At 34.0% G+C, this 56500-nt stretch overlaps 4 protein-coding genes across 4 annotated transcripts in view; 3 read left to right on the top strand and 1 right to left on the bottom strand.

Annotated features, from left to right (window-relative positions):
- Window positions 1–569: 569 nt before the first annotated feature.
- Window positions 570–1250, top strand: LOC133194459 (uncharacterized). Its single transcript, XM_061330415.1, has one exon. It carries the CDS (start codon window positions 570–572, stop codon window positions 1248–1250), a length of 681 nt encoding a protein of 226 aa, XP_061186399.1.
- Window positions 1251–13366: 12116 nt separating this feature from the next.
- Window positions 13367–30224, top strand: LOC133195502 (uncharacterized). The gene is made up of 4 exons (XM_061331360.1): window positions 13367–13602; window positions 16236–16333; window positions 22516–23736; window positions 29508–30224. The coding sequence occupies exons 3-4, from the start codon at window positions 22840–22842 to the stop codon at window positions 30177–30179; spliced, it is 1569 nt and encodes a 522-aa protein (XP_061187344.1). The 5' UTR covers window positions 13367–13602; window positions 16236–16333; window positions 22516–22839; the 3' UTR covers window positions 30180–30224.
- A 10886-nt stretch (window positions 30225–41110) lies between these two features.
- LOC133195505 (serine/threonine-protein kinase dst2-like) lies at window positions 41111–45675 on the top strand. Its single transcript, XM_061331364.1, has 4 exons — window positions 41111–41123; window positions 42546–42847; window positions 43191–43246; window positions 43917–45675. The coding sequence occupies exons 2-4, from the start codon at window positions 42562–42564 to the stop codon at window positions 44742–44744; spliced, it is 1170 nt and encodes a 389-aa protein (XP_061187348.1). The 5' UTR covers window positions 41111–41123; window positions 42546–42561; the 3' UTR covers window positions 44745–45675.
- The window catches only part of LOC133195503 (integrator complex subunit 13-like), a 64362-nt gene continuing 53010 nt past the window's right edge, over window positions 45149–56500 (bottom strand). Inside the window, exons 7-18 of the mRNA XM_061331361.1 lie at window positions 55386–55514; window positions 54847–54931; window positions 53869–53961; window positions 53187–53276; window positions 52770–52948; window positions 52388–52472; window positions 52168–52244; window positions 50475–50632; window positions 49285–49497; window positions 48194–48306; window positions 47739–47889; window positions 45149–46795 (exon numbers count right to left, since the gene is read on the bottom strand). Of these exons, the coding sequence (XP_061187345.1) occupies window positions 46741–46795; window positions 47739–47889; window positions 48194–48306; window positions 49285–49497; window positions 50475–50632; window positions 52168–52244; window positions 52388–52472; window positions 52770–52948; window positions 53187–53276; window positions 53869–53961; window positions 54847–54931; window positions 55386–55514 (1428 nt within the window). The 3' untranslated portion in view covers window positions 45149–46740. The remainder of the gene's footprint in view (window positions 46796–47738; window positions 47890–48193; window positions 48307–49284; window positions 49498–50474; window positions 50633–52167; window positions 52245–52387; window positions 52473–52769; window positions 52949–53186; window positions 53277–53868; window positions 53962–54846; window positions 54932–55385; window positions 55515–56500) is intronic.

The following is a 56500-nucleotide window of genomic DNA, read 5'->3' on the forward strand; positions in this document are numbered from 1 at the left end:
TATAGGGCGTGACATATTGGAAAATGTTTATTAAATACTGAAATATAAATTAATATTTGAAGAAAACAGTTTATGAACATTAAAAGTGTTTTGAACATTATAAAGCTGAAACACTAGACTGTAGATATAGTGTAATAGAATGTAGTGTTTCAAACTATCTTATGATCTATTAAATTTTTTTTTTTTTTTTTTTTTTTTTTTTGTTTTGTTTTTTGTAATTTATATATATGTTTTCATTTGATAATATTGACTTGTTAGACAGGTTTTATTCTGAACACTTGGTTGCTGTTAATTCACTGAATCATTGAAAGGTCACACCAACCATTGCAAAGGTAAGTAAATTTATATGAAACTAAACTGTTTTCAATGCTCCAGTTTTTTATCAACCAAATCCTTGGTACATAAATAAATTTTGGATAGATACCAATTATATTGATTCAGATATTTGTGATTATAGTACATTGTTGTAATTTACAGAGAAATCTCCCCGACTGAGGAAATCAACATATGATTTTGTTAGATAAGCCACTGGAAAAGGACAATTAAGAAGTAAATGTCTGCTATAAATTATGTATAGAGCAGTGTTACGGAAATCTGTCAAAGTGAGGGGTGTTAGTGAGGGTCGTCACATTTCCCGTGTGTCACCAGACTGGGTCTGGATTAGTGATTGGAACAATCTTATCTTGACAAACACAGCAGGTGATGAACTACATTGTCTTTCAGATATAGGTAGTTATCACGGGGTCCACACTGTGAACAACGAGGGTGATTTATTTTATATAGACAGTGGGCATAACATCAACCAACTTTCTACAGATAACACAGTTAGGAATATATTTATAAAGTACACAGCACCATGGAGACCACTGTGTGTCTACAGCTCCCCCTCCACTGGAGACCTTCTGGTTGGAATGAGAAATACTGATACAAGGACAGGCAAAGTAAACCGTTACAATAACAAGGGACTTCAAATACAGACAATAAATAACAACATCATAGGTCAGGGACTATATAGTCTACCTATCTACATCACAGAGAACCACAATGGAGATGTAATCGTGTCTAACTGGGACTGTGTAGTGGTTACAGATCGTGAAGGTAGATTTCGCTTCTCCTACACAGGACCTCCATTAGGACCAGGACTATGGCCACGTGGATTAAGTACAGATGCGCTGTCACACATCCTGGTTTGTGATCATAGGACTGACTCGGTACAAATAATTGATAAGGACGGGCAATTCCTGTCATAGATACACACACCTCAACACAGGATATACAAACCGTGGAGCCTGAGTTATGATTGTGAAACTCAGCTTTTCTGGATTGGATCATTGAGCAACAACACAGTTAACTTATACAGAGTGATAAATGAGTACTCTATGACTGGTAAGTAATACCCTTGTATGATTATGTGTTTTGTTTAACAATATCTATGTATATATTATGATAAATAAAATTACATATTTATTGGGGAAGTCATCAATGAGTAAGTTTTCCTTGGTTTATGTGTACTTACAAACAATAATGAATAATTATTTTAATATTTTTCCCAGTGTGATTACATCAGTAATCTTGCATTTGAATTATTTCCCTTTCTGTTATCATGGTTATTACTTACACAGAGGGGAACGTAGCATGTGCGTAAGATAGGGTAGAGATTCAAATTCCGTTACTGCGACTTTGATTATTAAAAAAAATGATGTTGTGTCAGATACATACAGCGATGCCGGCACTGAATCGCAAGAAACTCGTATGTCCGTGTAAACCTAAATAGATGGAGCGGGCATGCCCACCCACCCCCTCCAAAATTTTGCCAGTATACATAGAGGATATTGAATGTTTTGTAGTTGGATATGGAATTCATTTCACGAGTGGAACAGGATTTTTTATATTTATATTTTCACGAGTGCAAAGCATATAAACCATGAAAAATATAAAACAATCCTGTGGGATTTTTTTTTCTAAAACTGAAAACTATAGACATATAAAGAGAGACAGACAACAACTGACAAAAAAAAAGTTTCCCTTATCCTAAAGAAATTCTTGTAAGTCTTTGCTAGATAGACGCAAGTACCCACGTATGAACCTTCTTATCAGGATAATGCCTGCCCTTTGACATCAAAACCTGGAAAGCATATCTGGTGGCACAATCTACCGCTTGTTTGGTGGCAAAAATATCTGCATTATCACCACAAACAAATCTTACGCTTCTGTATCAATCGGTGGAAGTGGTACATATTAAACCGCCCACAGTCAAGGTACCATCCACCTTATAATCAGCAAACTAAACAGTAAAGGTATTACCTTTGCTTCGTGACTGATGGAGGTCATCATATACCTGGGTTAGCCCAAGGCATGTCGAAATAGATCGAATATTTTTTCCCTGGCTGATGTGAACATTTTTTTTAACTCTACAACCACCACGTGTGTCGCCATGTTTTCAAATTTTGGCAAAACAAAACATCTATGTAACACTGATCACGAAAGAAAAAAAGAAAAATGCTTTAAGGAACTTTAATGCCTCTGGAACTTTAATTTATGGTACAAATTTTATAAATCGAACAAAAAAGGAAAATCCATATCTTCACAGGAAAAAGCATTTAAAAAATAGGGTCAGTCTGAAAAAAGGAAACATTTTTTTTTTAGACCAAACAAATGAAACATTTCATAGACGAAAATAATTACTGTAATGTTGATAAGTGTAATTTTGATATGCACCATGATGTTGTACATAGCACACGTGTGTTACATGTTATTGAAATTTTTACAATTCTTAAAAAGAAAAATACTTCTCAAAATTCCTTTTTTGTAACCATTGCAACACTATTCATAGAAATGAAAAAAAAATGAAACAAAGAATTGTACTCTACAGGTATACCAAGTTTTATTGAACTTAGACGTAAACTGTAGGCGGGGAAGCGATTTGAAAATTGCTTACGGACAATCAGACAACTGGAAAGCAAAAGCTAAAGACTTACGGATAAATGAAATCCATAAATTACAATATTTACATTTGGTATGTTTTTCTACTAAGCCAACTGTAAAATTGATTTGAAAGTCATTTTTGTGTATACTCACGCGTAGAAATATACACGGTGAAACTCGCGCTAAAGTGACGTCACAATGAGGCTACAGAGACGTTAATAAAAACGTAACGATATAGGGCAGCATGATATTCAAATATTGAGTATATTATTGGTGCTTTTAAACTTGAGAAATGTAAATACATGTATAAGGAATGTTTTTAAGTTTAGTGTGAATTATTGGTGTGTAAAACACACAGACTTGCACGTAGGCATATTTTTTCATGAAGCGCTAGCGCGCTTCATGAAATATGCCTACGTGACAAGTCTGTGTGATTTACACACCAATAACTCACACAAAACTTAAAAACATTCCTTAATTAACTCTTTTTATCAAATAAAACTGGCCGCTAGAGCTAAAAACTAATTCACTGTATGTGTTGTTTTAATAGTATCATTCGTTGCCATGGCAACCGTGATGTCATTCTACTCTGCAAAATTAAAAACTTTAAGATTTTACCTTCCAGAAATATGTAGGTTGCTTTGTGTAAAAAGTGACTAGAAAATGTCAAAAATTCTATTTGAAATTCATATTCAGTTTGGCAGAAAAAATGCAAAATCTATGGTAGTCGAATGGTTTAAACTGAACATGACTCGTAAAACATATAGATTTATCGTCCGCCGTATTTCTCCTATTTTGCATTTATGTCTTGGACCCTTATTTAGGCGTCAGACCTGATCCAGTTCAATGTATTTCGACATACGCAACGTAGTTTGAACTTAATTGTCTTTTTCCTTGGAGTTAAAGAGTTCCAATACTTAAAGGAACTGTGTGCTACATTTAATGTCTATATATGCTGTTGTAAACTTCTTCTAAAACAAGTTTGGATAGACAAAACATCTACGTTTAGAAGTTTTTATATATTTTTCTTTGAATTTAAAAGAATATTCATCAATTGATACCTTTTCAAAACCCCTGATAATGCATAAAGATTCTTTGTCTACGAACATCTGATGGTACTTTAATCTTAATTTAAGAAGACCTTGAAAAATTATCAGTAGGTAAGGTACGTTACGTATGTCCTTAACTGCTGTGAAGAGGAGACATGTATTTTCATTTTAATGAATTAGGGCTATAAAAACAGCCAAGCGGTTTGGGGCCCTAAGCTTTTTTTCTAAGTACTAAATAAATATGGATCTTGTGCTGAAATGTAAAGCAAATGATTCTTTTACATGTGTTTAGCGTGGCATGCGTTAATTATATAATCAAGTGATGATGATGACTTAATGCTATTTACTGTATGTTTTCGTCTGTTGTAGTGTATCGTTCCGAAACGTTTAAACATTTTCATCTTCTTCTCAGGAACTGCTTAACTAATTTCAACCAATTTCAAACTATTATATCTATTAGTGACGGACAACAAAAGAAGTGAATTCCATGCACCCTAGCTCACCCAGGAGTCTAAGGGTTGGACTCCAATGATCATATAGTAAAAATGTATAATTTCTTTTAACGTCTTTTTTTCTGTCACTGCTCTAAGGAGATAAACTAGGTGGAAAATTGAAAAAAATGTACCCCACGAGTCAAGAATTCTAAAAAAAAAAAAAAAAAGGTGGTCTCTTTTTTGATTTAATGGTAAAAATTACTTCTTTCTTTGAAAATCTTCTTCTCCTGCCCTGTATAGTAAGGAAACAAAGTGATTAGTAATAATTATCAATTTTGAGTGTTTTTCCTAAAGTTTTTGATTTGTGTGTTTCAAGAACGCTGGGTCAGGGAATCTGGTGTTATAGTAGAGCTGCATTAAATTTATAATGGAAATGTGTTAATGTAAACAATTACTTTCGGCTGTGTATTCATTGAAACGCCTTTGGTGGAAAGCAGCTTCCCCATATTCAAATTCAAGGCAGAATGTCTTGCACAGGTACATGAATGCATTAATAAGAACAATAAGAATTTCGCTAAATTACTTGTTCAAAAATCAATATCCGCCAAATATCGTACACGCTAAAAATAAACATTTATACAGTATTTCCGTAAAGATTAAAACAACTCTGGTCTTGGACATTATTGAGGCTAAAAAAGTAAGTTGCAATAAGCAAGGCTATTTTTACCAGACTTGTGAAATGCCGGATCACTTGGTTACCATCCCTTTGGTGGAAGGACTGTATTAGTTTGCAAGTTATACCTATTTCTATTCACCTTGCAACATAGGTTTATGTTTTAGTTTATTTCGTTTTTAATGCGACTTTCGATCTATACAGTGTTGTATTATACTCAGGAGACCGTTAAGGACCCTCGACCTCGTGGTTGTATTTTTTGTTCATTACACGAGATAAAAAAATGACATCCATGAGTTTTGATGTTTATTCTAAGATCATGATTGTGTCTTTTTCACCAACTACTGATCATGATGGTTTAGATAAAGTTGATGATTTGAAGTTCTTGAGGAAGGAGAAGACAAACATTTCCCACACCAGAGGAATACTTGTTGGATGTGCTGAAGCTGGAAAAACTACACTGTTGAAGAGATTAAGAGGGCAACATCACAATATCAGTGAAGTTACAAAGTCAACCAGGGGTCTGTCTGGAAGTCCATCAACATCTCTTCATTGTTAAAGATGGAATTTTAGAAGGTAAATTAATTTCTGAATTATATACACGAGACAAATAAAAAAAAATCTCCTTATTCCTGCAAAATTTTTTAAGCTCAACTGAGCTAATCATGAAAGCTCAAGTGGGTTTTTCTGATCAGTTGATGTCTGCCGTTTGTCCGTCTGTATATCTGTCTAGCTGGCCGTCCATAGGGAAAATTTTAACATTTTTAACTTCTACACAAAAAAAAAAAACATTGGACCAATTTTAACCGACGTAGGTACATTTATAAATCATTCCTGGGTAGAGGGAATTCTAAATAATTAAAATAAACGGTCAAACCCCCGTCCAATAGGGAGATAATCAGGAAAAGATAAAGATAGGGTGGGGCCATTAAACAATCTTTTCAAGAAGTGAAGAAAAGCTGAAACTTACCAGGAAGCTATCTGAGGTACTGTAAATTCATATTCTAATTTGTTCAAATCATGGCTCTGGAAGTAAGGCGAAGTCACAATATATATAGGGGATCAAAGTTTTACATTAAAATATAAAAAGGAAACATACGAGAGATGGCCGTAAATTTCGTGGACAAGCCGGTGTAAAGACAAATAATGACCCCCCATCGAATAATGACCGGGGGGTAATTTTTTCAACGACAAAAATGACCCCCAGCCGTAGAAAAATTCATTTTTTGTAGAAGAAGAGCCCTAGGGGTAATTTTTTTTTTATATGTGTGTCCTATAAAAAATTGACCCCCGTTGAAAAATGTCCCCTTTTCCAACAGAGTGATGCAAAAATTATTACAGGTGATTAATACCAAGGTTTGAACCTAAATGTTTAAATTTTTTATGTCCTTTAGACCAACACTGGACGAACCCGGAATTGACCCGCTTCGTGGAAATGATGTAGAATATGTATCGCAAATGACATAATACCTCGTGCGAACAACATACTATGGATGTATTTCCTAATGGAATAAAAGGTGGAGATAGCGAACAGTAATGATTAAAATATCCATAAACAATACAATTCTGTTAACAGGGTATAAAAAGGACCCCCGAAAATTGCAGAGGTGGGATCAAGGGCCTAGAAAGAGTAAGCATCCCTCTCACCCGCCGTGAGCCCTATGAAAAAAGCAGGTAAACGGAACATTCCGTTGTCGAATTTAGTATAAAAACAAAGGCCAAAAAATTGACCCTATTAAGGGTTATAATTGTTGACAGGGGCATTGATACGACCATTGAATTTACGAAATGCTGACTTTAAGCGAGGTTATTGAAACCCCTGTAACATCAGCTTATCTGTCAGTAGTCTGCCTTGATTTTAAAAATTAATCGTGCTCTTTGGTATCGAATGAGATGGTAAACCTTAACATCATATGCAAATGATAGCGAAATATTACTGCATAAATAAGGAAAGTTGATGATGGAAAAGGCTGAAGTCATCCTATTTGTCAGACAATTTAGTTGTTAGTTGGACTTCATCGTCTATAGTCATTAGAACGTCGAAATGTGAAGCAGACGTGACAAACATAAAAAGGACATAAAATTTCTGCATGTCTGAAATATATATACAATCGTATAAAGTGCATTCAATTTTATTTTCTTTTCAAATATATAAAAGTAATAAAAATGAATCCCAGTATAATGTAAATTCAAGTCTGTTAACATGGTCGTCTGAGAATAGGATACATACATATAAAAGAAATATTTTTTACTCTATTTTAAAACAGTGATACATTTGTCAAATCAATATATGGAAACATTTCAATACTGTGTATATTGAAATAGATTAATATGTTTTCAATTTATCATTAAGGCAGACCATTTTATTGACCTTCCAGGTGAACATAAGGATTTATTTTTCCTACATTGAACTAAAAATAGATTGAAAACAATTCTGAAAAGTTATTTCACCTGAATCAAAAATCCACTCAAGTGAACATTATATTCAGGCACAAGGAATAGGAGAAGGGGGAGAGATTAACCCCTCCCCACTTTTTCTGAATGTAATTTCTAGTTTGAAAGTCTTGTAACCACCCCCTCTTTTTTATACAGTATGGTTAAAAAAACTCTCCTACCTCAGTGGACAAGGTGCATATAACATTCAGGAGCATAGAATCAGGGGTGGGGTGGGGTGTCCTCCCCCTTCCATTTTCATGAACGTAAATTTTTATTTATTTTATTTATTTATTTATTTATTTATTTATTTATTTTTTTTTTTTGCTTGAAAATGTTCCTTGCAAGTCTGGATGCTCTACCCCCAACTTTTTGATACAGTAGAGTAAAAGGAAGTCCCCCTTACATCAATAAACTTTTTGAAGGGTTCATCAAAGATATTTCTAAGGTTACTTGTCATTTTTGCATCTTATAATGCCCAATTTCCCTTTTCGATGCTATGCCTGGTATTTATTTCCTACATTGCACCTAAATACATTTCAAATGCAAAATATATACTGGTTATGCTTATGTTAACTCCGATTCTCTCACTTTGTTTAGCTGTGACTTGCAAATGTAAACAAGAAACTTGCTTAATCAGTTTGTATCAATTTATTCGTTGAATCATATAATAAAACAATTGTTGCTGTTTTTTTCTGTCAGTACGATGATTTTCCACTATCGAAAAACAATGTTCACCTCACCTTTGGGCTCGATAAATCTTACTCCTTTAGATTCTGAATTATCGCATTGTCCTTAAAATAGCAATAATTGTATAATGTAATGAGATCAACATATCGTCTATTTATTCCCAATTAAGTTCAGGTGAGCATTTTGGCCAGTAGGTCTCTTGATTGATTCATTTGTTTTTGCCCCCTTAAAATTTCAACTTTAATACATAAGGGGTCATTATTCTACAGGGGTCATTTTTCTTCAAGTAGGGTTAATTTTTAGGGTGATGACACTTTTTCTACGGGCAAAAGGGTCATTTTTCGACGTCGAATAATGATCGGGGGTAATTTTTCGCCGTTGAGTAATAACCGGGGGTCATTTTTCGACGGCGAAAAATGACCCTCGATCATTTTTCTATGGGGGTCATTATTCGTCTTTACACCGGCTCTAATGTTACAAATAAAAACGTCATTTACTAAAAACGTTATTCTATTATCTTTCTGTTTTAGCATTTTATTCCTATTTGCATGAAGTGAAAATTCAAATCATTTAATATAGTATTTTAGGTCTTAATACGGAGTTATCGCTACATAGAGAAAGGCGCGATATTGGATTCTAAATATTTAAATTTCTTTCCTCTGTTTTGTCTAAGAAATCGCGTTAAAATCCATAAGAATTGTATATGACATAGTGAAGAATAATTATAGGAAAAATCTTCTCAAAAACTGCAGGCCAAAAAAAAAAAAAAAAATAAAACTTATTAGGAAGCTTCCTGAGGTACTGTAGATTTTAAATTGTTCTGATCAAGGCTACCACGGGATCAAAGTATAAATGGAAAATCAAAATAGGAAGCTAAATTTCTGAGGAACTACGAGGGCCATTCAAAAAGTTTTGTCCTTAGTGAAATAAAAAAAAATAAAGACATAAACTCATTAGGATTTCTTTATTTCATGCCTTCGAAGTACTCCCCTTTAACACGTATACACTTTTTTCAAACGAGAAATCCACTCCTGAAATGCTTTTCTATATTCCTCTTTAGGAAGACCCTTCACAAACTGATGTATTGCAGAGCCAAGTGATGCCCTAGAGTTATAGCGTCTTCCAGATAAATGTCTTTTAAGTTTTGTGAATAGAAAAAAGTCACAGGGGGAAAGATCTGGAGAGTAGACAGGGTGAGGGATGACAATAACCCCCTCTTTACTGAGAAAATCTGTCACTAATTTTGACTTGTGGGCTGGAGCATTGTCGTGCAACAAGAAGATACCCTTGATGCCAGTTTTTGGACGTTTCTTTTTGTATTGCTGTTTAAGTTTATGCAAAATTTTACATTTATACATCTTTCCAGTAACACTCTTCTTCTCGGGAATCGGAAATTGCAACACAACACCCTCCCTATCAAAGAATATAGCATAGAGAATCTTTTTGGTGCTCTGACAGCGTTTAGCAATAACTGGACGCTTTCCATGTTTCGTCATCCATACTTAATTATTAAACTTTCTTTGAGGCTGAAAATAATGCACCCAAGTTTCATCTCCTGTTACCATATCTGAAAATAGTCGATTTTTCCTCTTTTTGAATAGTTTAATGATTTTTTTTCGCACATGACACACGGTTAGCTTTTTGTTCCTCATTCAGTAAATGGGGTATCCATCTTGCAGAGATCTTCCTGTAACCACGGTCTTTTGTAAGAATTTTATGAACTGCTCCCATTGATATCCCTACCATTAGCTAAGTCCTTAATAGTGTATATCCCATCTCTCTCTACTAAATCTTTGATTTTCAGCAAATTTTTTGTATTACTAACCGTTTTTGGTCTTCCAGATCGTACATCATCTTTAACACTTTCTCTTCCATCTTTAAATTTCTTCAACCACCTGGAAACGGTTCTATATGACGGTTGTTGGTCTCCATAAATATTATGAACTTCTTCGAATGTTTCAATTACTGATTTTTTAAGTTTAGCACAGGCTTTTATGTAGCTTCTTATTTCTGCTGTTGTACTTACTTTCTTTTCCATGATAAAACAATAGAGTATCACGTGTAGTGTATTTTCAAAACTTGATAAATCTTCAAAACCTCAAGCAATTCTTTTTCGGCAAGGACAGTGTGGTTGATAAAGAATTCAATGAACCATAACAAGCGTGTTTGAAGTGATCTACATTCATTTTTTTTCATGGAGGACTGGGTAGGACAAAACTTTTTGAATGGCCCTCGTATGGTCCAGAAAAGCTGAAACTTAGGATGAGGCTTCACAAGACAGTGCCAATTCTAAATTGACCAGATCGTGGTTCCTGGGGGGGGGGGGGTGTTTGGCCACAATCACATTAAAATCTATAGGAAATTTTTGTTTTTATAAATGTTCTTCTCAGGAACCATTGCATCAAAAACTTACACAAAAATTACGTTCGAATCATGGCTAACAGGAGTAGGGTGGGGCCACAATAGGGGATTAAAGTTTAACTTTGAAATATATAGGGGAAAATCATTTTTAAAAACTATTGGACCATGAAAATTTAAATTTGTGTGCCATCTACATGTAACTGAGAAAAAGAAGATTGTAAATTGATTATATTATGATTCCCGGGGGTAGGACGTGGACACAATAGGAATTATACATATAAATCTTTAAAATTATTTTTCTCAAGAACAGCAAAGCCAAGTTCAATTATATGAATATTAAAGCATTCTCTAGTAATGTATATGATTCATTTTAGTTAATGTTTTTGACTCTTTGTAAAGGGCGGGCTATAAAAGGCCTTCAAAATGTTTACCCAGGAATGTATGTACCGGTATATAAAGAAAAAGATGCAGAACAGCAAGGGCAAAGGTGACTCAGGTGAGCCATGTGGCCCATAGACCTCTTGTGAAGATTAAATACATTGAACATAGAGTCGACACAACTAGAAAACCTCACTTACAAGCAATTGTGTAATCCCTGAAAATTTCTACAATATACAACACTATTTCTTTTGGGCTGTAAACCTGCATGAAAACTTTCTGATTTTCAACTGATTCATAACAATTTTCAGCATCCTAATTTTTTGTGTATTGTTTAAGGGGAGTGATAAGGCCATGTGCTATATTAAATAAATGTGTATTTTTTATTTAAAAAAATATTTTATGCAATAACAGAAGACGGATACATGATAATTTGAAATAGCATTCCGTATTGATAATAGTTATGGTATAAAGAATAATATAATTTGAAAAGGATTGAAATAAATCCTAGTCTTAAAAAAAATCTCAAAAATAATCATGGAATTTCATTTCATTAATAAGCATCTAAAACACTTACTGGTAATTTTTTTTTTATTTCCCTTTTTCAACTGTAGGAATATTTAAGCAAGTTTTTTTTTTTTTTTTTTTTTTTTTTTTTTTTTTTTTTTTTTTGGTCGACATTTTTTATGCATTAATGAAAGACAACCAAAATGTCAAGAACATGTCATTGTGGACTTGTAATGAAGTATCTGAGGTCTGATTTAAGTTTAGAAAAATATATTTTAAGTCCCTGTTGTGCTTTAAAGGCGGGGTTACAGTAAATATATACTAGATAATCCATAATTTATATCAATAGGTAGCATTGGAGAGCTTTTAATGACTTAGAATCGATTGTCGGAAATACTTCTTTTCAGCATCATCTTGACCGAAGTAATTCTGGCAAGTTCAAGGTCACTGATAGAAAAAAGTGATAAATTCTTGACAGATTCATTCTCTCTAATAGAAGAATACTGAATGTTTAAATTTACTAAAAGATCACTTGTATTTTCAACAAAACCCATTTGGGTCAAGGTCAATGTCACTTTAAGATCTTAAAGAAATGAAGTGGCAATAGAATTTGAGACTTAACTGACACTGCTTGTTTACTAAGAACAAGGTATGGTTTCAATACAAATCTTGCCCTGTGTTTTTCTTAAAAATAAAAGTGATATAAAAGATTAAAACTCAAGCTTTTTGAATTATTGAAATTCCATGCAGAAAGATCATACAAATCTTTATTCTCACATGACTTCCAAATGCTAATTGTGACGTCATAAACTTGTGCATTTCCCCGTATTTTCTTAAAAAGTTGCAGAAGACACTAATTTTCAATGGAATTTTCTTTCAGATAATATTGTCCACAGGCATCGCCCACAAAGATTTTGAGATATGTGATTTTTCAAAGAATTTTACACAACATATCTAAAAATTAACGTGGGCGACGGCTGTGGACACTATTTTCTTAAGGAAAATAACCCTTGAAACGGGTCATTTTGAGGCTTTTTCTGTTTAAAATAGAGAAATGCATCAATTTAATGACGTCATATATCCAGAATGGTACTCCACCATGCTATATTCTTTCCTGATTCATTACAGTCATATACTCAACTAATATTTAAGCCAGTTTCAAAACTTTTTGAAAACATTAAATTTTTAGGGCACAATAAAGCTAAAACCATACCTTCTTCTTTATCAGATTTTTTTTTTCATCTTAATGCAGGTTTGGTACGTGTACGATTTCGATGGCAACAGGCATGATGTACATTGTAGATTATATACGCAGAGGAAATTTAATTATTAATAATGATTTGATTCTAAGTGAAGTTTATCGTTTGGTTGACATTAGTGTACCACTACTTGTCTGGTTCCTTGGTGGAATATAGGTAGTTATCATGTAAGATTATGAGTAATGTTAACCAAAAGAGAATTACAGTTTGCTTTATTTCTAAATGTTATGCTTGATGATGTAATAAGGAATACAGATACATGTACAAGACGTGATACGATCAGTGTATTTGTAGTCAATCTTCAGTTGACATGATACATGTATTTAATTACTTTATCATGGTGCCTTTTATAAAAAAAATCATTCACCAAATAAAACACTTGTTAGCAGTAGCTGATGATGACTCACCATTGAAGACATTTATCATGATAAATGCTGAAGATCTGAAGTCAATTGAGAGCGGTGCAGTTGAGCTCTCCAATTCAAATGAAAATAGAGACAATATTGGGCTGAAAAGTTCAGATAAAGACGCTGAAGAAACTTACAGCAGAGAAGAAAAGAGAAAAAAGAATGTAGAGTTGTCTAGTTTACCAACTGAAAGCAAAGAAGAAGTCAATGCAGTAGAAGTAATGGTCAACGTTCTCTCCTAAAAAGAACAAGCAATGGTGAAGGATGAGATTTTTCAGAAAATTTTGTCTGAAAAAGAAAAATTACCGACAGTAAGCATGCTGGATTTTGCTGGGCAGTTAGCGTGTTATGCTTGCCACCAAATTTATGTAACACCAAAGGCCTTCTTCATCCTTGTGTTGGACATGACTAAGAGGTTTGAAGATGTTGTCGATAAAGAGAAAGATAATCAAGAAGGGTCAATCTTCTCAGTGTGGACATACAGAGGTAAGATATGATGTTGTGATGTCAAATTTATGTCTGTAGGACTCACATTAATGAAGATGAGAAAAATAATGCTGTATCAGACACTCAGGACTACAAAATAAAAAAATCATAGAGAAATGCTTGAATATAAGAAGACTCTTGTAAAATAATAAAAAAAAAAAAAGAATACCGAAAAAGTTGGAGAAAGGTAAAACCCAAGCCTCTAACTCATGAAATAGAAACTTTGGTTGGGCATTTTAATTTTTCTGTCTGACTGTAAACTTTTCCATTTTTGGGGGCTTCTCAAGAACCAGTAGGCAAATATCAATTAAACTATCCACAAAGTGTCCTTAGGTAAAGGGGATTCAGGTTTGTGCAACTGGAGATCCAAGCCATATATTGGAAGAGGAAGATAAATACAAATAAGTGAAAATTTAATGACATCTCAAACAGAAAAAAAAAAAAATCCCACAAAACATTGAGTCCAAAAGGTTGAAACTTGATTGGAAGCAACTTTAGGTAGTGAAAATCCCCCGAAAGAAGATAGTTGCCCACTTGGGCCACTAAAATATTACATAGGAATACGCAGGTAAAATCTTTAAAAATCCTCCTCTCTAGAACAGAAACTTAAGCCTTGATAAATCATATCGTCATTATGAGATTGCATGGAACCATAACTTCTAATACTTATCTAAAGACTGATGAACTTTGGTAGTACTGCGTAGTGCTTGGGTTTCTACAAAGGGTTCCACTGTTATGATAATTGATTCTGAGTAGGGGTGCAACGATACACTAACCTCACGATACGATATGTATCACGGTATTCAGTTCACGATACGATACGTATCACGATACATAAGAAGGTTAAATAGTCTTTCAAGTTTGTCATCATATTTTTTTAAAACTTGACAGGGTTATAAAAAATGTTCATATTTTTTAATAATAATTAAAATAAAATTTTGTTAACTTGAATTCGATTGTTAAATAGATCTTTGAGTTGTGTCATTTTAAACCAATGATGAACATTTACAGGGAACTACGGGGACCTTTCCTAATAATCTTCCTTTTAAATTGGAATGAAAAAGGAAGACATTCATTCTTTTATTTATGTAGAAAACCAGTTGTCATATTTCTCGTGTTAATACGTTTTAGTCAACAAGACAGCGAATTTTCATCGAAATACACAGGTGATGGAATATCGTGTATTACCAAAGAATACGTTTAGATCTAAAGGGTTTATCATTTGTCTTAACATCTATAACTTATAATCACATTAAGTCCCTCTCCGTGTTAAATCTGAGGTCTGTAAGATGCTGGAGATGAGTTTAACTGCCGTAAATGCATTATCGGCGACCTCACCGGCTCACGTTTTGCGCGGAAGCCATTTTGAAATAGTAAAGAAGGAAATAAAACGGACAAAACGGATAATTCTGGACCGATTGAACCAAACCGCGATATCAGTTTAGCGTATCGTGAATTGAACCGTGGAAAAATATACCGCGATATACCGTCAAACGCTTTATCGTTGCACCCTTAATTCTAAGAAGCAATTACCTTCAGAATATTAAGAATATTCATATACCTTTATTTCGTATGTAATATACCTTTATTACTTGTGTGATTTTACTTCATAAAAATCGCATGCACTTTTAAATTATTCTTATTTATTCACAAAATAAATGTTGAAAGAACCAAAGCAATTTCATTCAAATTTAAAATCATTAAACAGGAATACATCACTGAGTTATATTGACTGAAGTTCACGTTCTAGGAATATCTGCAGATACCCTATTTAAATTTTATACTTTAGATACTCTTAATATGTTGTGATTATTATTTTCTTGGTTAAAATAGTAACCCGATTGTTACCTCAGTAGCCTCAGTTTACACCTCATGACAGAAAGTGTAAGTTTTGTATTCTCAGACCCATCTCTGTATTGTTTAAGACCCTCTTGGTGTCAACAGTGAGACTATGTGTTAACAACAGTGCTCAGTGTCCACAGTAGAAACCTCAGTACTACTCAGGACTACCTCATCAGTACCATCCCGAGTTTTCTCAGTGCTATTTGGTCCTGATTCAGGGTTTCATTGGATTCTTACTGACTTTTAATTGTAGTATTTAAAGCTAGTATTTGAAGCCACAAGTTATGAGTGATTAATTTGAATTTCAAAGTAGACATTTTTTGACATATTGATGGATTTTATTTCAAAACATATTTTCAAAAATTTAAAGTGTGCAATAAATTAAATAAATACCAGCATATAATTGTTTTATGTATATGATTATGATCAGAATGCTGTATGAAAAAAAATTAAATTCAATAAGCGAGAAGAAAACAATGACACCATAAAGCGGATCATTCCCTCGCTTAAGAACAATCTGTAAATAAAGGCAGCATTCAACACCACTCCTGATACAAAATATCTCACTTTAGTTAAGCACGAAGAACAAAAAAAAACAAAAAACAAAAAACAAAAAAAACACGCACACTCACACAATCCCGTTAATATATCCCCCCCAATGCCGTTGCGAGAGGACTGTTAAACCATGAACCTTATCTTTTCCTGTTCACTGTTGTAATTACAATAGAAGAGTTAATTCACGTCAAAGATGCTTGCCTGTTTTATTCTTTTACCATGCCCTTTTTTTGTAGACTACTTAAAGTTTTGGATAACTTCAATCAAGACTTTTAGAGGCACTAAGGCGCCACTGTTCGTTATTGTCACACACACAGAAAGAAAATCTACAGATGTAAGTATTTAAACTTAAAAATAAGTATTTCAAATTGAATGTGTATTATAAGAAAGAAAATATTGTGAACAAATCATGAGAATAGAAAAAATAAATTCATTTTGGTCTCTGATTTCGATTGTAGAAAAAATATACATCTTCAAGACAGTTCATTCTCTTTTGCTCATCTAAGTCAAAGACTTAATTGAGCTCATCTGACTAAATATATCTCTTGTCTTTTTTTAGTATTTTATTTTTAAAATGTTTTTTAAAGGAAAAAAACAGGACACCATAATTTGCATTCAAATGGAAACATTCCATAATTGTGTAGATTTGATTTTTTCTTCAAATAATAGATTTCGGCTACATAATAAGGCCAAAATCAGGGAGTAATTTTCACCTTATGCATATTTACTTCTGCAGAACAGCTGGGCAAGGTTGGTCATAATGATAAGAATCATCCTTAGGATATGTTGATTCAAGTTATGTGTAAAGCCCGAGTCAGTATTTGACGATGCTTTTATTCGAGTGCCTCATGCACAGTTATATCTCAATATCTATTCTATATATGTATATAGTGAAAGCTACAAAGAAAATGCAAGAATCATAAGCTAATAGCCTTACAAATTGACTGGCAATAGATCTCAACACTATGAAATATGGCGCGAAAAAGTTCATATGTATGATGTACTGGTTTGCTATTAACTACAGTCCTAGATCGCTATTTATCATGACATTATCAAATACAGGAAATAATTCAATCAATTATAATGATAAAAGAATAAACTTACACTTTGATGGGCTCCATATAACCAAAACAATTTTACAAACAACTGCAAAAAACGTGCCAAATTGGGCGGAAATGCATTAACTAAATTAATTCGTACCATGAACGATTAACTCGTACGTAAATTTTTTTTATCAATATAACATTACACTCCCCGCCTGATATGTTAATATAACATCATACATTGCAACTTCAATCAACATCACTACTAGTGACTAGAATAAAAGATACCTATTTAGAAACATCAATCTACATGTCAATGTACACTTTATACAAACAAGAGTTTAATAGTTTCACATACAGAGCGAGCATACACAGTCTTTGCATTGTCTCGAACAATCTGTACTTCCACCTTATGGATTAACCATCCTCGCTAGGGAACACACCTACTACCACTCCTAGCGGCCACTGATTACGAGGTACATCTCGGCCGCGTAGCAGAATGACATCACCAACTTTCAAGTTATCATTCACAGACTCGCACTTGTGTCTCGACTGCTAAGTTGACAGGTAATCTGACTTCCAACGCTTCCAAAAGAATCTGAACATACTTCCATTGTGAGCGATACATATCCTTAGTATCCAACCCCACAGGATGCTGTGTCATTGTCCCAGTCTTCTGTGTTAACAGAACTGACGGTGTAAGTATAAACGGTGAATTTGGATGAGAGGAAACCGATACAATAGGTCTCGCATTGATTATTGTGCTGACTTCTGACATTAAAGTGGGTAGAACTTCATGAGTCAGGTTCTGATTGGCTGGGTTTCTAAGCATGTTATTCAGAATACGCCTTGCAATCATGATAAGCCACTCCCATACGCCATCCATATAGGACGCATGAGGGAGATTAAATTTCCATACCGTTCTATTGTCCTCCAAGATTGAGATCGATATCAGTTTAAAGTCTTCTACATTGATAACCTTCATGTGTAGGGTGTCGGTGGTGCCAACAAAGTTGGTACCCCGGTCCGATCCAATTTCTTTGGCCTTATTTCCTCAATGAGTTTGAAGTGAACTGCTCGACAGTAAAGGCAAGTAAACATCACAGCCCAACAATTCAAGTTGGCTTTTCCTCCACGTGTGCGTCTGGTTAACACATCCCAAGGACCGAACACGTCATGATCAACACCAAAGAATGTGAAGGGTGGACAAGGCGTCAAGCGGTCACTACGTAAGTCACTCATCTCTTGTTCTACAAACTTTCCTCGCAATCTGCGACAGATAACACAATGAAAAAGTATTGAGGATATGAGGCGTTTCCCTCCAGTGACCTAGAATCCTGCCTTGCTTATGGCTACTTCCCTGAGGTGTCTTCCTTGATGCTCAGTCTGTTCTTGGAAATGTCAAATCAGCAATGACGCAACATGATGTTTTTCCGGGACAAAAACTGAATGTTTCTCACCATATCATAGGTCTGATGTCTGGAGTCGACCTCCCACTGTTAATATCCTAACACCACTTGGCTATCTGAATAGTAATGTATGTCACTCAATTTCAGTCCAAAATGTTCAGTCGACCTCACCGACCTCACAAGCCAACATCGCCGCACACAATTCAAGCCTCGGTATGTTCTGGCCAGGTTTTGGTACTATCTTGGATTCCCCATATGTAAAGCCTATAGTAGTACGACTGGTGAGATCATTCCAAGGGGGTCGAATAGACTATGCACCACGGACAGCTTCTCATCGCCCCGCACACGATACGTGAATGTGTCTAAATTGAGGACCCAGACAAGTCCAAGACTGTGCTGCAAAGATAAGTCAGCCTTAGCAATATCTAAAATCCTTAAGTCACTTGCTAAGTCCTCCATGCAAAATTTGTTCATTACAATTTGACTCTTGGATGCTATCTTGTGAAGCTTGGGTTATCCCTCTTGAAACAGCGTCTCTTGTGTCTTCCGTAACACACTTATAGCTTCCTCTTTTGTTGGAAAGGATACTAAACCGTCGCCCACATAAAACTGGTTGTTAACAAATTCCTTCACTTCCGGATCTTGAGTTTGTTCCGTACGTCGCTACCGCCGGTTTTGGGGAATTCTCAAAACCGTGTACGCACATCCTGTACTCAACTAACTCCTTCTGGGGATTATAGTCCTGGTGCCAAAGGAAACGCAAGAAATTGCGATGATGCTCTGTCGCGAAAAATCCATAAAACATCTGCTGTATATTCGCCATTACAGCAACTGGTTCCTTGCGGAAGTGATGTAGCATACCAACTAAATTGTTCATATGCACATGTGTTGACACTGAAACAGCGTTTAGTGAGATTACCTTATAGTTAGCCGAAGAATCGAAAACCACTCTAACTTGGTCCCTTTTCTGTGGATGGTACACTCCGAATAATAGTAGATACCAGCACTCCTATTCCTTATAAGTGGTGGAGCCACTTCTGCATGTCCATTATGCAGCATCTTTGTCATGAAAGTGTGAAAGTGGTCCCGTTTCAAAGGATCTCGTTGGAGGTTCTTCTGTAAGATCGGTGCACGTTTGAGAGGTTCCGCTTTGTTATTCGGTAGAGGGGAACGTGACTCCTTAAAGGGTAATGGTGCTTCCCAATTACCATCCGGCGTTTTCTTAAACTCCTTACCCATGATATCCAAGAACTGTCGGTCCTCGACATAGTATCCTTCTTTCTCTTCATCCTCGTCCGAATAAACACCTCATGTCCAATTCTGTCACCTTTCACAATATTTATTGAAACAGCTAAGTGATGATTACATGGTTCAAATGCAGATGGTCGTCCACATACTCGGAATCGTAGATTTATTGACGCTAGCTTCAGTCGATGGTGTATATGTGTCTCTTAGGCATACGTTACCAATCGCAACCCAACCAAGGTGTAGCCGCTGGGCGAATGGAGCAGTCCTTGGCCCAGTCTTCTATTCCAATACATGGTGTACTTCTGATAAGTCTCTTCCAATAAGAAGTAAAATGTTTACCTTCTCATCAAGAGGAGGGATCTGAATACCTTTCAAGTGTTCAAAATGTGTGATCACATCTGGTGTCGAGATCTCTTGGCGATCATTTGGAATGTTATTGCATTCGATAACTAGTGGAAGACCAATTCTAAATATCCGAATGATCGTAAATCCATACATCTGTCGTCTAGTAACAGATAAGCGTCCAGCACGTGTAGATTAGGTATATTGCACAGACTCTGTCTTTGGGATACACAGGGAATCGAAGAGCTTTGAACGGGCTAATGTCCTATTGCTCTGATCGTCAATAAGAGCATAAACATGGTTATAGTTCTGAGGTGTGTCGGTGGAGTATACACGCACAAGTACCGCTTTCCCGCAAGATTTCCCCTGAAAATCCTGGTCCACATACTTCTGTACACAGAGGTTTGTCGGTCCCCGCCATGGAACTCGCCTGCAAACTGACCTGTGGCTCCAGGTTGCTTTGAGTTCTATGTGCGACACCAACATGCAATGCTGTCGTATGTTTATCACTCGAGCACACTCTAACTTAACCGGCACAGTACAATCCTTTGCATGGTGATTTGTAGACTCACAACACTGGAAGCACAAATTGCGGTCTCGCAAGAACTTCTTTCTATCTGTCATTGAGAGCTTAAGAAAGCCTTTACAGTCTTGTTAGATATGATCTACATTATGTATTGGGCACTTTGATCCAATAGAATTGTTCGAGTTTTTCTGTTATTTACACTAAGTCTCCTGATTCTCATTTGAAATGGCTGCGAATTGCATGAAAATACAAATCCAGGGTCATTCCAGATAGTGTTCTGTTCATAAATGAACTTACTTGACTTTTGAAACGGAGGAAAGGCCACATTGTGTCTGTTTTTTATATTTAACGGCTCTGTCTCTTCATTTGGACTGCAGAGATGGGGGTAACTTTGAAACAATAGGTGTTGTACCAGAAGAAGTCTTAAAGTACGATAACAAGTCCCTGAGCTGTGGGTCCTCTATGGCTGATTCAATGAGATGAGTGAGTATCCGAGAGTACATAAAGTTTCTCCTTTTCTCTAACACTGATTTTAGCAAAGTTTTCAAGTTTCCTTTTTAGTGCAGCTTCTATCACTCGCAGGCTGCCATACCTCTCATTAAGATGACTCCATATTCTGAACAGACCTCTCTGGTGATCCAAAAGATTTGATGAACGAACGCTTATCACTTGAGGAGTTGAACTAGGGCCTAAGAATTTCACAAGCAAGTCCAGTTCTTCTGATACACTAATGTCAAGCTTCTTCACCACTGACTTGAAACTGTGTTTCCAGGCTAGGTAGTTCTCAGGTCGGTCATTAAACTTAGACAGTCTTGTAAGAACAAGATCATTTTTGAGAAGGAACTTCGCAAAGTCACAATATGGTCTACAGGACGAGTCCCTGTATGTGGAATATGATCTACTTCGGGAGGAAGTAAGTTCCTATCAAATGTTAACGTTGAGATAATCTTTCTATCCTTGTTCTGGTAGACAAGATGCTATACGAGTGTCATTGAGTCTATTATCACACGTGTTAGCTCGTAAAGGTATGTATGTAAATGATGTGACCTTCGTTCGATCTGGAAACAGTTCCATTGCAGACGTGACTGTTACCACTGGCTGTGCAGGGTGAAAGGTGAGTCCATCTCTAATACGTTTAGGTTCAAGTGGCTCAATATGTCCAGGAGAAAATGCTGGTGTTTCGTCCGATGTTTGAACTGACTGAGTGTTCACCTCTTGAGCTTTCACAGATGTCGGCTTGTATTCACTACAACACCATGAACTAACATCTGTTAAATCCTCTATGATACTGCTGCCTTTTGCATACATCTCTTCAATTGCATATTTCTCTGCTAAAAGTTCAAGGTCCATCTTGATTAACTGCTGTTTATAGATGACCTCAGCTTGGGCTTTCTTTAATGCAGTTTCCTCATCTGCGTACTTCATATGGATTTTGGCGAGTTCCGCGCCTACGGAGACGTCCGACATGATGCGTGAGCTGCGTAAAAATTCTTTCAAGTAAAGCCCGAGTCAGTGTTTGACGATGCTTTTTTTCGAGTGCCTCATGCACAGTTATATCTCAATATCTATTCTATATATGTATATAGTGAAAGCTACAAAGAAAATGCAAGAATCATAAGCTAATAGCCTTAAAAATTGACTAGCAATAGATCTCAACACTATGAAATATGGCGCGAAAAAATTCACATGTATGATGTACTGGTTTGCTATTAACTACAGTCTTAGATCGCTATTTATCATAACATTATCAAATAAAGGTAATAATTCAATCGATTATATTGATAAAAGAATAAATTTACACTTTCAAATTTCAAGAAAAGAATAAAGATATATTTTTTTTCTGAACACTGTAGTTAAGAACTCGATGATCAATAAGACTTAGGTAAGCTTTGTGTCCCATGGGCCTCATGTAGTATTAAATTGTTAGATTATTTTATTTATACTTCAGGAAATAGAGAAGTACTTTGAAGAATTCTGGAATGCTGTACCAGACGAGGACAGAGATTGGTTAAGTGAGTCTCTGAATGATCGTGATTATGCTGTGGGTCTAGTTGAACTAAATGACAATACAAAGAAAATGCTGGAATCAATGAAAAAGTCCATAGTTGAACTATTTACAGATGAGCTCAATACAAAAATTGAAATCCCTTCTTCTTGGGCTTTAATGTAACAGTTATTGTATGATGGGGCCTGGAAGATTTTGTCCCTTTTGGAAATTTGGAGGCTCAACTCGTCCCTTCCTGATGAATACCAAATTAAAAGTGATGAGGAAATGTCTAGGTTTTTAAAGTGTTTCCATGACAATGGCCTTCTGTTGTATTTTGAAGTAGAAAAATTGAGGGAACACGCAGTACTGGACATTCAGTGGTTTGCGAAAGCTTTCAGTAAGATTATTGCTGATAAAAACCATATCAATAAAGACTGCAAAACAAGATTAATCAAAGAGTGGAAATCCTTCAACAAAACAGGGGAACTTAGAGATAAAGTGGTGGATGCACTTTGGGAAGACGAACCTCTATACTTGAAACACAAAAGTGAAATTATGTCTTACATGGAGAAGCTTCAAATGCTCGTACCTTTGGAGTCTTTTGGGGCTGTATCAAAAGGTGACATGTCATGGTATGTCCCCTGTATGAACAAAAAGCAGTTTAAAGCTAACTTTTGTGAAGATATGTGGGAATGTTCATCAATTTTGTGCTATCGATTCACTTCTTTTGCCATTTTTGTGTTCTACAGACTGGTAGCATACTGTATAAGTTTTCTAAGATGGAATGTTACCACAGATGGAGATCATGAAGGAACTCTATGTCTCTATCAGACAGCAGCAGTGTTTGATCACAATGAACACACTGTTGTTGTTGGCACATGTAGTGATGAAATTCAATTACAAGTGTTGCGAATTAGACCATTGGCTGTAGATATAGAGGTATCAAATGAAATCGGAGAATCCGTTGAACATGCCATAGAAAAATTGACAGAAACATTTATTGACACAAACATTTTCCATAAAGGATTCAAATGCCAAAACATTATTTGTTGTGGGAATGATCTATCTTTCACTCTTGAAAGCGAGCTGTCCAAAATCAAAGCTGAAGAAACGCAGTGCAAGTGTCAACTTCAGAAGAAACATTTGATAAATGTACAAAAGACTCTGGGTTTCTGGGAAAAGGTAATTATAACATATCATTACACCCACCTCAAAAAAACGAATGGGTTCAATACGATCAACTTTTACGTCTGTCTGGGTTTTTTTTCTGCACCTTCATATCTATGCAAATACCTATGACAAAAAATATGGGAAGATCACACAGAAATCAATTATAAACTGTGGATAACATCATTACATGATTACGTTAAAAGGTCAATTTGGATAAGATCAGTGTCACAAACAAATGTTCATGGATAAATATTAAATGGATAGAATTTGGTCTTTTTTACGGTACTCAATGATAATCACTGTTTAGTATCCTTTGTGTACAACGGATGTCAATTTCACTCGGAAAACCTTTTCAAATAAAAGGTTCTTTTAGTCGAGCAATAGTGGAATACCCATTAAATAATTTTCTCACATCAGTTTACATATTGTAAATGTTTTTTTTCCGACTGCGTATGCAATAGATATTTAAATTAAGTTACGCAGGTATGTTAAGGCAGTACCCAGATCATATTTCGGCGAATTTAAACTTTTTCGTAAAATGTAACATTGATAAATCAGGAAAGCCATAGATAAAACATTTACTATTATCATACACTGTATAGACGTCATTGAGTCTTAGGCTAAAAGAAGCACTCCACTACGACGTCATCACGTAACGTTTATAAATAGAAAAATTGCCTTAATAAAAAGTGAAAAGTTCAACACTACCCCGGGCCTAATTCATTTCTTTCAGTGAAAATAATTATGTAAAAAAAGTAAATGGGCCATGAAAAGTGCTGCTAGAATCCTACTCTCCGGAAACAGAAAAAAATATTCCAAAGTTTCGCATGAAACCTTACCTAATTTTTTTTTTACATTTTATACATACGATCAAGGAATTGTTATCAATTCATGTTAACCACGATTCTAGTAGCTCTTTCCAAGTACTATTTAATACAAGCTTTCGGTACAAACAAAAATTATGTTTCAAAGTATGCGGCGTAGTGTTGAACTTTTGCATCTTAATAATTATTATAGAACGACAGAGGAAATGCTGATCGGGATTTCAAAGCACTGCCTGTGTTCATTATAAAAAAAAAAACATGATAAGAATATATCAGCATACCGGATTCTTAATCTTTAATTTCTTATGAATCACAAATAACATTCACGTTATATGCTTTAAAACTCCCATTTCATTTATTTGTTTACATGAATTCTCGTCACGTTTGATTTCACTCGGCAAATATTTGATCAGTAGTTCTGACGTCATGGGTTTGGCATTTAACCCACGTGCTAAGTACTTAGCTATTTAAACCACCCAAAAACGACAAGAATTAGTTTATATTATGTTTTTGAATGATCCCATTCATTTCTTGGACCTGAAATTAAACATAAAGTATAGATATTAAGAAATAATTATTTCTAAGGTTCACGTCATACAGCTTGCTATGACGTCATATTGTAAATGCAAATAGGATATCTCTGAATGTAGCCTTTACATACCTGCGTATCATCACATGTTTCAATATCGATATTAGCTCAGTAGAAATAACTATACTAATTATATTTGCGGTTTTTTTTAATTTCAGCATATTGTATCCAATACTTTTTATCAAATACTTGGGACTGTTCACTCTTCTCCAAAAACTAATTCATGTACATGTAATTATTCAATAACCCAGATAGCATGACTACGTTGGGCCAACGTTGGCGCACAGTCGTTGACTGCGTTGGTCCAACGTTGGCAACCTAACGTTGGCCCAATGCAAGTTTGCTCATCGGCCCTACGTTGGCCCAACATGTTGGACCAACGTTGGCACAACGTTTGTCTATTTTATTACTGCATTTGGTCAATGTTGCACCAACGATGGACCAACGTCCACTATCAACAGTGATTGTATCAACAAAGGCTTAACATTGGCTCAACGTACTTTTTGTATTGGCCCAACAATGGCCCAACGTCCTTTAACCAACATACCATCGGTGGCTCAATGATGGTCCAGTGTCCTTTACTTGTGTTGGCACAACAATGGCCCATTGTTCTTTTGCGGACAGTGATTTTTTCAACGTAGGGCCAACAGAGGCCCAACCTATCCTATATAAATATTGATTTCCATTCAAAATTAATCCATCTTAACAAGAAATAACTAGCTAATGCTGACAAAGAGGCAAAGGAAAAATGTTAAACTGTACAATTTATTTGTTAGCCTCTAACAAATTTTGTTACCAAAGTTCACAGAGTTTAAGCATAAAACAATATTTTTAAATTACATAGGGCCAATGTACTCATTCCGACATAGAAGAGAACACTCGCCCTAACATAGGACCAACGTTGGGCCAGCGTAGTCCTACCAGTATAAATGATCTTTTCAATTAGGCCTAGGGTATAACAAACACTGGGACAACGTTGGGCCAACGTAACGCTCCCAACTCAGGCACTTTGTCCTTTAGTTCGCAGTCCAACTGTTGGGCCAACGTTGGATCAACGTATTCACTCTAACTATAAAAGACAACTTAAAACAAACACTCAAGCTTACATTGGGCCAACGTTGGGCCAACATACTGCTACCAGATTAAGTATAGCAAAACGGAATTAGTTAATGTTGGACCAACGTTGGGCCAACGTGAGAATTCCAACATGGTTGGGGTACTAAAGAGATGATTTACATGTTAACGTTGGTTCAACGTTGGCCCAACATTGTCTACCCAATGCCAACTATCGGCCAACCATACAACCATTAACCAACGTTGGCCCAACGTAGTCATGCTGTCTGGGTAAGAAAGAAGACATACGAGGTGAGGAGTATCCCTCACTCCTAGACACTTTTTTTTAATTTGCAAAGTTTACGGAGGGGTAGGGTAGGGCCACAACTGGGGGATCAAACACTTACAATGGAATATTTAGAATAATCTTTACAAATCTTCTTTTCAAGAACAATAAAGCCACAGTTTAATATATTGAAATGAAAGCATCCTCAGGTAGCCTAGGAATAATTTTGTACAAATGATGACCACCCGGAAGTAGGGTGGAGCCGAAATGGAAGATCAAAGGAGTACGCAGCTCTATTAAGGCTTCATAAAGGGGGCGGGGCCTAATTTATACGGGAAAAGTTTACTGTGACATCACACAAATATAGCAATTCCTCACAATAACAGAAAATGAAATAATTTGCGGATCTAAACTGCATAAGAGTAATGAACTACATCAAAACTTACCACTGCATTCTCTTTTGTCGCTAATTAAATCCCACACAGCAAAATATAAACAAGTCACTGATCGCAATGCACTTGTCGACATGACGTCATCATGGTGAAGTTTGACGCATTTTATGTGCAGTGAGAGGTGGATCAAGTAATTTTTTCACAGTGAAAAATGCATGTTATTATTAAACAGAATATTTTTTGAAAATCTTAGGTAGACCATTAATACAAATCTGAAACGTTTGTTTAGTGCCATTATTTAAAAAATATCGAGAGAATGTGTTGAATTAATTCTACCGTGTTTTTGTCTACAGGGTGTGCATGTTTCACGCCGAGGTGCCTCATTAAATCGCGTTTTCGCAAGGGCATACACTTAATAGATCTTGACCATTTTTTGAATACACATAATGGACATATTCCTTGACTTGAAAAGTGCTGCTGCTTTCCTGAAATCGATAGCATAACTTAACAAATACATGATATACTTGGTAAAGGTCACACATATTTCGACATTAGCAAGATAACTTGAAATTTAAACTAATAAAATGCGAATTCTATTTAAAGCAGCAGCACTTTCCATAAACTATAAGTTATGTAGAAACAATCTATTACTTTAATTTTTAATTTTAACTAGGGTATGCCCTTGCGATATTGAAATTTGTTTGTGACCTACATACAGTACACATTACATGCATTTATCACGTGACTATCAAATAATGTGAACAAACCAAATTCAGTACAGAGCGGGGTATACAATGTTATTTCAAAGAATGTTAAAGTCAAAAGATAATATAGTACCTTTACAAAATTAAAATTCATTTCAAAAAGATATGTATTTATGCACGTTTATATTCTGTTGATTTTTTCGAAGTACGCCTTAACAGTGCTGCGTATATAGGAATGTAGGAATATATAGAAATATAATTTCATAAAAGTATATAGGAAAAATCTTTAAATACTTCTTCAGAATTAAAAATATATAGGTAAAAAATCTGAAAATATTTTTCTCAAAAACAACAAAGCCATGATTTGACATACTGATATGGAATCATTCTCAGGTAGTGTAGATTGAAGTTTGTTCAGACCATGACCCCTGGAGGTAGTTTGGGGTCACAACGGAGGATCAAAGTTTTACATAGGAAAACATTTCTAATATAGAAAAAAAAATTAAATTCTTCTTCCCAAGAACAATTAAGCCATCATTATTTATATTAATATGGAAGCATTTTCAGGTAGTGTACATTGGAGTTTGTTCAATTTATGACCCTAAGGGGTAGGGTAGGGCCTCAATAGGGAATCAATCGCTTACATAGGAATAGCAAAAATCGTTATGAATCTTCTTTTCAAGAACAATAAAGTCATGATTAAACATATTGATATGAAAGGATCCTCAGGCAAATGTAGTGTAGAATCAAATCTGTTCAAACCATAGTCCACGGGGAAGCTAGGGTGGGACAACAATTAGGGATCAATATTTTGCATAGGATTATATGAGGATTTTTTTTAAGAATATCAAAGGAGAACATCAAAAGAACATCAAAGCAATGATGAAGCATATTGATATAGAAGTATCCCCAAAAATTGTTTAAATCAATGTCCCCACCTTACACGTACCTGGGCAGGGTGGTAGACATCATTCAAATTCTGTTTCAAGAACAACATCTCTATGCTTATAATATGAATATGGAAGCATCCTCAGATAGTTTAGATTCAATTTCGTTGAAAACAGGACACCTGGGGGTAGGGTGTGACTAGAACATTAATTTTTATTTCAATATATTTTAATTTTAAATGATAGACATATTGTTGCAATTAAGACTTACAATATAAAAAATCAATATTATAAGTATTTTGAATTTTTACTAGGCTTTAACTTAGTTCATCATTCGATCATTTTAATCTTGATAAACTTTGAACACCTATAAACAAATTAAATATCTTGTTACTTGGTTCGTTTTCTGGAATAATAATCCCGCGGAGGTATTTGTCCATTTTGGACATCCTGGTTGTTTTTTTTTTATTATCTGAAAAAAAAAAACAAGCAATTGGAACATTCCATTGTCAGTCAAAATCATTGATTTTAGAGCGTTATATCAAGGTGTTATTTGAATGCCATTCAAGGAGCACAACATATATCTAAAACATTTTTTGCATTTGTTTTATTTATGTACCAATGTCAACAGCATGATGTTTCTCCTTTGAGTAGACAAATACTTCTGAATATGAAACGTTATCTTTAAATAAAATCCCATTCATGTCGCTTTCATCCTACTTTTCCTTACTTAACTTAAAGCATGACCTTTTGAGATGGACACGATCTCAAAGATATCTAGTTTGCTTTGGAGTTGTTGACCTGTTCTATAGCTATATGTATGGGATACCAGTTTACAAATTACTGATATTTTTTTCTTATCTAATGAAATTGAAGAAGAGCTAAATAGGAACATCGTTTAGTTTTGTACTACATGTTGTTTTAGAAACACAGTCATTAACTTGCGTTGTAGAATGTAGAATAATTTAAATATTTTGTTCTTTAATTATGTTTCTGCTAAGTTGGATTTATTACTATTACTATGGTTGACTGTTGTTTTTTTTTTCAGAGAAAGATGAGTGTCTCCAGCACTCTAATGGCCTCAGGACAAGACCTGGAGGGTCAAACTAGGTTTGCAAAACTTGGAATGGCAACAAACGATGTGTTGAATAAGGCATACAGAGACATTCTTGAATCAGAAGTACTCCCCTGCGACATTGAGAACAATGTGAATTCATTATCAAACAAAAAGAGAATGAATCTGAAGTTGAACCCAGATCAAGAAGATCTTTTGAAAAAGGCAAAAAATTCTGGATATAAGGATTTTGATATTTCATTAACATACAAGTTCATAAGAAACATTTGTTCAACGATTCCTAAACCAACAAAAGGAAAGTGGGGAGAAGAGCCTGCAGCAGGAGAGGTGACTGTGGGTGACGATGTCGAGAGAATAAGGTCAATACGAAATAGATTGACTGCGCACGTGAATTCAGCCTCTACCCCTCAGACAGAATTCGATGACACCTGGTCGACAATGTCAGATATCTGCCAGAGATTGGAAACCTTCACTGGAAAGAAATACTTGGATAACCTCAATGATATTAAAACACTGATATTGAGAAAGGAAGATGAGGATGCTGTTATAAAAAATACTAAAATGCAAGAAATTTGGGAAAGAATTAAATCAAATGTGCTCGAATTTGAAACGATGTTCAAGCCTAACGAAGGTGCTACAAATTAGGAGTTCATAGAATGCTGTGTAGAATACTAAAAAGAATAGTCTACAGATTACAATGAATTTAAACTTTAAAATATTGTTGCCTGTAAAATACAAAAATAAATGTTGTCACACTTTGAATGAAGGTCATTTTCAAAATATTAAAGCGAATAATGAGGTCAAATTTTGAAATACTTTAGCTTAAAAGTTTAAAGCCATCATTAGATAAATTAAAGCCATCATTAGATAAATTCAAACGACATTGATTATTGTCCATTTTTATCTACATTGGCTGAAGAAATTTCATCACATTTTAAGAATCTAAGTCATGTATAAATTAAAGGAACAACAATAGTGGGCGTGTTTGATGGGTTAATTTCTTCCATGGTCCCGTGAATGGATTCTTTTAATATCGTTTCTGTGCAACGGTAATTTGTACATTAATATAACTTTTGTATATGTTCTTTTAATGTACATGTAAATGTCTTGCATTTCGGATGAATAACGGAATACCTTTAATTTGCAAGGATCATGTAAAATCTACAAGTACAAACTGTTTTAAAATTGTGATTTTATAAGACTGCAAGTGCGGGAAACTTTCTGGTATGTTTTAAAGGTTTTTTTTTTTTATCAATGCTCTATGTTACTTATTAAAGTTGCTGCAAAGTTCAAACTTGTTCGCAAGTGTCTGCCATATAACAATTTATGTACTGCATGGTTGCATTTTTCAGACACATATTTGCGATCCTACTTTGGCGCTTGTGACAACATTTTGTGTTTATCATGTTTATGTATTATACTATATTCCCATTTAGATTAATATAATGCTATATTAAATGTATATTGTAAGCAATGTTGAGTTTAAGATTGATAAAGTTATCAATGTAGAATAAAACTGTATTTTAACTGTCATGCAGGATCACTTTGATGACCTATTTGTCTGGAAAGCAACAGTAAAATCAATGGTGCATATTTTCTACCTAGTATCTGAAATAAATGAAGATAAGGAACTGTGATTGATCCAGAAAAGACCTACAGACAATACAAATATGTGAACAGGTCATAAAACACAGACCCTTGGAAGTTCCAGATGTAAGATCAAGTACCTAGGAGGTGTGTATTTATCATGCACATGTAGTTAAATTGTCCGTAGTCAAAATTGGTATTAGAAAAAAAAGCAAGGGTCTAACGATTTGTATGAAAGATGTCACTCAAAATACGGCATATTGATAGTTGGTAACAAGGTCATCATAACGACCACAGAATTCACAAAATGTTCACTTTAAGAACCCTCTCTACACTGCACGCTAAAGGGTTCTGGTTAGTATATTACTCAATTTGTAATCAATTTAGTATTCTTAACATTTGAAAAGGGGCAAGATAAATTAATTGAACACTTTATTTGCAAGTATTTTCTCCACGGAAGTAAACAATTGTGGTTTTTGTTCATTGATACTTTGTCGTCTCGGGACATTTTTCCCGGGAGTAAATGCCACTTACCGTATATTGAAAATTAGATAGATAAGCTCAATATTTAACCCTTTAACACCCAGAGACGCATTTGGACGCATTTCCAGCATCACAGATATTTAACTGTTGGCGTTTTCTAAATATTCGGGATACAACAAAACAATTGATATTTTCTGAAACTAGAGAAGAAACTAAACATTTTTTCTACTCAAAACCTTTCTGTGCGATGTTGAGAAATTATCATAAACTTGAATATTGCATATCATTGCAGGAAGTTGATAAAACTACAATGAATGACTGATTTTGTGCTATCTTCTGTTGGCTTTATCTAAATTACAAACACAATAAAATAAAAAATGAATGCCATAACCTGAAAGCTGGGAATATGCCCTACATTTTTTATTCCGGACATTATAAGGTACATGCATCCGTTACAGAGATATTTGTTGTTGAATATTGGAACTTTTACGAGTGAAATACTAGTACACAAAATGCACTATGACGTCATTTGACGTTTTACATGCACAATGAAATCGTTCATGAGCTCAGTGTAAAACAAACTGGTCTTTTGATATATGGAACAGATTTATTTTAAAAAAAATTGAATTATTTGTAAAGAAGAGTTAATGTACGACACGTTTTGAGCCATAAACAACATGTAATAAAAGGAATTTTCCATAGCTTTGGGAGATATATACATGTAGTAATAGTCTCTCACCCAACGCCCCGATTGCGTGCACCCATTGTATCAGAAATCCCTGTCGAATTTTGTGTCAGCCCTACATGTAGTAGAAATAATTAATCAAAGAATTAAATACAATCATTGCCATTTTCCTAATCTTCAGATTTATTATTGAAAAATATCTTCTTCTTTTTTAGTACTTGGTTTACTTTGAAAGGAAAAGTGCATTTTTATTAAAGCGACAGGAAAGATAACGCAGTTATCCTTTTCCAGTGATTAAAAGATGAAAAAAAAACTGTCATAATGAAAAAGTATATCAAAAGTACTACCTCGTACGCCGTAAACATAGCCAAACAAACAGCTGGTTTTAATTAGATTGCTAAATTTATAGAAATAATTTCTGAATAAACACACAGGAAACTCAGGTTTCTTTGTTCGTGTTAAATTCATTTTTCAGTCTTCACAGAGTTAAGAACAAGTGTAAATCAAACTGGATAAAAATGGAAAACTTGGGATAAACTAACAAATTCTCCCTCATTGCCTAATCCTTTACAGATTAGCCGGGATTACAAGTATGTGTATTGAAGAAACTGAAAAGTTTAATCTACTGCTACAACAAAAATAAAACGGAGCAAGTATCTAAAATATTTGCCAGAACATCGCGCGAAAATAGCAAAATGTGCTATTGAATATAAAAACCGCCATTTTACTATTTTTTAAAAGCTGTGGAGAAATGAAAATGAAAGTACAATCAGAAGTATTCGGAAACTACGCTCTATAATTTTGAAAAAAAACTATAGTTTTTTCACTATAGAAATCAACGGAAAATATTTTTAAAACACCCCCCTCTCCTTTTTACAGCAATTTTGAATTATTATTTAACAAATTCATACCAAAACTCTTGTTGTTCCTGGGGGTGGGGGTGCCCTAACAAAAAAATACTATAGTAAACTATAGTTAACTATAGTTTACTATAGTTAACTATAGTAGATCAAAGTTCCAAAGTTTTCACTATAGTAAATCAAAGTTCCAAAGTTTTCACTATAGTAAATCAAAGTTCCAAAGTTTTTACTATAGTAAATCAAAGTTCCAAAGTTTTTACTATAGTAAATCAAAGTTCCAAAGTTTTTACTAAAGTAAATCAAAGTTCCAAAGTTTTCACTATAGTAAATCAAAGTTCCAAAGTTTTTACTATAGTAAATCAAAGTTTCAAAGTTTTTACTATAGTTAATTAAAGTTTCAAAGTTTTCCCTATACTTAATCAAAGTTTCAAAGTTTTTTTCATTAGTTTAACAACTTATGTATTTTTATTATTTTTTTTATTATTATTATTTAGCCGTTTTAGGGGAGGGGGTGGATATGGGGTTAGTTGGGGCTGGTTTTTTGTTGTACATCTTTATTTAAATATACAAAGTAGTTAATTCAAATGCAATATTTACATTTATAAATAAAAAAAAAACACATGTTGACTGAAGTTGATGAAGCAGATATTTGATTCTAAATGACACAATTTTTTATAACATATTATTTTTTCTCCATAAATAAGTCTTACGTTACATCTGCATAACATTAAAATTAAATAAATTGAAATAAATATTGCTTATTGATCGGCGCAAGCGACAATCTTTACATTAAAATTCATATCTTGTACATTATTCTTTTAAGGGAAGGGTCGGGTTTTTAAAATGTTCGCTAAAGCTTTTATGAATCTTAAACTTAAATATCATAAAATGTAAAGAATGGGAATCTAAAACATAATTCCACGGGATTTATCGTACTTAATCAAAGTTTTTACTATAGTAAATCAAAGTTCCAAAGTTTTCACTATAGTAAATCAAAGTTCCAAAGTTTTCACTATAGTGAATCAAAGTTCCAAAGTTTTTACTATAGTAAATCAAAGTTCCAAAGTTTTTACTATAGTAAATCAAAGTTCCAAAGTTTTCACTATAGTAAATCAAAGTTCCAAAGTTTTTACTATAGTAAATCAAAGTTCCAAAGTTTTCACTATAGTAAATCAAAGTTCCAAAGTTTTTACTATAGTAAATCAAAGTTCCAAAGTTTTCACTATAGTAAATCAAAGTTCCAAAGTTTTTACTTTAGTAAATCAAAGTTCCAAAGTTTTTACTTTGGTACTATAGTTAACCATAGTAAACTATAGTTAACTATAGTTTACTATAGTATTTTTTTGTTAGGGTGGGGGGTATGTTTACAGATAAATTACATGAGTTAAGCATATGGAAAAAATGAAGGATCATTTATCCATGTCTATGAGTATTTTAAAATCTGAGTACTATTTTAAAATCTCTTGGTGTTATAAAGCCTGATTTCAATGGATATACATCTTCTAGACCCCTTATAAAAGGAGTTGTGATTAAGAGCAATGGACTATTTGACACTGGTATTAATAATGTTATACTGTAATTTTTCAATTTACCGGGTGGTAGTAAATACAAGAGGCTGGGCCACACCGCTCACCTGAGCTTATTGGCCAGGAAGAAGCAGTAATCAGTTCAGTATTGAAGGGGGAGGGGGGCAAACTTTAATTTAAACTATCTCAGGATTCTTCCATATCAATATCACTTATCATGGCTTTGCTGTTCTTAATCAGAAGAATTCTAAAGATTTCCACTGTCATGGTAGCTCATTCTGTAGAGCGCTCGCTCCGTGATCGGAAGGTAAGGGGTTCGAGCCCCGGCCGCGACTGACCTAATTCGATGAAAAAATAGGTAGCAACTGTTCCCCCGCAAAGCGCTCGGCACTTTGAAGTGAAAGTTGCGGGTCCTTCAGATGAGACCTTAATGACCGAGGCCCATGTCACGGCAGGCGTAAGCACGATAAAGATCCCCCACTGCTCAATGGCCCTGAGTGCCGAGTAAAGGTCTAAATTTGAAGCCCTTCACCGGTATAAGGTGAAGTCTCTATATGAGTGAAAAATTCTTGTACGGAACGTAAAACAACATACAATCAATCAATCCTATGTTGTTACTATGTGAAACTCTGATCTCTCATTGTGGCTCCACATTACCCACCCAAAATTTGAACAAATTTGAATCTACACTACCAAAGGATGCTTCTATAATAATATGACTAATCATGGCTTTGCTGTTCTTGAGCAGATTTTTTTTCAAGATGATTCCTATATTTTGTTCTTATGCAAAACTTAATTGACCTTCCGTTGTGTCCCCACGATTTGAACATACTTGATTCTACAATACCTTAGGTTGCTTCTATATAAATATGACTAATAATGGCTTAGTGGTTCTTGAGAAGAAGATTTTAAAGATATTTCCTATGTAAAAGCATTTTATAGTAGAAAAGGATTTATCGAGAGAAAGTTTCAAAAATGTAATTAACTAAGCAGTAATTAATTAACAAAGATTGCATTGTTGTGTAAGGGGACACGCGTTTTTTCTTTTAAAAATAAATATTCAAATAAAAAGAATATTAATAAATACTGTGGTGGAAAGATGCATAAAACATCAGAAATAGAATGACAATTGAAAACGATTTTTTTACCAGATAAGATTTTTATAATTGAATTTTTCAAATAAAAACAGATGGAGATAACCCTTACCAAAATTCAAGGTCATAAATCAGAACACATCCCAACCTTACATGCTAATAGTAATAAATGGGAATTATGTCTAAATATTCTGAGTATTAAACACCTACATATCTGTCGTGTATTCAATTTTATTGAATCTGTTGATATTAGGGATGGAATACCTCAACTTCTGAATGCCTGACTTCCCCAAAGCTTTGGCTTATATACCCTTTGGTTTGGCGAGTCCATTCCAAGGGTTGCTAGGTCACTCCATTATTTCAGGTCTTCAATGCATTTTACTCGAATGCCCCTTAACCATTACACCTAAATGTTCCTATGAAAAATCTGACCCACTGTTGTGGCCCTGCCCTATCCATGGGGGTCTTGATTTGAACAAACTTGAATCTACACTACTTGAGGATACTTCTATATTAATATGACTAATAATGGCTTAGCTGTTCTTGAGAAGAAGATTTTTAAAGATATTTCCAATATATTCCTATGGTGAACATTGACCCCCTATTGTGGCCCTGCCCTACTCCTAGGGGTCATGATTAGAACAAACTTGAATCTACACTACCTGAGGATACTTCTATTATAATATGACTAATCATGGCTTCGCTGTTCTACAGAAGAAGATTTTTAAATACATTTCCTATTTATTCCTATGTAAAACTTCGACCCCCTCTTGCGGCCCCGTCCTACTCCCGGGGTTCATATCATGAAGTATGTCATGAAGCTTTCAAATAAGTTTCATCTTTTCTTGCCCAGTTGTTCTTGAGCAGAAGATATTTAAAAGAAGTCACCAAATTTTCACGAATTCTTAATTATCTCCCCTTAAAAGAGGGCATAGCACTTCCTGTGAACAAACTTAAATTCACCCAAGGATGCTTTGTGGCAAGTTTGGTTGAAATTGGCCCAGTGGTTCTTGAGAAGAAGTCGAAAATGTGAAAAGTTTACGGACTACAAACGGACGCCGGACTCTCTTTGATCAGAAAAGCTCACTTGAGCCTTCGGCTCAGGTGAGCTAAAAATTACAAAATGATAAGTTGTAATATTGTAATTTTATATTTACTTCCATCCGGTAAATTCAAATATTACAATATGACAGTAATATAATTCAATCACTAGTGAACTCTTGTTTGCAATATAAAAAAAAGATAATGGCAAAATTGTCATTTTTATTGAATAAAGGGGTGTAAAATATAGGCTGGAATCGAGAGTTAGTGTGCGTAGTTATTTGCCATACTCTCCCCATGGCCTTCTTTTAAAACTTACCGATGAACTAGTGATATTTTATGTTCGAGTACGTATCAGGGTGTTGTGAATTCTTAGATGCAGGTCTCTGGAACAAGGTAAGTAATTTTATTCAGTGATAAAACTCTACTGAAAGTAAATGGGGGACCATTTAATGTCAAAAACGACTGGGCATTAATATTGTTTCTTGTGGAACACATGGGTTTTCCAAAAAGAAAAAAAAATCTGGTATTTAAGGCGAGATATTAACTCGCATGATTCCGCGGACATCAAATCAACATTTAATAAACGAATTAGAGACAATGTTCAGCAATATTTCTCCTCCTCTCCCTTCGACCAACGTTTAATATATGTCAATTTTTGTAACGTTGATATTTGTAATTTTAATGTGTACCATGGCGTTGAATATAGTATACCCATATTTTGTTAGAAAGTTCATTCTCAAAATTGCTATTTTCGCAACCATGGCAACACTGTTCATTGAAATAAAAATACTAAAATATTGAATTTTGTATCTTAGTGTTCTTTACATGTGCACCAAATTTTATTGAAGTCAGGCAAAAACTGTAGGCGGGAAAGTGATTTGAAAATTGCTGAATATAGTATACCCGTGTTTTGTAAGGAAGTTCCGTTCTCAAAATTGCTATTTTGTAACCATGGCAACACTGTTCATTGAAAAAAAAACAAAAATAAAGAATTGTGTATCTTAGTACACTCTAAAAGTGTACCAAATTTTATTGAAGTCAGGTAAAAACTGTAGGAGTGAAAGCGATTTGTAAATTGCTTATAATTACGACAATCAGACAGCTGTAAAGCCAAAGTCTAATACACGGACATTGTGTAATTGTATAAACTCTTTCTATCAAATAAAATTGACCAGTATAACTAAAAACTAATTGTTTGTATGCTTTGTTTTCATAGTATAACTAAATCCTCTGTTATGGAAACATTGTTTGTAAATTTGTTTGTATTTCTGTGATGTAAAAAGGTGGAAAACACAAATTTTGGCAATTATGGGTCTCATTCGTTGCCATGGCAACCATGACGTCATTTTACACTGCATAATTAAATACTTTAAGATTTTACCTTTCAGAAAATGTATAGGTTGCTTTATGTAAAAGTGACTAGAAAATGTTAAAATTTCAATTTGAAATTTTTAGGCAGTTTTACAGAAAAAAATGCAATATCTCTGGTAGTTAAAGGGTTAAACCTTTATTCAATATAATTTTCTTAATGTCCAAAAAACATTTACACTGGTGTATAGAGGGTCCTTAAACGAGTGTATTAAATTCGTATAATGTCAACTTATTTGTCAGTAACTTGCCTCTGTTTAAATTTTAATCCTCCGATTTTAATCCTTCTCCGATCATGATCAAGATCATGATCTTGAGTATGGAATAACCTGGACGATATGAACATCATATACAGGTGAATATTACTACATAATGGAATATTGCTACATAAATAACTGTATTACTACTTAAACTAGAGGTTCTGTGAGCACTGAGATCAAAAAATGATACCCCCGCCTCCCATCTGTTTATAATGGTTAAGTCAATGTTTTGCCACGGGAGACCCGAAATAAGTGTCCAATCAAAAATTAAAATAGGCGGTCACAATGGCAATAAGTAATAAAGATTCTGTGAAAGTCTCATTAAATTTTATTCAGGAGTTGCGGATAAGAGATAGGTACCCCTCAATATTATAAAAAGAATGACAGCGTCTATGTTTTGCTATTGGAAACCCGAAATAATAAAAGATCAAAAAGTAAAATAAGAGGTGCACAATGACACTATGTAACAAAGATTCGATGAAAGTCTCATTAAATTTTATTCAGTGGTATAAAAGGAGTTGCAGATAAGAGATGTGTACACCAAAGTGTAATGGACGGACGGATGTCTGGACAGCGGGGGTACAATGTATAATATAATAAGGGTAGTTGACGATGGAAAAGTTGGTCATCTTGTTTGTTTCACATTAGTTGTTTGTTGGCACGGGCTTTGTTGGCTCTAGTCAGTAAAACAACCAGATATCAAATAGATTTGGCAGATTTTGTGGTGTCTTTTATTTCGACTTCACTGGTATACATTGAGTCGATAGGTAACCATTGTTAATTGATAAAACATCATCGATAAAACTGAATGTCGAGTTGAAGGCCACAACAAATGTTTTCTTCTCATGTAGAAGCTCCTGAATAAATTCTGCTTACTAGTAAAAGGTTATTAAAGTCGGCTAATAACGTCGCAATTTCAACAGTTTGTTGGAAGTCCTGCTCTCCAAAGACTACAATGATGTTGTTTTTGAGGAACTCCAGCATCCCTTCTATATTAATCTAAAAGCACTTCTGACCATCACAAGATATTAAAATTTTCATTGAAGAAATTGTCTTGATATCAACTAGTTTTTAATTTATTGTAGTCTAAAAAGTAATTAATGTAACTCTCTTATCTCCGAAAAAAAAACCTTGCAGCAAAAACTTACGACTTTTCATCTCTATATACAACCATTCCTCACGATTACAATGTAATTTAAGTCCAGACTTTTTGACATCATTTGGCGACATCTTATTTTCATGATTTAGTTATTTGGAATTTATAAGGAAAATAAAATGTCCATTGTTGGTGTATATAATGCACGCAATAATAATACAAATAAAAGCAAAAATGATTTAAGTGATTTAAAGTCCTCTTTTTTAATTAAATGCACATCACAAGCAATGGCATGCCCAGCAGAACTAAAGTAAGGTAGAAAAAAAACAAGGACACGATTTTTTTTAAAATACAAGGTATGGACTGCATTTTCTTGAGATATAGTGGAATACAAGATTCCACCTTTTTGTGATTTAGAATATTACTTTTGAATACCTTTGTTGAAAAATCTTATCTTAAGAACATACTTTTTTTTTTAGAATTATTGTCATCCGTAAAACGATGGTAAACGTTGTCCTTTGTTTTGTCAATATATAGTTGCCAGGTTCTATAATTTTTATTTCTAGGTTAATATCCTGGTACATCACGTCGATCAAACATCTTCCTCAAGAGGAGTGTTGCCTGCAAAAAACTATATATAATTCTGCTAATCTGTTTTAGTTTTACTCGGAATAGAAAAAGCGATTATCATATGCATATAAATATTTATACCAGGCTTGTGAAAAATTATATTTTCTCAAATCTTTCGAGTTACAATTATTTCAATCTATTCCCGCTAGTTGATACAAAATGCATACTTATGAAAGTTTTTGGCATATGCAAGTGTCTGTCCTTAACTTGCACTGGATGAAAAAAAAAAGTTTTCGCATAACACCTCTGCCGAAACTGAAGCTTCCTTACAGTTTCCGCAAAGCCTCAGCATTATAAATTTAAGTTTTATCAAGTTTCTGCAGTACTGAAACTTTGGTCTCGAATTCAAATGGTTTCCTCAACTTAAACTTGATGAAAATTGAAGTATATGTAAGGTTTCAGCTTGTTTAAACAGTTGATATACAAGTAGCATATATACTGTATTTTTCGCAATGAAGAAACTTGAAGAAACGTAAAGCGTATGCAAAGTTTCTGATACAGTTTAGATTAATAATTGGTAATTTACTTCAGAGTAACATGTTTAAGGATAAGATCTGTTCAATTCAACTGTAAAATTTCGTTATCATCTTCCTTTATCAAGTTTTATTATTTGTAGATAAACATTTAAAATGATAGGGCATCTCTTTTATTTTGCAATAAAAGAATTTTTATAACACAGGTACAAGATATTAAAGTCCTTTAAAGTTTATGCATGTCTCCTGAACATAAAAAAATAAGAAATATAATGTTTAAATGGGCAATACGGGAGATAAGAATACCTAGGAATACCTAGGAAATGTCACAAACTAGGTATCAAATCGGAGCACAGAAAAAAACCTATCAGGAATATGATTTGGTAAATTGCCAACATTGTCAATTCGTAGAATAAAGATATTTTTAACAAATCTATTGCTTATGTTCTTTCGATTTTAGGATGCATACATTGTAGCCAAAGGGTATGTACATATATATACATAAATATTTTCAATGAAGTAGAAGCTATCAATTTAAGGATGAAGTCATATTTTTTGCACTTTAATTGGAATCTGAACAAGTAATAACGGGCGGTTTTTCTGTACATTAGCTAGGGCATATTTTCATACAAACAATGTTTATATTAAATTTAAGGAACATTAAATAGTGTTTGGATTGTTATGTTTTTATATACTACATATTCACTATATATAAATCTCCCATAGCCACTAAAGTGGTTAGAAAAAAGCCATCTGTTTTTAAACATTCTGCAGGACAATATTGGCGTACATTTGCGGAAGTTGGCGAAAGTCAATTAGAGGAAAAGTTTTCTTTTTTCAGGTTAGTCAATTCAGAAAATGTCCTAACCTGAAACCAATTGCAACAACAGTTGGTATTATGGCCCCATTAAAATACATAATTTGACCAAATTTGAATCGATGTCTTTCTGCTGAATATACTTAAATAAAGCTAAATTAAAACAAATGATGCCCTCATTATACCCGATTTTTTAAATTTAAAAAAAGGAACTAAAAATGAAATGCACAAAGTTTATTTTAAAGTTGATTTACATGTCAATCTATTAATTCGACATTTAACAAGTATCGATATTTCCTGTTATTATTTACAATGGCGATTGTCAGATCGTTTAAATCAATATCAGGTCTTATGCAATTCATAACTTTAGGTATCTTATCTTTAAACTGTATTGACAAAGCGCCAATTATTTCAGTTCAATGATCTTGATGTTGCATCAAGGATCTTTACATTGATTTAGATATTATGTGTGCACAATTGATAATGATCAGAGTTGCATTCTCCTGGTTTACACCTAAAAAGGTACATTTTACGTGTCTTTATCCCAATTAAAAAATCATCATTGATTTATAGTGGAGCAATATAAGACTGTACGTTTTATTTTTGGTTCCCAAAGTGTTAGTCTGTCTGTCTTGCAGTCTTATACAAATCTAAGAATAAATAACACCTACCTTTGATTTAAATGAATTCACCATATACGTATTATCACGGAGACGCATGTAAATATTCGTATTCAGATGATTTTTTCTATCATTTCAGAATACATACACATTTGACATTTCATCGGTGTACATAATATGTAGTGCGTAATTTTCAACGAAAGAAACAAAGTTACAGTTCCCGACTTTGACTTACATTTAAATCGTATTTTTGCACAAACCAGAGGTCTGCATTAATGCTAGTGAACACCACTAAAATATACTAGATAAATATAAAAATAATTGTGGTGATTTTTCGTGACTGTAACAAATAGCATTTGCTTTCAACTTTGAATACGACAAAATAAAAACAATTGTAGTAATTTAGTTGAGGTACTGATTTGAAAGTTTGATATAATAATAATAATATAATATTTTGACTGCTTTCAGGGCATATACATGTATAATGGATAAATCGAGCATTTGTTATAAAGGAAAGCTCCAGTCAGTCTGGGGAAAGCTGAAAAAAGACGTACGCCTCTCCGATATTGCTGACCCCTTGGTGGAAAGTGGCACCCTCTCGTTAGAGCAGTGGGAAGAATTAAAGTCCGCCCATCTTCCAGAGAGGGATCGAACAGAGAGATTTCTTTTCATCTTAATTAAACAGAATTCTCCGAATAACTTTCGAGCCTTTGTCGAGGCACTGAAAAACAACGGCCACGGCGAACTTGCCACGAAGCTTCAATCAAAAGGTATGATTAATTTAAGAATAAAACACGTACCTTTCGATTTTGATAATAAGTAAAATAAATCAAACTGAACAACAGTTTTTGCAATGATCAAAGGATGTCGAAAGATATCGCCTCGTTGATTTTACTCCATGATCATGTGATTACAAGATACAGTTTCAGTTTGATGGGGAAAGAATACTTTTAGGTTTGTTTCACACAGTATCTCTTTCAGTAGTAAGTTTATTAAATTTTGAAATAAAATGCCAACGACATAAAATTTTCTCAGTAACTGGTAATCTCTCAGGGGACTTTTAATCTCAGTAATTTATTACCATTAATTTTATATATTTGGTACGAATTACAGACAATGCAGTTCCTGGTCTTCAACTTTCTGGACAACCTATCCAATACCAGACAAAGGTAAGAACTCATCAACACTGCTATAAGTAAAAAATAAAGGTAAAAAAGATTAAAAAGCTAACCTTGAGGAATGTTATTTCTAAGTAAGGAAACGTGTCATACCAAAGAAATGCCAACGTGAAGTGTGAATCCTGAGTTGCAACATCGATGCAATAGCAGGTAGGTAAGACTTAAACTAGCTTAAGAGATTGAGACTAGAGATGCCCTAAAACTCTTAACAGTTCAATTATCCGTTAGTTGTAAGTTGTGGCAACGGAAGAAAGTCTTGCAGCATAAATCCCTATAGCTAAATACAATTCATGCAAGTTTGGATTGGGAAAGACTTACAGTAAGCTACATGTAGAAATGGACCTAATCCAGAGTAAAATTTACTTGGGAATAAACATGCTCGAAAAATTTAACCTGGTCACTGTATCAGGAAATGTACGTACATGTAAGATGCAAAATCCAAAACAAGAGAGTAAGTGTACATCCCTATATACTAGTACATCATGCATGCAGTTTGGTCTAAGTAGGGCTTCTATTTACTTCGGAATAAACTTATTGATAGTAAGTCGAGGTCAGCTTACTAATCGTCAGAATTTATGTTCGGTATGAGGAATCCACACTTTCTTGAAAACTTAATTTAAGCAAACTGTTCTTTGCTTTATTTTATGTACATTTTACATAGTACCAGAGAGAAGACTCACGAGATAGTGGTGCCTCGGGTTTTGATGAATCAGAATCAGCAATGAAAGAAAGTGTGCTTAAGATGGAAACTTTAATGGAAAAGTTAGAAATGATGTACGAACGACAAGAACAGAAGATTGATTCTGTCATCTCCGAGCAGCAGACGGCTCGAAAGCAAATGGGGGTACTTCTCGAAAACAACGAATCAATCAAAACTCAGATGGGAAATATTGCAGCAGACATTGAATCCAAGTTTGATACGTTTCAAATCTATCACGAGGAGAAAAATCAGGATTATGAACTCCTGAAAGAAAGACACGAAGAGCTCCTGGAAGATCATAGAAAAAAGGAAGAGGAGTTGAAAAGTCTCCAGATCCAACTACAAAAACTCGAGGCGGATCCAGAGGCGCATTCTAATGACAAGTTTAAAAACCTACAGACTCAATTTATTGCCTTGAAGAAGACCAATGAAGAAAGAGTTAACCGACTGAAAAATTTGCACACAGAGACTAAAACATTTCTCAAGAAGTATGCCGAAGCATTTCAGGTGCCACATCCCGAGCATCTGAGCGAGATCATCGAACATTTTGAGTCTATACAGGAGAGTATGCAGAAACTGAAAACAGACAATGAATCTCTGATGGAAAAGCTGAAAATGTTGGTGGAACAAAATGAAAACCTCATAACTCAAAATCAGAAGTTGGAAGAGGAGATGTCACACGTGGAAAAACAGAAAAGCAAGATTGAAGAACGAATAAAAACCCCAAAGGGGGAGAAGGGAGATAAAACCACTGGAATTTTGAAAGTGAAAGGCAAGAAGTGTCACTAATGTATTAATATATTTCTGTAAGGACATGACATTGTTCTGTTCTTTCTTTCCGCTTCGTGTGACCTTTTTGGAATGTGTTTATGTAAGAAATAAATCCCGCGATGCAATCCGAATCCAAAGTAATTTTTTCCCACCAAATACGTTACAATCAAAAGATACCAATATCTTCTTCCTGGTGAACACAGTAAACATTAGAAGACCGATTTAAAACTATTGATATTTTTTGATGATGTTTGCTATTTATTGAAGAATAATGGCCGCTGCATTTCTCTGATCTTTGCAATAACTGTTGTAAAATTAAGAATATTGTCATAAGTCGAATGTTTCTATTGTTTTACAGGAACGTGTCATACTTTTGTTTCATAAATTTTTAAGGGGATCGAAATTCAAGATATAAGCAGAAATACAATTTTGTTGATAATTTATTTGGTGGACATATATGTCGTCCTATTCTAACATTAATAATATTTGTAGTTCGTTGATCACATAAATTTTGGGTCTGACTCAACCACGAAAACAAGGCAAAGTGTTTAACAAAAAATGATGAAATGTACAGAATATTCTTATGTGTACAAATACATCAATTCTGAACGTGTATTACTTTGAGGCTTGTTTGATAAAGGAAATAGTTTGAGGACATCTGACCTACATTAGAGTTCGTTTATTAATTAAGCAATGATATGCTAGTATATACATGTAACAATAGGTGTCTACTACCAACACTTTTAACCGATACAAAATCTTAATTTTTTGCAATTTGAATTTTGCTTCTGTAAATGTTTTGCCATACTTGCTCTACATTTGAATCTGTAGTCAAGAATCAAATCAACTTCATCATATTGTTTATATTTACATGCTTCATTAATAAAAATAAATGGCATAAAATACCATACACTATGTTTTAGCATTGATATAAACACAAAATTTGTTCTCATGCATAGATTTTAAATCAATAAACAAATATTTTAAACGATGTTAAAATCTCCTTGGAATGAATGAAACAAATATCCGATTAATTTTTTATATAGATCGAATATTGGAACACACAAGCTTAAGGGCCTTTACTTATCATGCAGGTCTAGAATTCAGTAATTCTACATTACAGGATGTAGATAAACATATTTTTCAAGGCTGTATTTTTGCTCATTAGACTTACTCGGTTACATTAATCACTCTAGTCTTGTGACCTTTTGCTCTTATCAATTATGGCTTTCATAAAAAAAATTTATCTCTCTGATATATACGATTCCTGACCAAACTGATGAAGTGCTGATTTTCAGATTAGAGTATTAAGAATTGTTTTCTTGATTGAATGCATCTACCAGTAAATGTTTCTTAATATTTTTGGTGAAAAAATATAACACTTATAAAAATTTTGTATAATTGTAGTACATGATAAATTACTGCAGTTTTTAAATTGTTTATAAAGGATAAAACATCTCATTTAGTGAGTTGTAAAAACTGGGTACAAGTGTTTTACATCGAACTTACCCCCAAAATATTGAAATATATTGAAAAATATTGAAAATTTTCAGTATATATTCAATCTAAGTGATTTTATTGATCTCTTAATCCCTTTTCAATATGAAATCTCAGAATATACATTTATGGTACATCAAATCACTTTTGGTTCAAACATTATGATACATTCTAACAACTACATTGTACCTACATAACAATGTTTTGTATTTAAGTTTCTTTAAAGATCTATACCATACAGAAATGGTACAAGCTGAATTGTTCTTTCATATGGCTCACATTTTCTTCTCATTTACATGCATTCAATGCTGGGTACATGTATTTTTTTTTTAACCAAGTTAACTTGCATGGAAAAAAATTACAAAATATGACACCAAAAAACAGCACATTCAATCTTCATTCTTTGAGTTCTTTTGCAGCTAAACACAATGCAGGGAATGTAGTCTTCACAGCAATTTCAACACTTTCTCCTTAGAACGCTCTATGTTTGCTTCATTAATTCTACACCTTTTGCCATCTACATCTTTTTCTGCATCCCCAATCCTTTCTGAACTGGAGCAGATGCATCCAGCCTGTAAATACATAGAGATTGTAGCTACTACATGTAAATACATAGAGATTGTAGCTACTACATGTAAATACATACTAGAGATTGTAGACATGTAAATACATAGAGATTGTATCTTTTACATGTAAATACATAGAGATTGTAGCTACTACATGTAAATACATAGAGATTGTATCTTTTACACATAAATACATGGAGATTGTAGCTACTACATGTCAATACATAGAGATTGTAGCTACTACATGTCAATGCATAGAGATTGTAACTACTATATGTAAATACATAGAGATTGTAACTACTATATGTAAATACATAGAGATTGTAGCTTTTACATGTAAACACATTGAGATTGTAGCTTTTACATGTAAATACATAGAGATTGAAGCTACTACATGGAAATACATAGAGATTGTAGCTACTACATGTAAATATATAGATATCATAACTACTACATGTAAATACACAGAGATCGTAGCTACAATAGTAAAAATGTAAATACATAGAGATTGCAACTACTACATGTAAATACATAGAGATTGTAGCTACTTCATGTAAATACATAGAGATTGTAGCTACTACATGTAAATACATAGAGATTGCAACTGCTATATGTAAATACATAGAGATTTTAACTACTACATGTAAATACACAGAGATTGTAACTACAAAATTTAGAGGATTTTTTATTTTTTCTAAGTTCAAGAGGGATAACTCTGTCAAAAATCATTGGACCATGACCAAATTCGAACTTGACCTGCCTATTCCTATGACGTATATATATTTCAAATTTGAGTTGAATGTGTGAAACTGTTGCAGAGATAATGAACGGAAAGTGAATGATGACAGAATGACAGAACAGGGTAACACTATATGCCCCGGCCATTTTATTGCGGGGGCATAAAAATGTAATAAATTGTTTTTATTTAATTGCCCTATCTTTGTATTACCCAGCATTCTCCTGGAGTTGTTTGGTAAGATTCTGGTATAGCTCTGCCTGGTTCCCATCACTCTGAGCGCGACCTGAGAACTCTGCGTGTCTTTTAGAGTGTACAGACTTAATTCGATCTGTCCACAGAGACAGGAGATTACAGGCACCTGCTAAAAAGTAAAAAAAAAATTACATTAGTAGCTTTTCTACAGTGTTTTCATTGTAAACTTTAAATATTAAAAAAAATACTCAGACATTTTATGGTCTCTCCTACATTCACTTCTGTCATATTCTTAAATGGTAACAAAAAAATTTTAACAATTGTCTCTGAACAAAAAATTGTTCAACATGAATTTTTCCATTTCCAAACCCTTTTTTAGCTCAATTGTACACATGCTACTATGAACAAATCAGTATGTCATGATTAGTAAAAGTCTACATGGATTTATAATTAATTCTATTTTAGATGCCAACCTTTTGTTTTAAACTGGGTTTCCTCCATACTCAGTCTGGCCTTCTTGACAGAAGATGCCCCGCCCTCCGCTTTGTTCATCTCTAGTTTCTCTCTTTCTGTCATCTTTTGGAATCTAAATTATTTAAGGTATATTTTTAAGTTTTGTGTGAGATATTTGTGTGTAAATCACAAAGACTTGTCACGTAGGCATATTTCATGAAGCACTCTAGCTTCATGAAAAATATGCCTACGTGCAAGTCTGTGTGATTTAAACACCAATAATTCACACTAATCTTAAAAATAGTCCTTATATTTACATTTTACATGTTTAAATGCACCAAAAATATTCTCAATGTTTGAATTTCTCGCTTCCCTATATCGTCATATTTTATTAACATTTATGTAGCCTCATTGTGACATCACTTTAGCGCAAGTTTCTCCATGTATATTTCTACGTGAGAGTATACACAAAAATGGTTTTCAAATCAATTTCACAGTTGGCTTCGTAGAAAAACACAGCAAATGTAAATATAAAATTTAAAAGTAAAAGAAAAGTACTTTGTTGTGTGAACAAGTTGTAATGGTGACAGGCTCAAGTGGGAACAAACCAAACAAATGAGGCTCAAATGGGGACAGAACCAATCAAATGAGGCTCAAGTTGGGAAAGAATTAAACAAATGAGGCTCAACTGGGGAAGAAACTAAACAAATGAGGCTCAGATGGGATTGCTATACATGTTCTTCCTGTCATTCATAATCAAATGTAGAACACTTCAGAAGTTCATCAATAGACTTTGCATTGTTAAGCAAAATATTTCACAGATTTTTACCATGTACTTAAAAGATAGTTATTTTTTGCAGAATGTCATATATTTACAACTACTGTGTACCTATTCATTTTTAACGTCTACATAAATAATCTTTTAAATATTATATAGCATATTTACAAAGACCAATGACAAGCCTACCACACACATGAGTTAAAATTACAAAAAATTATTTATGGAAAAGCATTTCACAAGTAAATAAATGAATGATTAATCAAATAAATGAATAAAATAATAAATGAAAATTAAATTTTCTTCTGAAGAACAAAATAATCCCCCCCCCACCTATCCAGTTCCTTCCAGGCATAGGACTGTTCTGCAGTGGGATCCACCTCCATTTTCTCTTCCTTGGTCTTTTTGGGAGAGGATTTTACATCATCGCTGGGCTTTTTACACTTCATCAGACACTCCAGTACCCTCTGGTGTTGAGGAGAGGTGTCAGCGTGGGCTCGGATCAAACTCTCCAACTCCGACCACATTTGTTTGTATTGTTCATCTCTACAACAAGTTTAATAAGAATTGTAGATTCTTATAATAGTGTCCTCAACAGATCCTACATCTACAAATACAGTCAAATGTCATCATATCCAACTCTTCGAGACCAAAATTAAATTTATGGATATCAGAGGATATCGGATAACATGTGTAAAAAAAAACAAACCAAAAAACAAAAAGTAAAGGTGGTTGGGACTGCCAATGCATTTCGACATATCCCTGGTATTAAAGATATTGATATTCAAGATAATAAAGTTTAACTGTATTCACAGCATTAATGCATTGCCAAGAACTTCCATCTTTAGCATACATTACATAGTTACTGCTATCATAGCATCTGCATACAAGACAACATTCTCATTTTCTAATACAGCTAAACCCGGTTATAAAGAACTCATAAGTAAATCTTGGTTAGAAGAAATTTTTTATGAATCCCCTCGTTAACTTTTCACAGTAAGGATAAAAAGAACCTTAGTTATCAGGAAGTAAAATTCAAAGTCGCAGTAACTTTCTTACAACCCAAGTTTTACTTTATTAAGCAAGCAATGACTTCTTAGTTTAATGTTACATAAAGGTTCTTAAAAATATGATAATCTATATACAATTGAATTTCGGTATCTCAAACACCAATATCTTAAATACCATGGATATCTCAAAGTGAGTTGTGAGTCCCAACCACTTTTTCTTTAATATATATTTTAACCTGGATATCTTGAATCCTGGGATATCTCAGTTTTTTCTAGGTTCCACAGAATTTGAGATAATGAGATTTGACTGTATAAGCTTTAACATCAATTCAAACTATATATTGCAATTTGTCATGTACATAACTTACTTTACCTGAGTATTTTTATTTAGTTAATCACATTGCTGCAAATCAAAAATCTTCAAAGTTATAATCCACCTTAACAACAAACACAGGTTTAAGTTAACATTAATAGATAGAAAACTTTTAAGCATAATCCAGTCAGCTTTCCTACCTTTTCGGTCCCTTGCCCCGTGGCCCTGCACTTGATGTTGGTAGAGGTTCATTACGGGACTCCATCCCCACTACATGGTAGATTGCCTTCTGACATTCCAACACATCCTCATCATCAAGCTTCTCCTTGACAATGATTGTGGGCAGGGGGTCAATGTGCTACGTAAAGACAAATTTTATATTTGATCATGTGTCATAATGACATCGACATACTGTGCACAACCCTAGAGCAGCATCTAATTAAATCATATGTGATCCAAAAATATACGTAATAATACAATGTTAATATGATATTATCATTTCCAATTGAAATTGCATCTATGGACTAGGGCTGCGCAATAATATCGATATTCTGCAGGGCTCTCACACCAGTTTTTGGGACTGGGTCCGGGGCCGTGAAAATTGGGAAAATTAGCGACCTTTTGAGGAAATGTGGGAAAATCATAACTAGACAATATCCATTAAATTCATTATATATTGAGTTTCTGGTGGTTGTTATCAACTAAATTTCTGTTTTGTAATATACAGAAATGTGAATAACAAGTTAGGAACTACATATTTTACTACATGTTCTTTAATATTTGGGGAAGTGACCAATTGGGAAAATTAAAACATTAAATTGGAAAAAAGGTACCTTTTTTGAATTGGGAATGGGGCCTTTAAATGGCCCCAATTATAGAGAATCAAGAGCCCTGTTCTGGTATATTGCAATTAGTTAACAAAAAATATTGTATTGCAATACGTTTTTCCAGTACTGATATGCTGGCAAACTGCTTGGGCTTTAGATTTCTTGAGTAAAATAAGAAATTTAATTTGTTAGGAACATTTTCAGTCATGCCAAACAGTACCAAATGGTAAGGTTGCTGTTGTATGGTTGCATTTTGTTCCAAAACTGTAGTGAAATCAACAAGAACTTTTTTGTAACAATGTATTTCTATTAGTTTTACACACTCTGATTATAGATGAAGGTTAATAAAATAAGAAAAAGAGCATTTTAATTGTCATTGAAAATATTGCAATATGTATCGCAATACAGTTAAAAATATCAGTATATATCGCAATACTAAATTCCCAGCCAATATCCAGCCCCACTATGGACCTGTGAATTTACTTTGCTTTATACCTAATTCATTACAGTATATATCCGTATAATGCTATCATTAAAGAATATATATATACTAGTATAGTAAATTCGCAATAATACATATTTCCTTTCAAGTTTCACTGCAGCAATTATGCTAAGGGAAATATTACATAGAGAACTTACCATGGAGAACTAAAATTTTCTGATGAATTAAATTTTCAAATATACATGTAAATACTTACAAAAAACAATTTCAATATTTTAAATGTGGTGATCTAAGAAGATTTGTTATAAAAGATGCATATTTCCTTATTTTTATCCCTTACCCAAAATCAATTCACAATAACTGTAAATTCATTATATCCAAGTTCGTTATAACTGTTTAATTTTACAAGGAATTGTTAAAGATTTTTCCTCGGATCCAAAAGAACTTCGCTATATATCCGTAAATTCTCTGTATCTGTGTTATTACTATTCGAGTGTTACTGTACATGTATGAATTGCAAACATATGAATATTTCTTGATATGCTTATATATAAAGTCAATATTCCCCTTAATATGGACTGCTGTATCCTGCAGGATAAGTTCTATGTTTAACTTTTGACTTACAGATGCCATGTTGAAGATGATTGTCTCCCCTATGACCAATGGCCAAAATCGACTCATCCTCTCCAGGTGGACCTTAGCTGTACACAAAAGACAATAATAAGAGATTTCTAACTCAAATTCAACATTTTTGAATTGAAAATTTCATGTTCAAAGTAGAATCTTCATCCATTGCTAAGGTGTCAAAATGATTTTATGTCTGACTATAAATAAACAAAATTACCTCGGTTCATATGACTGACACCTGTTGATGTCATATCTGGTAATGCTGGAGCCAGACGATTCTCCTTCATAAATTCCTTAAAATCCTAAAAATAGAGATATCATTTATTGAAATAAAATAAACTATACAGTGAAACTTGTCTATTCTGGATGTTGTGTAATCCGAAACTTGCCTAATACGATGTAAACTCAATTGTTTAAAATCTTGTCTAATCCGGAATGTTGTCTAATCCGGCCAATTTCTTTGGAACCAATGGTGTCCAGATTAAACAAAGTTTTTCTGTAGTGGTCTTTTTTTTAATTCAGAGATATCTATAGTTCACACAAACCTTGCACTTATAAAGCAGAAAACACTAAGATGATTGTAATAATGGCTTACTAACATTAATTCTGTAATCTGTGACTCTCCCCCCACACCCCTCACTGATTGAGGGTGGGTCCTCCAATAGTGACCGGGCGGTGTTGATGGAGTGGATGAAGATTTCGCCCCCATGACTGGCCAGCATGTGAGAGATCACCTTGGTGCCAGACTTGCGTGGCTGCTCCAACATGACAGCTCGACCTATAAATAAAAAAAAAATGGTTTCAACTTCTGATGCAAAACCCATTTATCTAGAAATATACAATATACAATATCATAAAGGGAGAGAGAGAAGAGTAGCAAAAGAGAGAGGAGAAAGATAAATAGAGGTGGAGAGAGGAAGAACAAGAGTAGAGAAAGAAAGAAAAGAGGTGAAATAGAGAGAGAGAGAGAAGAGAGAAGAAAGTGGAGAGAGAGAGTGAGGAAAGAGATAACAAACCACTAAGGAGGAAATTGGTGAGACAGGAGGACGGCCGACTGTTGACATCCACAGGGGTGATTCTTGCTGCACACGTACAGTACTGAAGCTCTGTCATATAAAAATATAAGAGTTAGCTCCCTTTTACTACACTAAATCTACTTGTAGTTTCAAAACATGTCATTGAAGTCCTCTGTACATGTATGTTATGAAATGGCCACAGTTTATTGAATTACAATTTAATGTTTTCTGATATATAAAGACTGTAGCAAATACTTTTCTACAGTATTCACTATTCAGCTTTTAATTATGGTATAATAAGTCTAAATTCTTGATGCAGTTAACTGGACTTGTCTGTGCATGCATTATAATATGTACATTCACCGACTTTGGGGTATACATACCTACTACATTGGACTTGAGGTATACATACCTACTACATTGGACTTTGGGGTATACATACCTACTACATTGGACTTTGGGGTATACATACCCACTATATTGGACTTTGGGGTATACATACCTACTTCATTGGACTTTGGGGTATACATACCTACAGCATTGGACTTTGGGGTATACATTACCACTACATTGGACTTTGGGGTATACATACCTACTACATTGGACTTTGGGGTATACATACCTACCACCTTTGACTTTGGGGTATACATACCTACTACATTGGACTTAAGGGTACACATACCTACTACATTGGATTTTGGGGTACACCATTTTAAGGTGACAGTTTCTGTAGGGAGTCCCTCCTTGGATGGAATCACTAAGCCATCACTGTGAGCTAACAAAAAGAAAAAAAAACTACAGTTTAGTATTAAAAAGATTTCCTCCATTTCATTTCACTCAAATTCTTCATTTCATTTAGTAAAGTTGTTCACATTAAAGTTTGTAGTTTTACTTTTTAATCAAGTGTTTGGTTTTTTTTCCCCAAAATCTGAGCATTTCTTTTTTTTATTTTTTAAAACTGCATAAGTCATACATGGTTTAATTATTACAGACTGAGTGTCGATTGTTACAGAATCTCTCATTAGCTGTAAATTGCAAGTCAGATTTATGATGTAGTCTGACAAGGATCAGCTTTGAGAGCACATTAACACTACCATGTAAAAAACATTTTGTTGCACAGTAATCATTACCTTATTGATTATAATAACTATGATCATGGACAGTCTTTAAGGCAATCAAGAAATGCCTGAGAGCCAGACAAGTATATCATATAGGCAGTTTATGAATCTAATATTTAATTCTGATTCCAGATCCAATCGTCACTCCTTTTCATGAAAACCTGTACTGATATCTGATGTATCACAGCATCAATTATCAAGTTACCTTTGGTCACAACAGCTGATCCAATATTACAACAATATTACATTCATTTTTCACCAGCTAATATTAAATACCGTCTTTTGAACATTATTTCCTAACAAAAACAAGCTAACAATATTACATTTACCTGTATGGATGGAAACTTTATCTTATGTACATGTTAATTTTGCAGATATAGTAAAAATTGCTTAGACTTGGGGAGAGAAAACACCAACTTGTTGCATGAAAATCATATCCTCCCACAAACCATGGAAGCTCCTCTGCACATCATATACATGTTACCTTAAAAGTTTAAATCTAAAGTTTAAACTAATCTAATATGTATAAAACAAACACTTACCTGACTTCATAATGTCATCGTGAGCTTGTGAAGGGTGCAATAATTCTACGTCATAATTCGCTGAGGAGCTGGCATTCTGTTCTTCCTATTATAGATTAAATAAATTTGATTTACTGTGCAGTCATTATAGTTCATTGGGGTACAATTTAATTCGTGTAATTCTTGGGGGTTCCATACCTATAAATTTACAGCATCATACACCTCCAACATCTCAAAATGCACAAGCTTCTCTAAAATATTTGCTTTTCCAATAACATGGTTTGGAATTAGACCTTTTTTTTTATTTTTTATATTATATATATATGTAATATATGTAAATATATAATTATACAGTTAAACTCAGTTATCTCGAACACTGATAGCTTGAATACCATGGATTTGTCGAACTGAATTGGAAGTCCCAACCACTTATTCTTTAAGTATTTAACCCTCCATATCTCGAATACTCTGATATCTGGAAAAAATTTTCTCAGTCCCATTGAGTTTGAGATAACAATGTTTGACTGTACTTTATACTTAATATGTATATGACAATGTACCTTCATCGGAATGCCAGTAACTGTAGTGGATGACAGACCGTAGTGGAACTGGACTAGCTGGATAAGTTTATTGTACAGGAACTTAGCCGACTGTGTCACATGGACTTCTCCAAACAATAGAGAAGATATCTACATATTAATTAAAAGTCAGTTACTCATTAACATGTATAAGCTCTGACTTAAAAACTACAATTTAAGAGTTAATGAAGAAGTACACGTGTAATATCAAAATCATGCAGACACTGCAACTTTATAGGAAAAACAGGGAAATAAAAGTTAGAAATTTTGCCAGATTCTGTGTGTGTGAATGGAGTTGAAGAAAAGAATAAAATGTATATTTATATATTTACATTTACAAATGTTTTCCCTTATATACTGAACAAAAAAAGAAAGGTATAGTAGAAATAATTTATTTTCAATTTATTAAAAGTTATTGGATCTAAAACATTATTTGTTTATAATAACAAGATACCACTGTCTGACAATATTCTTTTTAAAAAGGTCATTTTAATAAACACATGGGCTTAGAACAGTTCTTTGATCTACCCTGGGGTTTTAATTGCATTTCACAAGTCAGTACCGTGTATGACCACCGCCTGCATTCAGTACTGCGACACATCTGCGACGCATAGAGGATACATATCGTCGAATTACGTGCCCCGGGATATTATTCCACTCCTCTTCTAGTGCTGTCGCCAGTTGCAAGAGACTCTGTGGCTGGGGGCTGCGCATCCTTACTCTCCTACCTAACTCATCCCAAACATGTTCAATTGGCGAGAGATCCGGAGATTTTGAGGGCCAGTCTAGAACATCCACGTTGTTTTGAGTCAGGAAATCTCTGGTTGTTCGAGCCGTGTGTGCTGTTGCGTTGTCCTGCTGGAATGTTAAACCAGGACCATTGGTGCGTAGATACGGCAGTACAACTGGAGAGAGAATTTCATCTCTGTATCTTTGAGCTGTCAGCGTACCGTTCACCACAACAAGTCTTGTGCGGTTTCCTCCACAAATTCCTCCCCAAACCATTACACTACCACCCCCGAATCTGTCTACTTCCGTCACACAGCAACCAGTAAAACGCTCTCCACGTCTCCTCCAGACACGGGTTCTTCCATCGG

Source organism: Saccostrea echinata, unplaced genomic scaffold (genome assembly GCF_033153115.1).
Source record: "Saccostrea echinata isolate AGI-Se365-2 ecotype Australia unplaced genomic scaffold, CSIRO_AGI_Sech_v1 ptg000029l, whole genome shotgun sequence".
Classification (NCBI taxonomy): domain Eukaryota; kingdom Metazoa; phylum Mollusca; class Bivalvia; order Ostreida; family Ostreidae; genus Saccostrea; species Saccostrea echinata.

Excerpts from the sequence above, each read along its gene's own strand:
- LOC133194459 (XM_061330415.1), top strand. The coding sequence starts at position 570 with ATGTATAGAGCAGTGTTACGGAAATCTGTCAAAGTGAGGGGTGTTAGT.
- LOC133195502 (XM_061331360.1), top strand. The coding sequence starts at position 22,840 with ATGTCTAGGTTTTTAAAGTGTTTCCATGACAATGGCCTTCTGTTGTAT. Across the intron at positions 23,737-29,507 it reads CTCTGGGTTTCTGGGAAAAG|AGAAAGATGAGTGTCTCCAG; the intron begins GTAATTATAACA and ends TTTTTTTTTCAG.
- LOC133195505 (XM_061331364.1), top strand. The coding sequence starts at position 42,562 with ATGGATAAATCGAGCATTTGTTATAAAGGAAAGCTCCAGTCAGTCTGG. Across the intron at positions 42,848-43,190 it reads CACGAAGCTTCAATCAAAAG|ACAATGCAGTTCCTGGTCTT; the intron begins GTATGATTAATT and ends TACGAATTACAG. Across the intron at positions 43,247-43,916 it reads CTATCCAATACCAGACAAAG|TACCAGAGAGAAGACTCACG; the intron begins GTAAGAACTCAT and ends CATTTTACATAG.